General features: G+C 37.4%; 8 protein-coding genes across 11 annotated transcripts in view; 5 read left to right on the plus strand and 3 right to left on the minus strand.

Moving 5' to 3' along the window:
- Nucleotides 1-3,985, plus strand: part of mindy1 (MINDY lysine 48 deubiquitinase 1) — a 14,599-nt gene extending 10,614 nt beyond the window's left edge. The window contains exons 6-10 of the mRNA XM_052136123.1: nt 572-674; nt 1,246-1,388; nt 1,776-1,967; nt 2,980-3,141; nt 3,375-3,985. Of these exons, the coding sequence (XP_051992083.1) occupies nt 572-674; nt 1,246-1,388; nt 1,776-1,967; nt 2,980-3,141; nt 3,375-3,455 (681 nt within the window). The 3' untranslated portion in view covers nt 3,456-3,985. The remainder of the gene's footprint in view (nt 1-571; nt 675-1,245; nt 1,389-1,775; nt 1,968-2,979; nt 3,142-3,374) is intronic.
- Nucleotides 3,986-5,360: 1,375 nt separating this feature from the next.
- Nucleotides 5,361-17,399, minus strand: LOC127650557 (DNA-binding protein RFX5-like). Of its 2 annotated transcripts, none has more exons than XM_052136047.1 (10): nt 17,365-17,399; nt 15,918-16,062; nt 15,612-15,645; nt 14,369-14,451; nt 13,946-14,065; nt 13,635-13,755; nt 12,509-12,583; nt 12,150-12,348; nt 11,963-12,057; nt 5,361-10,598 (listed from the first exon to the last, which is right to left on the minus strand). In XM_052136047.1, exons 2-10 carry the CDS (start codon nt 16,007-16,009, stop codon nt 9,603-9,605), a joined length of 1,815 nt encoding a protein of 604 aa, XP_051992007.1. In that variant the 5' UTR covers nt 16,010-16,062; nt 17,365-17,399; the 3' UTR covers nt 5,361-9,602. The 2 variants fall into 2 exon arrangements, with proteins under 2 accessions (XP_051992007.1, XP_051992006.1); XM_052136046.1 differs by having other exon boundaries at nt 5,361-10,601.
- Nucleotides 17,400-21,616: 4,217 nt separating this feature from the next.
- On the plus strand, nt 21,617-27,109 carry LOC127651002 (proline-rich protein PRCC-like). Its single transcript, XM_052136695.1, has 6 exons — nt 21,617-22,269; nt 22,354-22,401; nt 24,095-24,598; nt 24,683-24,775; nt 25,574-25,720; nt 25,796-27,109. Exons 1-6 carry the CDS (start codon nt 22,033-22,035, stop codon nt 25,946-25,948), a joined length of 1,182 nt encoding a protein of 393 aa, XP_051992655.1. The 5' UTR covers nt 21,617-22,032; the 3' UTR covers nt 25,949-27,109.
- A 146-nt stretch (nt 27,110-27,255) lies between these two features.
- Nucleotides 27,256-30,341, minus strand: LOC127651003 (39S ribosomal protein L9, mitochondrial-like). The gene is made up of 7 exons (XM_052136696.1): nt 30,105-30,341; nt 29,840-29,999; nt 29,608-29,732; nt 29,474-29,527; nt 29,216-29,317; nt 28,373-28,456; nt 27,256-27,765 (listed from the first exon to the last, which is right to left on the minus strand). Exons 1-7 carry the CDS (start codon nt 30,192-30,194, stop codon nt 27,652-27,654), a joined length of 729 nt encoding a protein of 242 aa, XP_051992656.1. The 5' UTR covers nt 30,195-30,341; the 3' UTR covers nt 27,256-27,651.
- Nucleotides 30,342-34,108: 3,767 nt separating this feature from the next.
- lix1l (limb and CNS expressed 1 like) lies at nt 34,109-39,091 on the minus strand. The gene is made up of 6 exons (XM_052136026.1): nt 38,578-39,091; nt 37,411-37,574; nt 37,054-37,194; nt 36,824-36,919; nt 36,651-36,728; nt 34,109-35,096 (listed from the first exon to the last, which is right to left on the minus strand). The coding sequence occupies exons 1-6, from the start codon at nt 38,915-38,917 to the stop codon at nt 34,842-34,844; spliced, it is 1,074 nt and encodes a 357-aa protein (XP_051991986.1). The 5' UTR covers nt 38,918-39,091; the 3' UTR covers nt 34,109-34,841.
- Nucleotides 39,092-43,562: 4,471 nt separating this feature from the next.
- pbxip1a (pre-B-cell leukemia homeobox interacting protein 1a) lies at nt 43,563-55,965 on the plus strand. Of its 3 annotated transcripts, none has more exons than XM_052136263.1 (11): nt 43,563-43,937; nt 45,423-45,513; nt 45,601-45,685; nt 47,291-47,385; nt 47,931-48,561; nt 50,134-50,355; nt 50,567-50,590; nt 51,152-51,183; nt 51,296-51,358; nt 52,648-52,825; nt 53,393-55,965. In XM_052136263.1, exons 2-11 carry the CDS (start codon nt 45,448-45,450, stop codon nt 54,313-54,315), a joined length of 2,319 nt encoding a protein of 772 aa, XP_051992223.1. In that variant the 5' UTR covers nt 43,563-43,937; nt 45,423-45,447; the 3' UTR covers nt 54,316-55,965. The 3 variants fall into 3 exon arrangements, with proteins under 3 accessions (XP_051992223.1, XP_051992224.1, XP_051992226.1); XM_052136264.1 differs by having other exon boundaries at nt 47,291-47,367; XM_052136266.1 differs by lacking the exon at nt 50,567-50,590 and having other exon boundaries at nt 43,564-43,937.
- Nucleotides 55,966-56,579: 614 nt separating this feature from the next.
- On the plus strand, nt 56,580-60,519 carry s100a11 (S100 calcium binding protein A11). The gene is made up of 3 exons (XM_052136528.1): nt 56,580-56,677; nt 57,655-57,811; nt 60,218-60,519. The coding sequence occupies exons 2-3, from the start codon at nt 57,683-57,685 to the stop codon at nt 60,344-60,346; spliced, it is 258 nt and encodes an 85-aa protein (XP_051992488.1). The 5' UTR covers nt 56,580-56,677; nt 57,655-57,682; the 3' UTR covers nt 60,347-60,519.
- Nucleotides 60,520-62,011: 1,492 nt separating this feature from the next.
- s100u (S100 calcium binding protein U) overlaps nt 62,012-70,242 on the plus strand; it is a 9,155-nt gene continuing 924 nt past the window's right edge. Inside the window, exons 1-3 of the mRNA XM_052136050.1 lie at nt 62,012-62,038; nt 67,143-67,275; nt 69,044-70,242. The exon at nt 69,044-70,242 is cut by the window's right edge and continues 924 nt beyond it. Of these exons, the coding sequence (XP_051992010.1) occupies nt 67,156-67,275; nt 69,044-69,520 (597 nt within the window). The 5' untranslated portion in view covers nt 62,012-62,038; nt 67,143-67,155 and the 3' untranslated portion in view covers nt 69,521-70,242. The remainder of the gene's footprint in view (nt 62,039-67,142; nt 67,276-69,043) is intronic.

A 70,242-nucleotide genomic window follows, 5' to 3' on the forward strand; every position in this document is an offset into this window, starting at 1 on the left:
TAATGTTGATTACCACAAAAAATCATTTCGACTGTCCCTCCATTTCTTGGGGGCACTTACAATGTGGGCAATTTTTTGAGAGCTTAAATACAGAAATGTGAAGCTTCTAAAAGTTTATAAAAGCACTTGCATTAATTCTTGTGTTAAAATGTGTGTATTATTTGAGCTGTAAATTATAATTTTTACAGTCATTTTAGGGTTTTAAGGTTTGTCGACATTACATGGTTAGTATGTGGTTTAATCACACTAAAATCATGTTTACACGCATATTCTTTGTCTTGTGGCTGTACTTTTGAAATGTTAAAAATTGGCTCCATTCACTTACATTGTAAGTGTCTCCCTGTAACCCAGATTTTTTACTTTTTTTCAGTGAAAAGGAGGGTCTAAATGATTTTTTTGTGGTAATCAACATTATGCCACAAATGCTGTCGATTGAGCTTAACTTGTATTAAACCGGAATATTCCTTTTTAAGTGAATCATTGAGTCTTTTAAGTGAGCTAGTTCACATCACGTATATTAAGAAGTACCGAATCTTTTAAAAAACTTAATAATTAAATTTTGTCTTGACAGAGTCCTGAAATGGTGTCTGCAGTGGGAAAACTGAGCTACAACCAACTGGTGGAGAAGATAATAGACTTCAAGCTCTCAACAGATAGCAGTCAAGTCAGTGAAGGTATATGAAGAACTAATTCATGATCAGACAGTGCGTTTCCATATAGTAGAATCAGAATCAGCTTTATTGCCAAGTATTCTTACACATACAAGGAATTTGTCTTGGTGACCGGAGCTTCCAGTGTACAACAATACCAACAATACCAAAAACAGCAGCAAGACATAGGTAAATTAAAACAAAAAAGAATAAAAATAAATAATTATACATATACATACACTCACCTTCATACATACCCACATACACACACACGTAGGGCAAATCTATTACAATCTGTTATATAAAGAACAAAAATACAGTATATTATGTACAGAGCAATGTAAGTAATGGCAGAAGTGGATATGTTGGATAATATAAATAGACTTAAACTGTGTATTGCACATCATTATTGCTCAATGGGGCAATTTAATTGTTCATTAGATGGATAGCCTGAGGGAAAAAACTGTTCCTGTGTCTGATGTTCTGGTGCTCAGAGCTCTGAAGGGTAATCCAGTTCACAGAAAGTGTTGGAAATGAGACCGTGTTAATGCCTGATTGTAAATCATTAACTCTCATAATCTCTTTGTGTTGACAGGTTTGATAGCAGAGCAGTTTTTGGAGTCCACAGCAACCCAGCTGTCATATCACGGCCTGTGTGAGCTCAGCACAACAGCCAAGGAGGGCGAGCTGTCTGTGTTTTTCAGAAACAACCACTTCAGTACCACGATAAAGCACAAGGTGTTTACCAGCCTCCCACACCAACAGTATCCATTGTCCTAAGCTGATTTTAACAATCCCTGTGCCGTCAAGCAGCTTTAGAACAGCCGCCACCAAAAACAGTGAACATGTATAGACACGGTTATACCAAAAGCACAGGAGTAGTTAATTATATCTAATGTTTTTTTTTTTTTGCCCCTATGTTAAATATCATGTTGCAATAATTGTGTTTTGGAAGGGTTTGTGTGAATTTCAAATAGAAAGGAGCATTATAACATGTTTGAGTTTATACTTCTGGAAATAATGACAAATGCACTTCAACTTTCAGTGGCTTTCTAGCAATAATTGTCATATTCATACATTTGAGCTGATGATCCTGTTCTTGATGTTCATTGGGTGAAATTGCAGGGTCACCTCTACATACTGGTCACAGATCAGGGTTTCCTGCAGGAGGAGAATGTGGTGTGGGAGAGTCTTCACAATGTGGAAGGGGACGGAAACTTCTGTGACTCAAACTTCAGATTGTGTCCCCCATCCCAGAAACCCTCAGCAGCCAGCCAACCCACCTCACAGCAACAGCAGCAAATGCAGATTGATCAGGTGACTTGAGTGGTTGTCTTTTTTTCTTTTTGCAGCATTTCTCAAATTAGATAAATAAATGAGATCCTTTTTAGGCCCACTTTTCATTTATTAGTAATAATGGTATTTTTGTTTTGTTTTGCTCTGATCAAGAATCATCATGTAAGAACATAATGTATCTCAGGTATCTAAATTTTATTTGACCTCCAATTTATTAAGTATACCATCTGCACCCATTGCAATTAGATTAGGTTAGTCTGACCCAAACTCACCCAAAAAGGAAAATCCTCTCATCATTTACTCACCCTCATGCCATCCCAGATGTGTATGACCATTTCTTCATCTGAGCACAAAGACTTTTAAAAGAATATCTCAGCTCTGTAGGTCCATACAGTGCATGCGAATGGTGACCATTCTTGAAGCTCAAAGATATGAAGGCAGCATAAAACGAATCCATGTCTTCTGAAGTGATACGATAGGTGTTGGGGAGAAACAGATCAATATTTAAGTCCTTTTTGTTTTACTATAAATCTCTTCTTTCACATTGTTCTTTTGCTTTTTGGCAATTTGCTTTCTTCGTGCATATCGCCACCTACTGATCATGTCTCATCAAAGGTGGAGATTTATAGTGACGAAGGACTTCAATATTGATCTGTTTCTCACCTACACCCTTCGTATCACTTCAGAAGACATGGATTTAACCACTGGAGTCGTATGGATTACTTTTATGCTGCCTTTATTTGATTTTTGGATATTCAAAAGCCTGATCACCATTCTCTTGCATTGTAAGGACCTACAGAATTGAAATATTTTTCTAAAAATCTTCATTTGTGTTATGCAGATGAAGGAAAGTCATACACATCTAGGATGACCTGAGGGTGAATACATTATTAAAGGATTTTCATTTTTGGGTGAACAATTCCCTTAAGTGCACCTTTAACATGTAACATAGGTACACCACACAGCTTGTGAAATAATGTGCTCAGTATGTTGCTGGTTCAGTTGACTTTCATTGTGTTATCTGTAATTTCAGGACTATCTGGTGGCGATGTCTCTGCAGCAGGAGCAGGGTGAAGCTCCTGGACCCTTGAGTGATCTGGAGCTGGCCAGACAACTGCAGCAGGAGGAGTACCAGCAACCTCAGCAGCAGCAGCAACAACAAAAGCAGCAGCAGCAACAACCCTCTGCAGGACAGGTACTTCCTTCTCACCTCAGGATCTCCATTATGCTTGAAACTATATGGGCTAGTAACTGTATTTAAGGTTTGTCTTACATAAATGACTGTAACTGTGTCAGTTGTGAATTTACCATTCATAAACATGTCAAGCTAAATATACTTGCACTTGAGAATACACGTATTTATATATCTATAATAATACCAATCTGAGTGATTAAAATGGATTTCTAAAGGTGTTTATTTTCCTGCAGATGAGAGGTCAGGCCACCGCTCAACACGGAGCACAGAGGCGTCGAGACAAGAAGGAAGACTCTGATTGTTGCATTCTTTAAATGCACTCGCGTTTTAAAGTTAAAGTCCACTCGCCACCATAATCAGACTCAGCTTCAGTTAACATCTTTCTTCTGTACTTCTGTTGAAACAAGGGACATTTCTAGACCTGTCGTCCCAATGCCAAGCCTGCCTTTCCTGTACAGTTGTCCTTCTGTTTTTGCCTTTCCATTAGCCTCATGGTTTGAACTGTTGCTCATCATTGTCTTCTGGACCAAATAAAAAGGTAGCAGTTGTTTCTGAACACTAATGAGCGTTTTTCTGAGTGCTAGTAAGGACCTAACTATACCAGGTTAAAGTATTTGAAGAACTGTAACAGTAAATAATCAGGTATTGTTATAAGACTTTAATATTATACTGAAATACTACTGTCTGAAGTTGATCTGTAAAGTTACTTGCCATCAGCTTTTCATCTAAAAGTGATGTACAGTACACAGTACTCTGTGCTTTGATTTGGGGCTCTGGGGTCCTTTTAAGCTGAGACAATAAAATATACCTTTTCTGTGTTAATATGAAATGTGTGGCTTTTGATTTATGAAGGGGATCTTAACCTGTGTTACAATGTTATTATTTTATAAATTAACTTAAGTGCAACATTTTTAAGTGAGAAGTTTAATTGAAAAATTTGCATAAATGTAAACATTTCTTCATATTTGACATTTCGTACAGTTAACATGGTCAGTGTAACAAAATGTCTTAAATTTGAATAGTGAGTTTTTTTTACACTGTAACTTTATCAAAAAATGTCAAAACTCTAAAACTGTTTATTTCTAGAGCTTCTATTTTTCATTGCATAATTTATAATTTTTTTCTCATTAGAAACTTTATTTGCATAACAATTTTAGCAAAAAGTTTAAATTAAAAATTAACAAATGTAAAATTTCTTCGTATTTGATCTTTCTTACGAAGCATGGCCAATTAAAAAAATCTACTTAAATTTGATTAGTGACCTAGAAAATAAACTCAGCAAAAAAAGAAACGTCCCTTTTTCAGGACACTGCTTTTTAAAGATAATTTTGTAAAAATCCAAATAACTTTACAGATCTTTATTGGAAAGGGTTTAAACAATGTTTTCCATGTTTGTTCAATGAACCATAAACAATTAATGAACATGCACCTGTGGAACGGTCATTAAGACACTAGCAGCTTACAGACGGTTGGCAATTAAGGTCACAGTTATAAAAACTTATGACACTAAAAAGACCTTTCTACTGACTCCGAAAAACACCAAAAGAAAGGTGCCCAGGGTCCATGCTCATCTGCATGAACGTGCCTTAGGCATGCTGCATGGAGGCATGAGGCTGCAGATGTGGCCAGGGCAATAAACTGCATTGTCCGTACAGTGAGACGCCTAAGACAGTGCTACAGGGAGACAGGAAGGACAGCTGATCCTCGTTGCAGTGGCAGACCACGTGTAACAACACCTGCACAGGATCGGTACATCTGGATATCACACCTGCGGGACAGGACATGGCAACAGCAACTGCCCGAATTACACCAGTAATGCACAATCCCTCCATCAGTGCTCAGACTGTCTGCAATAGGCTGAGAGAGGCTGGACTGAGGGCTTGTAGGCCTGTTGTATATTATCTTTTATCTTTATATTTTTATATAAAATAATTATAATGTCTGACTTGACTAAATATGCTATGATTTGCTGTTTTAAAGCAAAAGAAAAATGTTTCAATAAGCAATTACATTTGGTACATGATAATAACATGCTATCTGTTCCTAGATCAGCATTTTGTCCACACCTTTTAACAGTAAAATATTCTGAAAATCGAAAGTCTCCAAAGAGAACTGTTGAGAATATTAGATTTGTGTATTTTAAGCATTTATAGTTGTGGAGAAGGGTGACGTGTTCACAAACACTTGATATAAAGAAACACAACATAAATATCGTTTATTAGTGCTTTATGAAATTTATGAAAATGTGCTCACAGTCAGAGGTTGTTTTTCCTTTTATATGGAAGATGTTGAATTTTACAGTTTGAACATGGAAAAACATACATGAAATACAAAAGAAGAAAAGCTTTTCAAAAAGAAGACTTTATGATTTTGAGTACAAAAACAAATAACATACAAGGTGCTGCATTTACTCTCTCCCCCCTCCCCCCATGTGCTTTCTGATAAGAAAATTAAAGTGCAAGACAAACACCAGGGTCACAATTTTTTAAAAGAAACGGCCCAACTCCAAACAATTACAAGATCCAACCAGGCATACGTACAATGTCTGACCTTTTTTTTAAAAAAAAAAAAAAAAATATTCAATACACAAACCATGCATGGACTGGCTAAAAATGGTTGTCAACAGATTACAACATCGGACAAATTATAGTAAAAATGGTCAGGATTAACTCATGGCATATTACTGACACTCACAACAAATGAATGTTTATGCAAATTCCACTTGGTTGATATAAAACTCCTTTATCTGGACTCAAAGGAAAACGTATGCTAATTAACACATGCTAATGACTCAGTGAAAAGGTAAGAGTCTAGACACGACTGCGATTGGTTGCGTTTGATTTAGTCACAATGAAACATAAGAATGACCTGCAATGATGGATACAAACACACAATCACCATCTTGATGCACTTGTGGGATCACTGTGTCATTTTGGTTTTCCTGTATTATTGAGCGCATTCGGCGCAACAGTTTTTTTTAGCCTTTTACCAAAGAGTTAACAAAATCTGTTTGGAGCTTCAGAGCTAAATCACAATAAATAATGCAAAGAAAATGTATATACTTAGAGCACAGTGTATGTATGAGGCACTATGTTGTACTGAACATTTTACATACCTGTGACATTTGACACTGTACTTTTAACAACAACAATAAAAAATAAAAAAAAACATTATTTGTCGATGGACAACAATAAGGTTATGAATATTATATCCATAAGTGGATATATTTGTACTATTATAGTTTGCTCATGTTATCAAAACATATTCCCATGGAACAACCTTATATATTAAACTGATTTCAGTGCTATCCCTCTTATAACTCGTGCATTAGTTTTGCATTTTGTAAAATCTTTGACTAATGAACAATTGTTCAGTCAGTTATTTGAATGCTGCAATTAAGACACTGATACAGCAAGCTAGACTGGTCTAAAACAACACTTCATAAACTCTTTTTAGTTTATTAAAATTACAGTTATCCCAAATATGAACATCATGTCATTGATTTACTGACAGCCTCAGTTACCATTCACCTTCATTGATTTTAAAGCAGATGCAATGAAAGTGAAAGGCGACCGAGGCAGTCAGTCCCTAACATTCTGCCTTGCATTTTTATTTCCACAACAGTTCAATTTATTTTGTGATTTTAAATCACATTAACTCAGTCAAGAAGGGTGAGATGCAACATTCAAATGCAAAGATTGAAAGTTAACTGTGCACTGGAAAAATAAAAAAACATCAGAATAGAAAATATAACACTGTACCAGATGAAACCTCCTTTAATCATGAGAAGGGATTCATATGATTTCAGCTTTGAGCAAATTAAGCAGCCGTGTTTCTTTAAAACTTAACACGAAATCTATGGGATTGTGCATTTTGTCTATATAGCGTATCCATAATCACAAGACTTAACATAACTAATGCTGATGCAACAGTAGCTGGCTGTTGTTCTGCTACTAATGTACAGATACCATAAGTACCTTGATGATTCTACCCAGAATCAGCACCATCAAGCAGCGGATGTTAAGTGCAGTCAAACTGCTGATTGGGTGAAATCGCTGCAACGTGAATCACAATCAATTTCTATGATAGTTAAACCTGTTTAGCTTCTTTAAAGCACCATTCCTCAATAGTAAAATCCTCCCCATGCTCATCTCACATATATTACTACAGCATTTGAATAAATACTAATCTGACCCCAAATCTCTTCATACATAATTGGAGTGGGTTTATTTATTTTTTAATTAAGTGCCTATTAAATCTATTTTGTATGGAAGCCCATTTCCGCAACATAAAAAAAAAAAAAATCCAGCCCACAAGTCATTATTTTTACATCTCAAAATGTTTTTATAATATCTCAAAATAAAGAGATACTACCTCAAAATAACGATGTTATATCGAATATAATGACTAATTTAATTTAATGCAGCAGAAACGGGCTTCCATACTTTTAACTACCAGCAGCCTCAGTTGAGCTGAAGTCTTCCTAAGTAGGTTTTTAGAAAGTTTTCTTTTGTTTTGTTTTTTCATTTCATAGCCTTTCAAAACGTCTGCTTTTAACAAAGCACATCAAACCAAATGCAGATTAGCAAATGTGTTTCCTCTATTTAATACATCAAATAAATGTATCTATTTCAACAAATATATATATATATTTCACATTTTTTAGTTCTTTGGAAATTGTGAATTCTTTTGAGCCAAAATAAAAAAAAAATTATATTTGCAGAGTAAACAAGAATAGTATATGAGTGTGTTTTGGGCATAATCTTTAAAAAGAAAGTACTGGGCTTTTAGCTAAGATCAAGTGTAGCATCGGGAACAAATACTAGTACAAAAGGCTACAAAATGAAAAGGCGGAATTCTCCTTTAAAACATTGTCAACTCTAACTCAACTAGAGGTTGTTGAGGCTCAAGCTCTGTAAAACTTGAATAAATAAATAATTAGCACATTTCAGTTAGAATTTAAAAGAATATAATCAAATTTCAGAAATGTATCTTAACATATCAATTATTTTGTACATGCTTTTAGGGTGACAGTGCACACTTTCCTAGCAACTAATAATAAGAATAATATTTGCAAGTAGCAATATAGTGACGATGGATATACATTTGGAAAATAAAACATTTTAAATTAGTTACAGTACACTTAACCAATGAAGATTGGAAGATGGGCTTATGGATAAATTATTTACATCTGTTAAGTGCTATTTTGTTTGTTGCTGTAAAGGTACGACTGGTCAGACTTGAATACAGGGTATTGTGAGAATCTCGAAATCTAAGCCTCATTTGCATATTTATATATAATGGTTTTATCCACCTACATATTGCACCATCTTAACCATGAGTGTTTTCTTGACCTTCACAACAGCAACTCAATGTAGTAATTATTTGCGACATTAATAATACTTAAAACGTGAACACATAAATATTACCCAATCATTGAGTGAAGGAGTCACTTATTGTGGTCGTAAGCTTTTACAACCTTGAAGTTACAAGCCCGTAATACCACTCTTCGTCAACTGAACAACTAGAAAACTCAAATGTTTCAACTGATGTTTACAAACACAAACATGCAACGACCGTTATAGCTCTTCTGGCACTGAAAATGGGGACAGATGGCACAGAGGAACGGTATGTAACTCCTACGAGTAACTACGATTAATAACTCTTTTTTTTTTTTTAGATGTTCCTCTTTTGACTTTTACATCAGACACCAAAACTGAGGTTGACCAGATTGGACTTTTACGTGCTACATTTCCCCGACAGTTTCCTCTTGACTAAAATTGGATTGAAATGCATTAAATTCACTCCAACATACATCCTTTTTCGAAACAAAGTGATAATATCTTCAAGGTCTATTTGTCTTAGTCCTCTTAGGTGTGCAGTTAATAATCTCTTTAACAAAAATCCTGGAATCTTCAGTAATTAATGGTGCATTCACATCATGTTGGCTCACATCAAAGACTCAGGTCTTTGTTAAACTCCTACTGTGATTACAATTTGAAAACAGTTTTATGAAATCTCCAATTCCTATTAATTGACCATTGTGACGTTGTGTAAAGAACAAAATGGCAGCAGCTGTTTCAAATCTTGGCCGACATCGCCAAGTCGAACCTCTGAGTTGACATCTCGTAATCATGGTAATTCCAACATGAGGTGACTGCACCTAACTTTTAAATGTCAACATTATTATAATATTTAAACATTTAAACAGCATGTAGTCGCTGTTTAAATGTGTTTTGTTGAAGCACAACTGCCAATTGCATTAACGACAGATTGTACTTTGTTTCCGTGCCTTAAGACACCCTGTAAAGCAAACACACCCAATCAAACTCAGCCCGAATGCTACAACTCAGTTTGACCTTCGAACTAGTATACAATTCAAAGAAGCACTGGAAAGGCAATGCACATCTATATCATGGTATTTCAAAGTCTCAGTGGAAAAGATGGCTGGTGTGCTGGGGTTATGGGGCATCTAGTTTAGGGGTTTCTCCAGACAAGGAGCCAAATGAGCTGGAGATCCCTGCTGAGTTTGGTATGGAATCGACCAGTGGCTCCACAGGAGTCAGAGTAATTTCGACTTCTCCTCTGTCTTCTAATAATGTTGGTGGAGGGAGGTAGGAGATGGCGGTTTGTGGCACTTCTTGAAGAGTAGGTCTTCCCTCTCTAGATAGCGGTGCTCGCTGGATGACCATACCCCGACTCAACTCGTAACTGGGTTGGTTGGGCCCTTGTAGTATCAAGACAGACTGCTGCTCGGGTTCTGGTGGAGGTTGGCAATGCACCACAACACCTCTACGCTCAACATCTGACACTTCCTGGATGGCAGGAAGTTGGCCGAAAACCAGATTTTGCTGGTCCTGGATCACAATTTCTACTACTTGCGAAGTGGCGGGTGTACAGGAAGGCAAAGCCTTCTGGATTATTCCTCTCGAGAGCGAAGCTGAATTTGGATTCGTGGTTTGGGCTGAGGGAACTTGTGCTATCAGATCTTCTGGTCTATGTTTTCTGGGTCGTCCTCTTTTGCGTTTAGGAGCAACTCCAGCAGAGCCAGAGGCTGAAACTGAGGTGGAGGAGGGGTCAGGGCCCCTCTTAGGGACGGGTGCTCGTGCTCTCTGGACTACTGGCGTTGGAGCAGTGGATGACGCAACCGTAACTGATGTTTTGTCACGTTCTGGGTATGAAAGACTCATGCCTGATGGCAGGATCATTACGGGCACCGTGCCACCTGGTTGAGACGGTATAGTAGCAACTGTAATGGGTAAAGTAACTTGAACGCTGCCTGAATCAGCAGGTGCGAGACATGGTGGAGAGGTTTTCTCTTGAATGGAACCTCTGGGGAGGAGCTGGGGCAACTTCTTCATGTAAGCCTCCACCCGAGCAGACTCCACCTTGTTGGGTGGCTTTTCACTAACCTGTTGCTTATTAGATGGTGGCTGTTCCACAGCATCTTTCTCATTCTGCTGCCAAAAACAAAAACACAGTATTTTTTCCCCCCAAGAAATACTATATTTACCATCTTTAGTATGAAACTTTGCTACTTTGTGACAAAAGTGCAGAACAACATACGCCTAGCCAGTTTGTAACACATGATACACCCAGACAGAAAGATCAGGACCACAGTGCAAAGTGGAGGGGTTGAAGGGGTTTATTTTGATATAATAGGGACTTTACGCAACAGCTTTGTACAGGATGGCTACGGCGTTCTATGTTTTGTGTGCATGCATGACTTCTGTCTAATACAGGAGAATGGCTACTTTGCCATAGTCGATACTACATGACAGATTAGGTAGGAACGTTTTATGTTTGATAAGAAATGCTATGAAGTGAGCACAGTAAGTAGCCTAAACATCCTCCTCAAACATACACTCACCAAGCACTTTATTAGGAACACCTGAACACCTATTATACATGTGATTATCTAATCATTCAATCATCTGGCAGCAGCACAATGCATAAAATCATGCAGATAAGGGTCAGGAGCTTCAGTTGATGTTCACATCAACCATCAGAATGGGGAAAATTTGATTTCCTCAGTGATTTCGACCTTGGCATGATTGTTGGTGCCAGACAGCCTGGTTTGAGTATTTCTGTAACTGCTGATCTCCTGGGATTTTCACAAACAATGGTTTCTAGAGTCTATAAGAATGGTGCCATAAACAATAAACATCCAGTGAGTGGCATTTCTGTGGACGGAAACGCCTTGTTGATGAGAGAGGTCAACGGAGAATGGCCAGAATGGTTCGAGATGACAGAAATGCAATAGTAACTCAGATAACCCCTCTGTACAACTGTAGTGAGCAGAATAGCATCTTAGAATGCACATGCCAAGCATTGAGGCAGATAGGCTACAACATCAGAAGACCACATTGAGTACTTTATTAGGACCATATTGTTCCTAATAAATTGCTTGGTGAGTGTATGTCAAATGTATTACCTACGGTCGGTTAGAATAGAAGTTGAATAAAAAAAAGGTGTGAGTTGTGTTTCCCAAAAGCATCGTAAGCTTAAGTAGATTGTAAAAACCATTAGTGCCAATGTTCTCTCCAATCAACTTAAGCTTACAATGTTTTGGGAAAATGGAGCCCTGTAGGATAACGTAGCTTAATGATTTTTGCATTTAGCTGTCTGCAGCTGTTGTTTAAAGTACCTAATGACTGGCTGACTGTACATTTTGCCACATATTACATGGCAAATTAACATATTTAAATGGTAATGAAATATTAATTGATGTTGAAATTATTTATTCTGTGAGAAGTGACTGTGAGTGATGTGGGAGTGTAAGATTTGAAAGCATACATTTCAGATTTCAGATCTGCAATACCTTATTTTCCGCACTGCCACCAAATTCCTCAGCTCCACCTGCTCGGGAAGATGCTGGAATCTTTTTGATTACCTTATGAGGTTTGGAAGGTCCACCTATGAGAACCAGAGGATCTGTTAATTTAGCTTCTCCTTCTTATTTGTTGTAACAACATCTTTACTTCATTTTAGAAATGATTTTCAAGGACCTGCCAGAGCAGCTGAGGTGACGAGTTCGGCTTGGCTGCAGCGTGGGTTGACAATGTGCTCCTGCACGAGAAAGCGTGCAATCTCCACCACTGTGTCAAACGAGCGCTTCAGGATCTTCTGGGCCCAGTCACAGATGAGCTCACAAGCTGCTTCAGTGACCTCTTGCTTGTAGGTTTGCACCAGTTCTGTCAATTCAGACTGCAGGTAGGCACATAATCCAAATAAATAAGCAAACATGTATGTTTTTCTTCAGACAGATGACAAAAAAAATCCCTGTTATCTATACTGGATACCAGAAAACTATTTAGTTTAGTGAAGGTAATTGATAGAAAAACAATTAATAGAAAAACAATCATACCGGGTCATTTTTGAGGTCCAAGTTGGGCAGTAAAGGCATGTTTAGCACAGTTTTTCTACGTATCCCACTATAGCAATATGTGCCGGCACATATGTTAAGGGGAAATACATAATGCATTGTGCTTGCTCAAGTTAACACATGATAATCTGCTTTTCACATAAATGAGTATCAATATAAGATGTGATTTTACATAAAAAGCAAAGCACAAGATTGCATTAAATTACCATTACTGTGTATCAATATTTTAAGAGTGTTGACTGCTACAGTGTGTGACACATGGAGTTGAGAAACTCATTTTATAATCTCCTTTTTTAAAACTCCTCTACTGTTGTAAAGTGTTCTCAAATGATTTTAGACTTAAAGGGATAGTTCACTTAAAAACGAAAAATTCTCTCATCATTTACTCAACCTCATGCCATCCCAGACATGTATGACTTTTTTTTCCATCTGCTTAACGCAAGCAAAGATTTTTAGAAGAATACCTCAGATCAAGTGAGTGGATGCCAACATTTTGGAGCTCCAAAATCCACATAAGGTCAACATAGAAATACACAAACGACTTTGGTGGTTAAATCCATAACTTCTGAAGCGATCTGATAGGTGTTGGTGAGAAACAGGTCAGTATACAAGTCATTTTTCCTTCACTTACACTTTCTACTTCTACATTCGTTGTGCATATCACCCCCTATTGGGCAGGGAAGGGAATTTATGATTAAAAAAATACTTAAAATAAAGCTTGAATAATACAAATACTCAACCACACCTATCATACTGAGTGGTGGTGGCGTAGTGGGCTTAAGCACATAACTGGTAATCAGAAGGTCGCTGGTTCGATCCCCACAGTCACCACCATTGTGTCTTTGAGCAAGGCACTTAACTCCAGGTTGCTCTGGGGGGATTGTCCCTGTAATAAGTGCACTGTAAGTCGCTTTGGACAAAAGCATCTGCCAAATGCATAAATGTAAATGTAATATTGTGTCCAAACACATGAATTTATCTACTGGAGTAATATGGATTACTTTATGCTCCCATTTATGAGTAAATCATGAGAGAATTTTCATTTTTGGGTGAACTATCCATTTAAATGTTTGTCTGTGTGAAAATAAAAGTCATCCAAGGCAGAAGGATATTTGGACTGTCCTCTTCCACCCAGTCTTCGTGCTTTAATGTTAGGAAAGATGTCTCGGATGATTTTTCCAAAGTTTGCTGCACTTAGAGGTCGATGTTGTAAATTGTCACAGTGCTTCCTGTTTGGATATAAAAAGGGTGTATAAGTATTGTATTTTGAGGAAGATCACAAGCATATATAGAAAGATGGTAACAGATAGTGGACACCTGAAAGCCATTAAAAAACAGGGCAGCCTGTAAGCACTAGTAGCCATTTGCAAAAGTAAATCAGCCTTGACATGCGTAAATATTTTGCACCCCAATTCTCACCGGTAGGTCTCGTAAACATCTTGTTTAGGCAGGCAGGTGTCAGGATGTTCTTCCAAGTGGCTACGAATCCAATTGCAGGTGTGAAGCTGGTCTGCTGTGTTGACCGAGTTTGAGTCACTACTGGTGCACACAGGGAAGTGGTTTGTTAACATGTTACTGTATACACATAACATTTCTTGTCATAATCTTCTCATTGCTAGCTGGCTTTATATTTGTGAATAATGAGCAATAACTATTGATTGACTTGGATAAAAATAATTAGCATAAGAAGGACCCTGCAGTATTTACATTTAAATTTGCAGCTCAGAAATTATAATTATTAAACTGTCACCATGCTTTGAAATGATATTCAGCATTACAGATTATCCAAATGGATCTATACTGATCCAAGTGCACGTGTGCTGGTGATTTTATGTACTGTACCTCTTCTCCCCTGCACTTGGACCTGAGGGTAGCTGTAGATAAAGGTAGAGTTTGTCATTGTCAGAGAAACGCTGCACATCTTCCTGAAAAGAAATATCACAAAGAATAAGGGATGAAGATGGACATGTAAATGGCCTCTCAAAAGCTTTGTAAATATCCTTTTAAACAAGCTGTGATTCTCATAATGAGCATAAGATGTTGCTCTATAAGTGAGGATGATACCAGTATGATTTAACATAATACTGTGATTCACGTACCACAGTTATAACCCAATGTAAACATTAAAGGTTCTATCCAAGCGGATAAAGGTTTAGTTCACTCTTTAAGGAAGATTAGCACATCTTTTACTCACCGTCATGCCATCCCAGATGTGTATGACTTTCTTTCTTCAACTGAACATAAATGATGATTTTAGAAGAATATCTCAGCTTTGTAGGTGCATACAATGCAAGTGAATGGTGACAAAAACTTTGAAGCGACAAAAAGCACATAAAGGCAGCATAAAAGTAATCCATAAAACTACAGTGTTTTAATCCATGTCTTCTGAAGCGATCCAACTGGATTTGAGTGAGAAAAGACCAAAATGTAACTCCTTTTTTTCTATAAACCTTGATATCAACAGTCTCCTTGGCAATCAAGATTTCAAGCTTGAGTAAACTTTGCATGCATCAAGCACTAGGAAGTGATAACATGCTTGAAATCATGATCGTGCCAGGACACTGGAATGGCAAGCGAAACAGGAGTTACATTTTGGTCTATTCACACTCAAAATCGATTGGATCGCTTCAGAAGACATGGATTAAACCAGTGGAGTTTATGAATTACTTATATGCTGACTTTATGTACTTTTTGGAAGTTCACAGTTTTGGTCACCATTCACTTGCATTGTGAGTACCTACAGTGCTGAGATGTTCTTCTAAAAATCTTTGTGTTCTGCAGAAGAATAAAAGTCAGACACATATGGGATGGCATGAGGGTGAGTAAATGATGAAAGAATTTTCATTTCTGGGTGAACTCTTCCTTTAAGTATCTAGACATTTAATATAAAAGTTGCAATTTAACAACACCTATCACCACTTTGCTTTTGAGCAAGATACTACAGTGTACTATAGCTAACAAAAAAAGTGTTATATATGCCATTTTTCTATAAATATTTTCTATAGTAATAATTACAAATTATTTTTATATGAAACTATCATTTTAGAGACCTAAAATAAAAAAATGTTCCCTCTAAGAAACTTACCAAAATTTTGTCCACTTTGCACTGCACATTTTTACTGTGGAAAAAGAAAAAAGCAGAGTTTCAGATCAATTAAAATCAATGTGGAACAGATGAAACCTTATTGGCAACAATACAAAAGAAAAAGAAAAAGAAAAAGAAAGAGAGTGGCTATAAAGTTTATGCTCTGCATTTGCTTTTATGCAAAGTTCTTATTCCATTTAACACTTAACACTTTTTCTACTCCAGTTGAAATGTATGTGATATTTCACCTCTACTGAGCTTATTCTATCTTCCTCACGATGACAAATAAAAATGACTAGTTCTTACGAAATGTTGTTCTTGAGTTTCTGGAGTAGCATGCTGGGCTCCGTGTCCCCCTCCCCAGCCGAGGAATCTGCCTTTAAGTGATCTTCTTCCATTTCTCAACAAGGCAGGAGTGGCAAACTGCATTCAGAACCCTAATGGACTTGTTCTGGGTTATGAAACAGACATTAGTATGGTTTATGTATCTGCACAAGTTTTTAGCCTAAATTTCAATATTTAAAATCATGATTTGAGTAATGTGATTTACTGCATGGAGCTAGAATACTGATCAAGTCAACTAGATGAAGTTATCATGTATTTGTACAATTCCCTTGCAGATTAGAGCTAATTTAATTTCAGCCATCTGTCTTGAAACCATATATTCCTTAATAAATTTAAAACAGCCCACAGGATTTTTTATTTTTTTTTAAGTTAATTATTTAATGAGAACATCAAAATTACAAAATGCATGGCAAGAAAGCACTTAAAAAAATATCAACACAAATTGGTTACTGGCAATTTTGCATTTTGTCATATGACATTGAATTGTCAATGATCATCAATCTCACTAACATTTAGGCCATATTTACTCATCCAGCTGAAATGTGACCAAAACACAAAATTACACCACGCAAGCGCCTAATTTGGCCACGTCTAAACGCACAAGATATTTTTCCCATTTTGAAAATACAGCCACTCATGAAACTGTTGTCAGGTCAATCGGATAGCGACCATGCCCAAATACTGCAGGGTTGTTTTATCCTTCCCCAGTCTAGACATATCCTCATATTCAGCACGCATGCGTCCAATTGATGGCTTTTTCGACATCATGATATATGCATGATACCAGACAAAAACCCAGGACAATATTTGGTCATTATAACCCATTTAATGCTTGGTTTATCTAATGTCTGACCAACATATCCGAGATCTGGAGACCTACACCCATGTGCACCCTTTTGTGGGTGTGTTGCAAACCAACCAGCCAGAAGCTACATGAACGTATATATTATTAATGACAAAAGGCAAATTTTTCTCAAAGTTAAGTCATTAATCATTAGCAGTGTGCCTTTAGCTCATATCAGCCTAGTTAATAGAGCACGACTTAGCAGCTAATATGCTAATATGAGTTCAAGCAGGCCAAGAGACGTCGACTTATCGGACATACAAACTGAAGGGTTATTTTAAAACCATATATCATCATTTAGCGATGTGATTTGTAAATATAACTAATCATTAGTATATTATGAATACACTAACTAACTAACGTTAATAGCATTAGCCATGACAGCTGCTATAGAACTAGCTAGCTACACTTGTGCGCCTCGAAAACCTTCGATTATTACAATAAGATACCGAAACCGATTCATTAACTATAACCATATTCATTGTTCGACTTTTACCTAGTGTCACATGCCACGTAAATGCAAAATAGTTGTACCGTTACTTTTATAAACGAAAAAGAATCTACCTGAGACAAATATAGAGCAAAAATCCCCTTTCGGCTTATTTTGTGATTGGACGACTGTGTTATGTCTGCCTGACTACAAAGGAAATCTCGACGATGATTGGCTGATCTGAGTAATTCTACTTGGATACCAAATGAAAACTCGATTTGATTGGTTAATGGTTTTATTCATTTTAATATTCTGACAAGCAACTATAATTTGTGTGTGTGTGTGTGTGTGTGTGTGTGTGTACGGGATATCTTCTTGAAATAAAACAACCGGTATTGGCCTCACAATGATAGAAGTGCTTTCATTGTACGAAAGGCACATTAAGCTTTATTGTGGTACTAACACTGAAGGTTTGTCATACAACAAAGGAATAATACTAAATACCATTTTTTTTTTAAATAAGCGAACTTAATGTAAACATCCATATTTCCTGTCTTCATTTTGATTCAAATGATCTCATTTCGTCATCTGAGGATAATACGTTGAAGCCTTTTTTATTTTAAGATTAATGGTAAATAAATTACTTGCAGTAGTATTGCATGTGCTGCAATACTTTGCTAATTTAATACTGACATTGGTAGCGTTGATTACGATTCTACTGTATATAAACGTTTTTAATTTATCTGTTGGTAATTCATAATAATAATTTATCACAACAACATGCTATAAGTACATAAATTACTATCTATACTCAACCATGGAAACAAAAAGAGCCACTTTTCACACCCTGTTTTTCATTGCAGTTGTCCCAAAACTATCTTTTTCTCTACTACCCCTACATTTGTAAATAAAACACAGTTATTTATGTATAAGCATAAGGGATGTTTGGGATCTTTATGGTGACCATTTCCTTTACTTTTTCAATTTGAGCATTTATTTTACAATGTAGTCCTCTAAAGTAGTACAAATTGTTTTGTAAGCAAACACATAATGCTAATTAATTCGCCAAGACTTACATCGGGAATTTCCCGTGGGTTTTAAATCAGGGTTGTGGTAAACATAACTTAAAGATACTTAGACTTTTTGTTCTACAACATAAATGACACACAATCATACTTAAAACGTATATTTTCAAGATTAAAAAAAATGCATTTTGTTAACGAGTTAGATAAGGACTACAAATACCACAAGCATGTGAGTTAGCGTGCCTGGCGAAACGGGAAAGCGTTGTAGTTCTTATCTAACAATTTATTAGCAAAAAAAACACAGAGCTTCACAGTTTGGGATATGATTGTCTGTAATGTATGAACGCCCAAGTATCTTAAAGTAATATTTTCCACAGACCTTATTTGACTTATAAATTCAAAACTGTAATTATAATATCCACTCGAAAATGCGCTTTGCAAACGGCAAATGGAGACTTTTATTTTGACATCATCGGGATTAGTCTAAACCGGAAAAGGAAGCAGCGCATTCTGTGCACAAGTTTGACCCTTGTGAACTTAGAATTATGACTATAATTTTATTATAAATTAAAAACATATATACATAGAATAACTACAATGGGGACATATTGCTAACAAAGGGACAAACAAAATCAATACATAAGATATCACATCTAAAGGATTACATTTTCAATGTGACATCCTTAAGGATGTTATATGTTTTTGAAGCCTTAGCGTTCAGAGGTTTAGACATATTAAAAGAGGCAAAAATGGATTTTACATCTGCAGAAAAAAATTCTAAAATTAGGTTTCGATTGTATTACTCTGTCTTTGTGAAGATTAAATTTACCTTGAAGACAAAGTAACAATAAAGAACAGTGAAATTTAGCGTCATTAGAATTAATATCTGAAAGAAAAATCATAGTCTCTGTAATCTGTACCAATTTGTTAAAACGTAAAAATAACAACAAGGTTATTTCTGTCCTAAAAGATTTAGAGAAAGTACACTGATAAAACAAATGTAAAACTGATTCTGCTTCCATTTTACAAAAGGAATATAAGGGGGATACGTTCTCAAAAACCTGTTTAAAAACTGATTGTAACGGGTAATATTTGTGAGTGATTTTGAAATTAAGTTCTCTGATTTTATTTGGGATAAGAAGTTTGTAAGGACAAATCCATAACTTGCTTAAATTACAATTTAGGTAATAAATACATTTTGAACAGGCTTTAGAGAGACTTGTTCTGAGACAATATAATTTCTAATGAAAATTTTTTAACATTTCTTGTCTAGAATATGAATACCATTAATTGAAAGTGTAGGAATATGATTAGACAAGCTAGCATAATTAATAATAATTGTGCTCTAATTAAAGATTTTAAGCTAAGTGGGATACTTATAACCACCTTAATGAAGTCTCTTTTAGAAAACAAAGCACCCTTCAGAGTAATAAATTCATTAAATGAGATAATTTCCCCTTGATTATTGAAGAGATCAGAAATAAAATGGAAATGGGGGGGGGGGGGGGAATTGTGTTTAAATGCAATCTTTCAGGATTCAAGAGCTTGTTTGTGAAAATTAGAAAAGTTTGATGGGTAATTTGAAACATTTAAAATGACAAGATAATAAGAATTTAAGGTCACCACATTTTTCAAAAATCAGATTAGGGATCCAAAACCAGGGTAAGTTACTATTAGAGATACATTTCTTTATCCAATTAATCTTAAATGTCTGATTGATAGTCTGAAAATCCAATATATTAAGACCACCCTCCTCATAGGTTTTTACAAGAGTTTTTCTTTGAACAAGTTCTGCTTCATTTTTCCAAACAAAACGAAACAGCAGAGAGTTTAGTTTTGATTTTTTTTTTTTTATCAACATATAACGATAGAGCAGGGTATATTAAACGTGCCCTCAGCTTTAGTCAATAAAACTCTCCCGTAAATTGTTAAGTCTCTCTGCAGCAGCAGTTAAATATCTTTCTTGTTTTGTCTAATTTTGGCTGAAAATTTTGGAGAAGGCGTTCGGAACCTGATTTACATATGTCAATCCCAAAATACCTGACACAACGTTTTTTTTTACAAACAGCAATGTTATGATCAGAAACCACTTGCAAAGAACAGCGCTCCTGTCCTAGATGCTGTTTCTTCCATCAGCTGCCTACAGAAGGATTGATTTAGGAACATCTGATTGAAAAATTACTAGTATATTTTGAAAAAAATATATAGATATTTTAACTACTTCAAAAGAATTCTCATAAAAAAATCCTCCATGTGCAGCAATGACAGCTTTGCAGATTCTTGTCATTCTATCTGTCAGTTTGTCCAGATGCTCAGGTGACCTTTCACCCCACACTTCCTGTATCACTTGCCATAGATGTGGCTGTCTTGTCAGGCACTTCTCACACACCTTACAGTCTAACTGAGCCCACAAAAGCTCAATGGGGTTAAGATCCATAACACTCTTTTCCAATTATCTGTTGTTCAATGTCTCTGTTTCTTTGCCCACTCTAACCTTTTATTTTTTATTCTGTTTCAAAAGTGGCTTTTTATTTGCAATTCTTCCCATAAGTCCTGCACCCCAGAGTCTTCTCTTTACAGCTGTACATGAAACTGGTGTTGAGCGGGTAGAATTCAATGAAGCTGTCAGCTGAGGACATGTGAGGCGTCTATTTCTCAAACTAGAGACTCTGATGAACTTATCCTCTTGTTTAGTTGCACATCTGGCCTTCCACATCTCTTTCTGTCCTTGTTAGAGCCAGTTGTCCTTTGTCTTTGAAGACTGTAGTTACACCGTTGTGTGAAATCTTCAGTTTTTTGGCCATTTCAAGCATTGAATATCCTTCATTCCTCAAAACAATGATTGACTGACGAGTTTCTAGAGATCCTATCGCTTTAGAATACGTTAGTTTAACAGCTGGAGTCGTTTGGATGAAGTTTATGCTGACTGTCTGTGATTTTAGGAGCTTTTAAAGACAAATCAACATTCACTTGCATTTTAAGGACCAACTGAGCTGAGACACTTTTCTGTTTTTCTTCAAATGTGTTGTGGTGAAGAAAGAAAGCCATACACACCTGGGATATCATGAGGGCGAGTAAATAATGAGAGAATTTGCATTTTTGGTTGAACTATCCCCTAATATGTGGAACCACTGTCCATGACTGAATTAAGTTCAGACAAACATATTTCAATGTATGGGATAGCACCTCATATCCCAAAGAAGATATTTCTAACATGGAACTTATTTGAAGCTGTTATTTATTATTGTATACCTTTTCAATACCTTACTCGAGTCACCTTCATTGATCACACTCTAGTCCAGTCCAGTTGGTGTCAGTATTGCCTAATCCAGTATTAAACTGCAACGGAAGTTGAGAAAATCCTTCACGACGAGGGAAGAGAAAACATTTGTTTTGGATTCTAAGGGCTGGAGAGAATCGACAGATCATTGTTAAATAGTTGTTACTTTGTTAAGATTGGTATATTCATGCTATTTGCTCGAGTTTCTTGCAGGGAAGTTATTGATCTAAAAGCTGAGTTTCCATGCATGCATTGATTCTATTGCAAGCGTATAACGTTGGTTTATCTATAAGAATTTGGCATTGATGTTGTGATCGGACCTTTATCAGACTATTCCGTCCAGTTGTAGGAAGATCATTTGTGTGTTCAGACAATCAGTACATTTAAACCTGAAGCGCCGGAGGATATGAGATCGATTTGAGCGGCTTTAGTGCAAGTGATTCACTGATTCACTCTCTTATGAACTCGTTTGATCGTATCGGTTCTGATCCGTGGAGATGTCTCTGGTAGCGTACGACAGCAGCGACGACAGCGATCGGGATGACGCGCCGAGTTTACCCACTCGACCCGCGGGGAATATCGGGGGACTCTTCGCGTCTCTGCCGGTGCCGAAAAAATCAAGCACAGCTCAGATAGCAGCCTCTCAGCCTAAAAGGATGAATTTGGATCTTCCCAAACCTAAGAAGCGCACTGATCCTGTTAAAATCACCATTCCTGAAATAAAGCCAGCAGATGTGAGTTGTACTGGTTTACTAATGTCAGCCGGATGACTTGATAGTTTTATAGAAATGTTACTGATGTTGTTTATCTATTTTTAGTCTGATTCTGATGATGACGAGCCCGTGCGAAAGAAATCATCCCATCAGGTATGGATAACATTTAGTTTGTTCTACACTTTTATATTTTGTTATACGTGTCTTGGTCCTCAAACTCAAATGTTGGGGTTTCCTCTCTTTCTATGACCTTTAGAAATAAGCAAACAGTTTATACTACTGTACCTGCAAGAGATCTGTATGTAAATGGACAGTGAGCTTTAGATTTGAAACATGAGTTTATCTACAAAGTTAATGATTTATAATGTGATGTTAATTTATTCAGGTCTTTGGCAACAGAAATCCAACAGTTTCAGAATGAGCCATTTTTGTAGCTTAATTGCGTTGGCTTGACAAAGCTAAAATACTGTTATTCTACTGACATGGTTTTGGTGTTTTTCCAGCATCCCCAAAACCAAGGCCAAAACTGTCAATAGTAGTTACTCCTAGAGCTTCCAAGCTGCATCTACCAAATTTGGCACAGATCTGCAGACTGTTCTAACACGGGTTGCCATGACTTTTCAAAGATCTGAATTGTGGTTTTTGCATAGCAGTAAATCACAGCTCATAGTCTTACATTGACAGAATGTTCAAATGGGACAAGGCTATTCAAATTCCAACTGTCAGAAAATGTAAATGGCCTCGCACCTGGCCAGATGAACAGCCATCCGTCCATCCATGCAGCCAAACATCCATCCATACATTCATCCATACACCTGTCCATAAATACTTCCATCGATCCATATACCGGTATACATACCACTGTCCATCAATCCATGTATTCATACATAATTCTGTCCATCCATACACCTGGACACCCATCTATCCATGCATACATACATAAATGCTTACATCTAGTCATACATGCATACATATATCCGTCCATCTATCCATGCATACATACATCTAGTCATACATGCATACATGTATCCGTCCATCCATACATCTGTACACCCATCTAACCATGCATACGTCCATCCATCCATACATCTGTACACCCATCTATCCATGCATACGTCCATCCATCCATACATCTGTACACCCATCTATCCATGCATACGTCCATCCATCCATACATCTGTACACCCATCTAACCATGCATACGTCCATCCATCCATACATCTGTACACCCATCTATCCATGCATACGTCCATCCATCCATACATCTGTACACCCATCTATCCATGCATACGTCCATCCATCCATACATCTGTACACACATCTATCCATGCATACGTCCATCCATCCTTACATATGTCGGTCCATACATCCAGACATCAGTCCATTCATACATCCATGCATGCCTACATACGTCCATCCATACATTGTCTACCCATACGTCTGTACACCCATATATCCACACATACGTCCATCCATACATCTGTACATAAGTTCGTTAAAAAAATAAAGAATAAGTGACCCCTAAACTTATGAACAGTAGTGTATGTCTAATCAAACATCTGTACAAATGTCCGTCCAAACATCCATCCATCCATACATACATAATATCTGTATAACCATCAAACTTTTTAGTTTTTTGTCAAGCCAAGATGTTTTCATTACTGAAATTTACAGTATGAAATGCATTAATAATTATCTGTCTTTTACATTTAAGAAGATTTGGGGAAAATCCCATAGAAATGAAGGCACATTAACACTAGGATCCTTTTAGATGGTCAAGTTAAGCTCTCACTATCTTACAAGCGCTCACCATTAGGTCTCAACATTTTTCCGTAATTTCTTCCAGGGCGGTGGTGGTCTTTCTTCTCTACTTCCCCAGCCTAAGAATCTGGTTGTGAAGGCGACCCAGCGGCCCCTGGTGCCCCACACCCTAACAAAACGCCCTGGATCAGATCCGCCCAAGAGAACTGCAACAAAGTCCCAGACCCTCTCTGGCACCAGCCCGTCCCCATCAGCCATCAAAGCTGCTGCCAAATCAGCAGCGATGCAGCTAGCCAAACAAATAGCAGCTGACGAAGATGGAAGTGATGAAGAAGTCACTCCAGAGAACTACTTCTCCCTTTCAGAAAGCTCATCACAGTCTGTGACTTTACAAAACCCTGATCATCAACAGTATGTTCCCTCTCTACACACTCCGCCCAGTGTGGAGAATTCCCCACTGGACTTTGGTTCTTCTAATAAAGGAAGTTACACTAAGTCAGTTGGAGCCACGCAAGACCTTCAGAGTGGAGAATATCAAGATCAATACCAAGAGTTTCCAGAGAATCCACTGCCAGAGGCATCTCCACAGGTAATTACAACACGTCACTTATATATTGAAATGATATATTGCTTGTAATTTTAGTAGCTGATGTTTTATGGATATATTTTACAGGATTACTATGGGGAGGGTTCCTACCAAGACCCAAATCCTGCAGATGTTGAGCCAGATGAATCAGGGTCCTCTTTGATGTTCAATGATGAAGCAGTACGTTGTTTTTTGGTCAATATTACTGTTGCTCATACTTGGGGGCCGTGCACACGGAATGCGTTTTTGTATCAATCTGTGCTGTTTTTCAATTGTTTTTTAATGTAGACATGCGACAGACTGACATTTTGACCATTGCGCTTTACATTTTTAAAACATGTCTCAAGACCTCTACGTTTTGTTCGTTGCATCTAGCTTTAGCACAACGGCGTGTTCTGTCTGAACTGCGCATTAGGGTTCAAAATTTTCAAAACCCCTAATCTTATGTATTAAACTTGTCCTTCACCATTTGTGGTACAGACATAAATTATACGTCAAATCAGCTCTGAAGTATTTCATTGGCCAGAAATGAGTGAGTGCAATCTCTATTATATATAATATTAGTGATAATCGGCCAATATTTGTCCATTTTGCGATTATAAGCCGATAACCATGTTTGCTGGGCTGTTAAACAGAAGTGTTAACTTATGTCAGTTGCAAAATCTACTAAACACTTTGTCTTTTTTTGCAAATTTTGCATACATCTGATTTACTGTTGTTAAATTGTATTGTTTTTCAGTATTTATATTCGCCAACAGCCTTCCTGCTCTCTGGATATCGGCATCGGCCATTGAATAGCACATTTCGGTCGACTACTAGCCTCTATTAAATTTATTTTTAAAATCCAGTAATCATGAATGACTACAAAAGTTATGGAAATTCCTCTGAAACCCTGTTTTAATCCTTATCATTCTGTACATTCATGCTAATGTTGACATCGTTTTTACAAACTGAGTGATAGTTGCGATCTGTTTCTAGTTTCGTCGGCTGCAGGGAAAACAGAATCGGGGGCGAGAAGAGATCAAGTTCCTGGAGATCAAAGGAGATGATCAGCTGAGTGGCAACAAGCAGTGGATGGCCAAAAACATGACAACAGAGTTGGAGCCACGCAAGTCTTTCAGCAAGGTAAGCACAGGCAGCACAAACAAAACACTCCAATTTAGACAGATATTAGGTGTGACTATTTAATCTCGTTTCCAGAAAAAAGGAGATCAGCCAACCGGTCAACAGAGACGCAAGCACCAAATCACATACCTGATTCATCAGGCCAAGGAACGAGAGCTGGAACTGAAGAACAACTGGGCAGACAACAAGTTGACCCGGCGACAAACGCAAGCCAAGTATGGGTTCTAGTGGACGCCAGGCTGGATGTAAAGATTCATTTGGGCAGATTTTAACAGAGACTGCGGTCAATACAGAAATGTAAAATATCCTGTCGGCAGCTTTTAAGAGGTGTGATACCTGTTCGTATTATTTCAGAACGGAGCTAAGGAAAGCAAAGCTGTATTGGCTGCTATTAGAGGTTAAGATGGCATCCAAATGTCTACTGAATATGAATGTTGTCTTCCCGTAAATATTATGTACTCCATTTGGTTTGGTTTTAGTTCTGTCATAAATTGTCACCAGTATCATAATAGTAGACATTTAGATCCAATCACATGATATTTTTTAAATGATGTTACTGGGATGCTGCGTGTTACTGTGATGGAAATGTTCTGGGTGGGCCTTGTCCTCCACACTGTGGCAGGTATAAATCATTAATGGGACATAGGACATGACAAAGGAAATTAAAACAAAATGGGTGTGGGACTTTTAAAGGAATAGTTCACCCAAAAATCTTTTACTTACCCTTATGCTGTCTTAGACTCATATGACTTTCTTCTGCAGAACACAGAGATATTTTAATGGAGATATGATGTCTGTTTGTCCATACAATGCAAGTCAATGAGGTCCAACACTTTCCAGAATAAACGTAATCCATACTACTCGAGTGGTTCTCTAACCCAGACCGATCATATAGCTTTAGAAGACAAGGATTAAACCAATCAAGTTGTCTGATTGATCTTTATGCTGCCTTTATGTCCTTTGTGGAGCTTAAAAATGTTAAGACACCATTGACTTGCATTGTATGGACAAAAACAGATCATATCTCCATCAAAATATCTTCGTTTGTGTTCCACAGAAGAAAGTCATACAAGTCTGAGAGTGTGTAAATGATGATAGGATTAGCATTTTTAGTTGAACCGTTTCTTTAACGGCTTGTTTTTATTTGAACAGCTTCTTAGTCGAAACCCTAATGTTGAACCTTGAATAAAGTACGAGTTTCATTGCATCTTAAGAAAATGTAAAAAAAATATTTCATGTTTTTTGTGTGTGAAAAAGTTCTTACATCACTGCCAGAAATTTAAAATGCATCAGGGCAAAAAACTATAAAATGTCTAAGAAGTTTTGTTCAGGAAACAAAGGAAAACCTAAAATTAAAGTTAATATTAAAATTTTACGTTATTTCTGTTTAAGTTAGAAGAGAAAACGACTTGAATGCTGACATTGATTACCTCAATTCGAATATAAGGATGCTTGATATGCTTGTATTTCCCAAAGTTGCTTAAGTTAAATGAATCTGTCATTTAAGACCAATTGCAGGGATAATAATGTTTCACAAAGAGCTAACAAAAGATTTATTGTGAATCCATAAGAGAGGTTTGCATCAGGAGTGACACATTTAAAAAAAAAAAAAAAGTTGTAACCATATTCAGTAGACCGAAAAGTTGATCTGAATTGCATCCATTTTGCAATGAGATGCAAAGATGGAAAACTTTTCAAAATTGACTAACACATTAGTGCCATGTTCATACTGTGCATATGCATAGCTTTATGAAGATTAATTTATTCAAATATGTTTTGAATTTTTAAAAGTCAAGTGAAATAAGCCAAAAGAACTAAAAGCAGATATCATAGGAGGAAATTAAAGAAATACTTTTATTTATATAGACAAATTCCTTGGGAGTTTGTTTTCAAGTTGTTTCCTTCAACACATCCTCTGTTGCAAGGAACCCCTATTCTGAATCTGATTGCTGTTCATCTTCCTTTTTCTTCATAAGCCTCCGTTGGCTAGGCTCCACAAACGGCACCACAGACATGGGAACACTGACTGTGTCCACTCCATTCACCTGAGAGAGGAAATACTCTTCAGACAGCAAATTCAAACAAAGAACAAGCCAATGTTCACCTAAATTCATTTTAGAAACTTTGAGCAACATTATAATAAAACTGTTGCTTATGTACACTTTCTATTCAATAAATTTTTTATCCCCTTTTCTCCCGATTTGAAAAGCCCAATTCCCACTACTTAGTAGGTCCTCGTGGTGGTGCAGTTACTCACCTCAATCTGGGGGGCGGAGGACAAGTCTCAGTTGCCTCTGCATCTGAGCCGTCAATCCGCACATCTTATCACGTGCCTCGTTGTGAATGATACCGTGGAGAATCAGAGCATGTGGATGCTCATGCTACCCTCCACAATCCACACAAAACTTGCCACCCACCCCACTGAGAGCGAGAACCACTAATCGCAACCACGAGGAGGTGACTCTACCCTCCCTAGTATCTGGGCCAATTTTGTTGCTTAGGAGACCACTCAGCACACCCTGGATTCAAACTCGCGACTCCAGGGGTGGTAGTCAGCGTCAACACTCACTGAGCTACCCAGGCCTGTACACTTCTAACTGTATAGAATACAATAAGTATATCAATGCTTGCCTGTAAAGTCAAATAACTTACTGTAACATCACACCAGTACTCTCCTGGTCCTGTGATTGGTTCTTCTGGAAGAGTTAAAGCATATGTAGGCACAACCACACCAAGCTGTAGGCAGATGGACAGTAATGTAACCAGATAGGTAAAGTTTCTCAAGAAAAACTTCGATGTTGGCTAGAGAGAGCCTTGTCTGAACGTTTTAAATAGTTTTAAAAGTTTGAAGTTTCATGGTTATTCAGACATAAAGATGAACTGCAAGCTAACTAGATAGTCAAGACTCATAAAAACCATTTGATGTGTGAATGGCTTTTGGCTGCAGAAGGCACATGAGCGAGCAGCATGTCAAATGGGCACTAAGAGTATTTGAGTAGATTTGATTCCTTTTGTAGAACTATTTAATGAAATAAAAAGCATGACATGTTCTTGATAAAATGCCTATGCAACTATCCTACAGATTTACGTAAAATTGCAACAGATTGCTAATAATTTTGCACTCTGCAGGTGTGTTCATGTTGACTGATCTTCACTGACTCAACAGTGTAACTGTAATTAGCTGCTGGCCTTAAAGTAGGTGGAGCTCCGGGTCACACCCACCGATAAAATGGACCAATGGCTGTATGAAAGCGTTTAGCATCCAGTACGAAGTTTTCGTGAAAGTTCACTATGGCGAGCTGTTACGAACCAACTTGAATGAACTCAAATACACCTTCATTTATGGCCAGATTTTGCACTAAAGGACATCACTCCCATTCATTCTTACATTGCTTATGAAGTGTAGAGGGACCTTTACATTCTGCAGTGACACAACTTTTGTGTCCGAGTTTACCGATAGTAATCACATTGTGCCTTTTTTCTCCAGTGTCATACCCGTCTAAGAAACTGTCTGCAAACAATCTCTTTTGAGAGTGAGTACTGAATGGAAGTGTGCATGGCAACTTCAAGCTGTGTCTTCTTCAGGAATTCAACAGTCTACAAAGAGAAAATAGAAATAAAATAAAGACAAACGGTGTTGACACCAATATCACTTGCACATAATGTGAAGCCAGCAATTTTGCACTTGATCACATGATTGGACTGAACAGATGTTTTACTGTTTGGATAATTAAAATTCATAAGAAAACTTACCAGCTGTCCCGTGCGTGTCTGCACTCTATCCTCTGGTCTTCCTTCACGCAGTAGCTGCAGGAAAAACATAGTCACCGTTTTATACTGTAATGTGGCATTGTAAATGCAGAGATATGCATGTGGATATAACTAACCCTTCTTTCCTCTGCAAACATGTCTTTGTTTTCTTGTGAAGGGTATACAGCCAGGCCTTGGGGAAGTAAAGTGTTGCGGCCTAATGATTTCTTCACAAAAACTGTGTCCCCTCGTCCACCAAGCTCTGCAAAACAAACTCAACTTCAAGCAACCAAGTTTCAGAACTTTAGAACCAAAGTTTACAACACAAACTAAGTTTACCATGGTAACGGTGTAAACAAGACTACTCACTGGGAACTGTCTGAGTGAGGATGAGCTCCATTTTTTCGAGTGTTTTGTGTTTTGTATCTTCAACCAAGCGGTAGACTCTGTGTCGCCGTGGATGGAGTCTGGGTGGCTTTCCCTCCTTTGACAAAGGAACCTTCCACCAGCGCTCCACAATAACTGTATTCTGAGATATAAAGACAAATCCAAAAAACACTTGTAATTGTCCATAAAGTAAGTGAATATAAGCACTGGAACATCCTTTATCATTTCATAATTTTCAGCTGTTTACCTTGCATGCTGTTTGTGACAGATTCTGTGTCCGATTAAAAGACGATTGAAGATTTGAAATGATAAACCTCGATGAAGCAGCGGCCAACATGGTTAATACAGGAGCTTAAGACTGAATATCAACGGATTCATTTATTGGAAATAGCTAAGACCATAGCTACAACCCGTAGCATAACATAAATGCTCTGTAATAATTCATAAATATTCTCCCATAAACTGTCAAGTACTGCGCCGTGATGATAAAGGACCCCAGAATGCCCTACTTAGGATGTCATGTATTTTGCCTGAAGTAAAAGAAAACTAGCATCGCTGGGTTCTGAGTGGCACATTACCCATACCACTAATGCTATTCCTGTTTCTGCTATATTTATGTAAGACTAGTAGTATGCATATACAAATAAATGTATTTATTTACTTATTGAGTGAAGCCAGGCTGTAGCCTTAAACTGACATGTTCTCTCAAATTGTGTGTGCTTCATAAAGTTTTTATTTAAAATATATATGTACTTTGTATTTTATCTTTTGTATTATTAGTAGCGTTAGTTGTAATTCATTACTAAGTAATTAATTACGGTAATTAAATTACTATTTCATAAAAAAAAAGTAAAGTAAGGGATTACTCTTAATTTTTCAGTAATTTAATTACAGTTACTTCTGATGTAATTGTGTTAAATATACTATAGAACAATTCTATATAAAACAATAGTGAATGTAAAATCGAAATTTAAATGTCTAATTTTAAAATGTATGTTTTCTAATTTAACACTGTCCCATTAAATTCTTTGGCCAGTTCATTAATAATTTATTTGATTTTATATGATTTATTTTAAAGAATTAAAAGAACATTTTCATGTATATCCTTGTATTTTTCATCTGGTCGAAGGTGATAAGGGTTTTTTAGAAAGTAATTAGTAATAAGTATTGCAATTACTTCTCAGACAAAGTAATTAGTACAGTAATCTAATTACACTGTAGAAGATGTAATTAATAATTAATTACTTTTTCAGAGTAACGTCCCCTGGCTTTTTCCATTTTTATAAAAAGTAGTTTCTACATACAACTTTTTGTGGTAATATTTAATGTTTCTAATTATATAAACTGTTAAATGTTGATGTGAATAGAATAAAAAGGCTAATTTATGTTAATATGTTAATATCATACTCCTCCTGTAAACTATTTGGGTTAAAAATTAACAATATTCTTGAAGTCCTTTAGCCAATATGCTTAGTAAGAACAGCAGCTTAGTTTGTTAGCAAGGTTGTTTATACAAATTATATAAAATTAGTTTTCCTTAAGTGGCATAAAGTATTTTAGGAATACTTATAAAATTCAGTTATTTTCTAGTATGACCAAAATATGACTATTTAGCCCAAGACAGACCAAATGTTTTAAAACGAATGGGAGAAATTGGTGTGCCCAATATGGTGGATGTAGAAAAGGAAGTCCTGCTTTACAGGTAAAATAATATTTTTTAATATTCCATGAACATGAAGAATTTATTTATTTATCATCCTTGTCTGTCGTCTTCTATTTTCTAGCCTCCACAGACCACCAGTTATTTCATCAATGTTTTCCACACCTGCGCCTCAGGTAACTTTACGAATGCCCCCGCAATAAGTCTCCATTTAAGATGAAAAAAAAATTGCATCACAAAAGGTGTACGAAAAGGGTCTTTATTGACGTGTAAAGAATATAAATCAACAAAAAATTACATTGGTTATGCATAAAAATCTTATAAATCCTGTAAAATGGCAATTAAACTATTCATACAAAACAAACAGAGAACGTATAAAATGTTTCACATGCATTGATTCAGTTTCACTACCTTAAGCGTTAATTGAAAAATAATTTTGGTAAACAAGAGCGGGTGGAAAGGCCCAACAAATTGTAGAAAATTGTACAATCTGCACAACATGTTTTATGCAATTTATTATGTAATTATAGGTAATTTAGATTACGTCAATACACTTATGGGAATATGATGGAAAATTCAAACATAAAGTCTCAAGTTACCAACATAAGTACAGTTTGGGGGGGAGGGGTACTTGTAATACTCGCAAAGTATCAAATCTATTTACAGTACATTAAGAATGCACTCACAAAGCAAATACAACATGAATTATAAGATAATTCCTTTGAAATATCACAGTAAGTCCAAATACTATTATTGATAGTAGATATTAGATATGAATTCATCATTGTAATTTCACAAAATTCAAATGGTCCAAAATGAATAAACAATTTGCAGTGATCCAATACAACCCCCTACTTGTAATGAAGAATCATTATAAAGGTTTAAAGAGGTGAGGAGAATAATTAATATGCCATACTTGACAAAATTAATGCGCCTAAACATTCACAATACAAACCGTGGATGCATAGTTTAGTGAATTAAGCCTTCTTGGTGGTACAAATATGATCTATGGTCTATAAATAGACTATAAGGTGACCATCTGTCTTGTTCAGCTGTTATCAAAGCTATCTCTGAAACTGTTCTAGTGTAGCAGCGAGCAGAAAGCAGTGTCTGTTTAACGATATAATGGATAATATTTCACACCATGCGCATCCTACATTGATCTTCATTACACTTTTAGTTGGAACAGAAAAGACATTTTGATGTGTTAGCGTGAAGATTTAGCAGCTACTCATTTAACAACAACACATTTAAAAAGATGTGGTGAGAATGAAAGTAGGAAAAGCAAACATGATGGACATATCAAAGGAGACAAGTCTGTTTAAGCTGAATTTTCAATGTAAACACTTATCTTAAAGGCGCTTGGCAATTCAAAGATGAAATGAGGGTGGATTAAAATGTTTTATAGTTCAGCAGCTACATGCTGTTGTGACCCCTAATACTGAACAATGTGACTTGAGGTCTGCTTGAAATGATCAACACAACATTCTTTGCTATAGTATTGAATTTACATCATCACTCCACCCAGTAACTCATTCAATAATACTAGTATTCATATGATTATGAATTTTGATGGAAGATTGTTTTCAAGTTATAAATTCACAAGCATAATAGGCTTTGAGGACTTTTGCATTTTGCAACAAAGTGTCTATAAAATGGCATATCTGGTTTTACTACCTGTGTTATTCTGAGTGAAGCGTTTCAATCCAAATCATTTATCTGATAATAAATGTTCACAAATGCATATAAAAGCTTTCAGAAAGGAGGTAGAAAATAAATGTAGCCTTGAAATGAGCATGACTGCTCTACAATCGCCAAAAATAACAGAAGGCATCCTAATCAGGGGACAACTCTGAAAACAGTGCATTTTGTGGAGTCTGAATATTACACAGCTTCTATTATTAGGTTGAAGGTAATGGTCAGTGTAAAAGGTGCTTTGACAATCTGAGAAAATCTAACTATGGCAAGGTTTTCGACCCTCGTGGAATTAACTACTGTAAAAGTTTGGTTAACATAAAATAAATGCATATGTATGTGTTTACATTATGCGCTTAAAGGGATAGTTCACCCAAAAAAATGTCCCACCCTCATGCCATCTCAGACGTGTATGACTTTCTTGCGCAGAACACAAACAAAGATTTTTGGAAGAATATTTCAGCTCTGCAGGTCTATACAATGCAAGAAAATGGTGGCCAGAACTTTGAAGCACCAAAAAGCACATAAAGTCAGCATAAAAGTAATCCATATAACTTTAGTGGTTTAATCCATGTTTTCTAAAGTCATCTAATAGGTTTTGGGTGAAAACAGATCAAACTGTAATTCCCTTTTCACTGTAAATCGGGCCATTGCAGTCTCTAGACACGATCATGATTTCAAGCTCGATTATACTTCCTAGCATTTGACGCATGCCAAGATCACTAGATGGTGATTGGAAGCATTACATTTTGGTTTGTACTCACCCAAAATTGCTTTGATCGCTTCTGAAGACATGGATTAAACCACTGGAGTCTGATGGATTACTTTTATGTTGATTTTATGTGCCATTTTGAGATTCAAAGATTTGGTCACCATTCACTTGCATTGTATGGACCAACAGAGTTGAGATATTCTTCTAAAAATCTTCATTTGTGTTCTGAAGACAGAAAGTCAGACACATCTGTTATGGCATGAGGGTATATATATCCATTTTTGGGTGAACTATCCCTTTAGAAGTATCACTACAAAGCAAAGGTTTGTATATTCACCTAAAGCGCATATGTGTCAAATAAATGAGCAAGCCTATTTTGAGACTATAAATGTAGAATATCTAAATTTACTAGTCTAATGTCACCAACCACCTGCATCTCCTTAGATAAATATGGGCAGCGCTTTGGTGTTTAGCTAAAAAAAAAGCAGTGCCCGGGCATTACAGAATTCAAGAGAACTACAATGCAAAGATATTTTGAAAAAGGCCTCATACAAAACTGTTTGTCCGACTCAAGACACAGTAAGTCCATGTGCCAGAACAATCAATCTATGAAGATAATACTGGGGGATAATACTAATATTGAAATAATGCAGCAATATAGCACTTGATTTGGTTTCAAGTTTAAAATGCACTATTTGTTTAGACCTTAAAAAACACATTCTCCGCTGACAGAAACGGAAACGGCTCATTGACATTGTTTTGTCAGTGGAGTTATCCATGATGCTGAATCATTGACTCCTTGCACACAAACACACACACATTTATAAAGGCTGTTTTGAGATTGGGAGTGCTATATGAGACTTCTCTGGTAACTGGTCTGTCACAATCACATGCCGTGTTTGTTGTTCTTCATGTTCTCAGCATGTGCAGGGCAGAGTTGTAGTGTTCGACCCACCTAGCTGCCCCACCGCCATCAGCAGAATGTCCTTCTTTTCCTTATAAAACCGAAGCTCTCGTCCGGCCAGTCGGGCCTCTTCCAGTTCACGTTCTGTAGCGGCAAGCTCCCGATTGATAGTACCAGATAAAGCGCGATCTCGGTTGACCCAGTCAGCCGCCATTTGTGTACGCATATCGTCATCGAGTGCTCTGTGAGAGTAATGAGCAAGAACTTCCTGTTTCAAATAAATAAATAAATAAATCAAGCTAAATGTTAGTTATAAATAATACATTATTGGCCACATGACACTTTATTGAACTGTAAATAAAGTAAAACTTTGTAATAAGGTTGTATTTGTTAACATTAGTGAACTACAATAGCTAACAGAAACTAATAATGAACAATACTTTTACAGCAATTACTAATCTATATACCTGTATACTAATCAGGGCTGGACTGGTAATCTGGCATACCGGGCATTTTCCCGGTGGGCCGAAGCACTTTGGGGCCGATCAGGGGCGGACTGGCCATCGGGAGAACCGAGCGAGCTGGTAGTTCGGCCGTGAAACGTGCCCAATGAGCTGCGATAAGCTAAAATGCAGAACGGACCACAAAACGGCATCGCGATAAGCTGAAAAGGACAGCGAAAACACATTTTGGAACCCCCTTAACATCCTTTGGGCCAGTTGCCATGTAAAATCTTAGGCCGATTTCTCTTTCCAGTCCAGCCCAAATGAATAATTGTATACAGTAACATTAGTTAATGCAATAAACAAACATGTGCTATAACAATTAAGAATTGTAATTTAATAAATTAACATTAACCAATTAAAAATATTGTTAATTTACTAATGTTAACAAATATAACCTTATTGTAAATACGTATTGTTTCCACGTATAATAATACAATATGTTGGCCTGAACTTACCTAGATCTTATCACACCATTTTTTTAATCATTTTATTTTTTTCTCTGTGGTCCACTTACACTCAAAACATATTTTTAAGATTTACACATTTCAATTTCATAACAAAATTCCATCAAAATTGTTACATTCTTTATTTTTTCAAAATACACATTAAAAAACTAAATATTTTCATTCTTATTATTACATTTTTTAAATTACACACTTTTTAACATGTATGCATTTCAATTTCAAAACAAAATTGAATCAAATGTAATACATTTAATTTGTATTTAATTACAAAATTGTTATTTAGTAAAAATACACAATTGTAAAGATTAAATTAATACAAATACAAATTTATACATTTTTTACATTTTGTTAAAGATTACACTAGAATTTTGATATGAAATTGAAATGCGTAATTCTTAAAATATGTATTTTGTTTTATTTTTTCCTCCAAAACAGTCATAATTTGTTTAGTTTTTTTATTTATATAAAAAAATCCAGTCTTACCCTTGAAACATGCCCTTTAATTATGTCCGGAACAGCAGGTTTGGCAGACTTTCACACATTTTACTATTTTCGTTCGTATTTGCAGTTTGCAGAAATAACATCTATCCTATTTCCTCTTTATTAACTCACCATATTTGGCTTAGCCAAGAGCATCATTGACGTGTAAATGTGGGCTGTCATGTCACACATTTGAAATAAGCTATTTTTCGCCAATTTGTTTAAAGTGCTCTATTTGGAAGTTTTGAGTACTGAAAGTTACAGTATGTTGTTATAGTACATCAAGCTTTTTCTATTTAAAAATATCAAGGATTGAAATTTGAAATGAATGATGACTTGATTCATGAAATGATATTAGAATATTTGTCTGACCTGACGGGAGCACTGTCTTTCTCTCATGGCTTTGAGGCTACCATTCCAGTGGAGCAGCTGGAATACTGTCATGAGCTCCTAAGAAAAAGTTTTACAATGTAGATATTAAATACAGTTTTACATTTGCTCACAACTTTTGTCTCAGGAATGATTCAGATCATGATCTCGCTTACTTGGAACTCTAGCATAGATTTTCCCTTGTTCGACTCTAACATGAACCGAAAGGCACCGATGCCTGTACTGGGATTATCGGCTTCTTCTCGGTTTCCCTGTAAACAGTAAATAAAGAGTACTTAAGGTAAACAGTTTGTAAACTTAATGTAAAACAAATTGAAAAGCTACCAGCTATTCGTTTGTCAGGTCAAATAATGAGGAGTTTCATCGTTTTTAAGTGTGAACTTACATTAAAGGAAGCTAGAGCCTCACACACGCTCTTCTCTATGAATTCATCTGTGATGCGTCGAGATGGATGTTCATTGAAAACAGAATTCATTAGCGCAATTTTGGCTGCGCTCCGTCGTGCTTCAGCTTTGGTTGGGCAGAACTGAGAAGATCAAAGATGTTTTTCAACCACACTGTAATACAGTCCTGAAGATGCTCATAAAATTGGTTTAAATCATTTCACAAGAGAAATCATTTCGACAAAATCTTATTTAGGACCAGATGGCAACTAAAGACAATTCATTACTTCTTTAAGATCTGAGAACTGAAGTATGTCAGTGGTGGGAAACGTAAAGGGAATGTTGCATGAGGTGCTTGCCTGAAAACTCCCAAAACAGCTGCCTCCAGGAAGACTGACGTAGCACACGTAGGGGGGGTTATTGGATGGGACCATCTCGTACACCACCAGAGCTCCATTCCTCAGATCTGCGCCCCGTGACTGCTTCATCTGCCAGAACTCCTGTAAGGCCTCCACCACGTTCACTGTGAGATTGAAAACAAATCAGATCAGAATACATAACAACATGGTCAAAGTAGTCTATATCTACTCAAATATTAAGTTTAAGTCTAATAATAAGTTTGTAAAATCACCTTTAACTGTGACTCAGTAGTACACAATGAAGTGCACAATTAATGGCTGATATAAAGGAAATGTATGGTTGTGTATTTGATATAAGGGTCGTGTATTTCGGCAGGAGTGCTACAAAAATGATCACAGCTATTCATAACACTCATGCATAGTTATTAATGTGTAAAGCGGTGTTATTTGGCTGTGTTATACATCTTAGGATGTAGATTAAAATACTTGCACAGCCTCAAAAGGACTCTGGAAACAGAATGTATCCAATAATAATCCCTTAAGCATAATTAGGTCAGCATGTCAGCGGGGCGCAACCTGCTACATTTAGCTAATAATGCCCAACAACGCTGTTTAGGAAGGCAAATCAATGGGATAATATCACTATCAGAACATGTTTAGGCCATCTTTTACACCAAACGTCAAAACAAGAAGACATTTTATGACCACTATGATTTTTTGAAGTGCAATTATACTTTCATAACAATTAAACATATATTCACCACCAGGGACGGATTATGACTTGCAATGAAGGGAGATCACCAAACTAGATTGTGCAGCCTTAAAGCCCAGGGCATACCAGGGCAGTCAAGGGCCCCCTGGTAGTCAAGGGCCCCTGGGTACTGGCCCCATTGGCCCGGTCGGTAATCCGTCCCTGTTCACCCCTACTACTCTGGAGTTTGCTGGTTCCTAATTAATTATTCTATAAATATAATTTACAATAAAATAGGCCTATATGCATATGTGCTTAATACTCCTTTCTGGATGTTTAAACAAAATAAATAGCATAATGCAGAATGTAAAGGCATATATTTATATATATGAAATACTTTTCTGTGTGTGTTTACATTAAATAACTCAACCAAAAGCCTTGATAATGCAAAATATCTTTATGATCACCCCACATACCCCTGCCGTATCCTTGCGTGTGTTTCGCAAAGCTCCGGACCACCGCGTCCACCGCCTCTCTCAGCACCGCCGGATTGGTGGGATTGGATAGACCCAGACCCGCCGTCGCCATGTCCACCGAACCGAACCCCGTGCTGCCCATGAAACCGGACCCGAGGCTGTGGAGCTGCAGGGGCGGCGGTGGTGGTGGCGGCCCCGGGGAGGCAGACACCGACATATGGGAAGCCTGCGCCGAAGAAAGAGTACCAGTTACACCGGGCCGCAGGGATCGAAGAGTCCCGGTCGCGCTCGCTCCGTATCCGATACCGGGCTGTAAGCGCTGATGGCGGAGTGACTCCATTGTCTCGAAAAGTGATGCAAAAGAAATCAACGCAAATTAAACTACGAGTAAAAGCAAACTCGAAAGGCGACTAAGCATGCATAGGACACTTGTAATAGTGTTTCTCGACGGTATAAGCTTTGTTAAGCTGATTGGTCAAAATATTATTTACTGTTTTGGGTGTAAAACTAAACGATAGGGAGGGGGACAGGAGCAGCATATCCTTGTGTTTAACCAATGGATGGATTCATACCGTGTGACGTGGCCCTCCTGCCAACCCTTCACAGATGCACAAATCAAAAAAAAAGAAAAGAAAAGAAAAGAAAAGAAAAGAAACCATGCCAGCAGACCTATCACCCTGTAGCTCAAGACCAGTTGCCCTCTGAAGATAAGCAGTGTGGAGCCTTGTCAGTGCCTGGATGAGAGACCTCCTGGAGTAAAGGAAGATTGCTGCTGGAAGAGGTGTATGGAGGCCAGCAGGGGGAGTTCTCCCTCTGGCCTAATGCCCCAGTATAGTGATGGGGATCTGTTAAAAAATACAAAATAAACACCTCCACCGTCCTTCAGATGAACTGACACCCTGAACTCTGTGGTCATTAAAAATCCCAGGATTACTCCTGAAAAGAGGAGGGGTTTAACCCTGCTGTCCTGGCCAACCCCCTCCATCTTGAGATGGTCTGCTCAACCAAAAGATGTGTGAAAGTACAAACAAATGGAGCAACTGGCATCAGATACCACACATGTTTGATAATTAAAGATAACACTACATGATTTTATTTCAAATATTTACTTGAGAAAAATTGTACAGTTATTATAAGCAGCTATTGGGTCTAACAATACAGAAAAGTATGTTTTCAGGTTATCATGGAAATATCAACGTTTGTGGATTTACAGTACTGTGCAAAAGTTTTAGGCACTTAAGATGCTTTACAAGAACGTTTGTCTTAAAATGGTTATTTACATCTTCAGCTTTAGCATGGCAATAGGAAAAACACATTTTAGACTCCAAAACATTACTTTTACAAATAGAAAAGATTCGAATAGAAGAACAGGGAGCCCTGCAACAGAGCCCCAAAAGGTGGGAGGCAAAGGTGGTCACATCAAATACTGATTTAGCTTTTTTTATGTTTACTGGACTTTGTGTGACATTAAGTGATAAATGAAAAGTATTTATGTCATTATTTTTTAAGACATCCTCACCAGGAACATTTTACACAAGTGCCTAAAACGTTTGCACAGTACTGTATATTATTGTGTTGTATACACATACCAAAGTATTACCATGGTATTCCTTGACTTCAAATGTACACAAAACCATGTGAATACCATTGTATATGAATCAATGTACCGTCTGAAACCATCATTCTACCATGGTACAGCCGCAGTAGTTTTTTGCAAAGGGAACTTTAAACTTCATATTTTTTCCCAGGCACTTCCTGATACTAGGAGGCCAATTCCAGCACCGACCACATCCTATAACTAATAATAATAAGAAATGTTGCAGTTGGTTCATTCTTCTGTTTCCGTTTAAGCGTATGTTGCCATTTTACTTTCATTCCCCATGGAGCGCTGTTGATGATAATTAGATGAGTTAAAGTCATCCTATTCTGCGTGGTTTATAAGAACCCAGTCTTTGCTGTCAGATGAGTAAGATGGAAATATAAAACTGGCAAGAGCTCAGGAAAGTTCACTGAAAGTATGTAAAAACAAAAAAGGCACAAAGCGTTTGAAATGTCTGAGCTGAAGCGATCATTCATTGCTCTGTGGTTCCTCAATGATTGCTGGCATTGAAGAAAACGTTCCTCTGTAATAGAAGAAGAACATCTTGCAGGTCTTATGGTCACCATATGCTGACGGGGGTGTTAAGGCCTTCTGAAGAGCCCTGACTAAGTGATGCTGTTACATAGTATGCCCCGGTTGGAAATGGAAAATCTATACACAATATAGTAACCTCTTGCTGGTGGGTCTGAATGTTTCTTTAATGTACGTCAGTAATTTAGTGTACTTGCATTTAATTGTTTACTTTTGTGACAGTGTGTGCTGCAGCAGTGCATGTAATTGTGTTTATTACACCTCTAATAAACGACTGTAACAGTTGGCTCTGAATGATTCTGCTGCAGCTTGTGCACTAGAAATTAATCACACCTTCATTTGCTTCCCAATCAAAGTTGTTCTGTTGCATTTGTCGTGTGTGCCTCAGACTATCAGGAAAACCTCTGAGCTTATGATTAGTCCCCCAACTGTCACTCATAATTACTCAGATTGCCAGTTATTTCATCTGACCATGTCTACCGTACTGTATTGACTCTCAAAGTCCTTGACATGTTTTGTTGAAATGGCTCCAATGTCAACAAAAATACAATCTAAAATGCAATTTATGCATTAGATGTCATGAACTAAAAATGAACAATTGGTTTAATATAATTTAATTAATATTGGTTAATGTTAATGGATAAAAACACAACTATTCATTGTTAGTTCATATTACTTTAATGTTAATGTATGTATTCATTGTTTAGTTAAATGTATTAGTAAATGTTGAAATTAAGATTAACCAAGATTGATCCATTTTAAAAGTAAAAGTATTGTTCATTGTTAGTTCATGTTGTAATGTACTTAATTAATGTTAACGAAAATGTATGATCTATTCAACACAAAACAGCATAAATTACACTAATGTAAATACACTTCAATACACTTTTATGTACACTAATGTAATATTGATTACATTAGACTTGTCCGACCTAGTTAATTTTAGTGATAAAATAATATACTAACTTCTTCTGAGTAAAGTTATATCCAATTTTATAACATCGTTGCAGTGACGACGTAACGCCATAAACCTTGTAATCCAGGTTATTTAGTAGTCTGCCATAAAAATGACAATTTAAACAATTTTACAGTGCCTAATACACAAGTTTTAATGGAAAATGCCATTATAAAATTATAAGCTTCACATTTCTGCCTTTAAACCCTTCAAAATTGGTCCCATGTTTTCTTACTGAGCACTTTATTAGGAACACCTTCGACATACAAGCGATTATCTAATCAGCCAATCCTGTGGCAGCAGTGAAATGCATAAAATAAGGCAGGTATGAGTTGGGAGCTTCAGTTAATGTTTACGTCAAACATCAGAATAGGGAAAAAAATTTGATCTCTGTGATTTCGACCTTGGCATGATTGTTGGTGCCAGACAGGCTGGTATGAGTATTTCTGTAAGTCCTGATCTCCTGGTATTTTCATGCACAAAAGTCTCTAGAGTTTACTCAGAACAGTGCCAAAAACTTCCAGTGAGCGCCAGTTCTGTGGACGAAAATGCCTTGATGAGAGAGGACAATGGAGAAAGGTTTGAGCTGACAGAAAGGCTACGCTAACTCAGATAACAACTCCGTACAATTGTAGTGAGCTGAATAGCATTTCAGAAAAGCAACAAATTGAAGCGAATGGGCTACGAGAGCAAAAGACCACATTGGGTTCCACTTCTGTCAGCCAAGAATAGAAAGCTGAGGCTGCAGTGGGCACAGGCTCACCAAAACTGGACAGTTGTGGACTGGGAAAAACGTAGCCTGGTCTGATGAATCTCAATTTCTACTGAGGCACACAGATGGTAGGGTCAGAACAGCCAACAACATGAATTCATGGACCCCAACTGCCTTGTGTCAGCAGTCAAGGGTTGCGTTGCAGAAACGCATCACAAGCTTAAGTTGATTGTAGGAACTACTGGTGCCAGTGGCTTCTACAATCTACTTAGGCTTATGATGCTTTTGGGAAATACAGCCCAGGCTGGTGGCAGTGCTGTAATGGTGTGGGGAATGTTTTCTTGGCACATTTTGGACCCATTAATACCAATCAATCATCGTTTGAATGCCACAGTATTTTTGCTGACCATGTGCATCCCTTCATGACCACAATTTACCCATCTTCCAATGGTTACGTTCAGCATGATAATGCACCATGTCACAAAGCAAAAGCCAACTCAAACGGGTTTCATGAACATGCCAATGAGTTCACCGTTCTTCAGTGGCCTTCCTAGTCACCAGATCTGAATCCAAAAGAACACATTTGGGATGTAGAGCGAGAGATTCGTAGCATGAATGTGCAGCTGACAAATCTGTAGAAATTGCTTGATGCAGTCATGTCAACACGGACCAGAATCTCAAAGGAATGTTTCCAACATCTTGTGGAAGCCATGCCATGAAGAAATTAGGCTGTTTTGAGAGCAAAGGAAGGCCCTAACCAGTATTAGCATAGTGTTCCTAATAAAGTGCCCAGTGAGTGCATTTCCATTGTAAGTGCCTCACTGAAACCTTGATGTTTTTAAGAAAAAGAGGGACAAGTTGGAATATATATATATTTTTTAATACAGGTAATCAACATGCCACAAATACTGTCGACTGAGCTTACTTTTACTGAACCCAGAATATTCCTTTAAGGTCCATTATGTTGTTGCTTGCCTTCCTCATTCATTTCAGATACAGCCACACTTGTATTAAGATGCCACTAAAAGTTTCCAGCTAGGGCCTATTCTCTCCAGTCCCATGTAGACTATAACGTGAATTAATGACAAAATAACATGTTGCAATACAAGGGCAATGTTTATTTAGGAAACTCCAGCTGTAGCAGGCAGACTTTTGGGAAGTCCCAACATATTTAGCTCTTAATGTTGGGCAGACGTGTCAGTAAACTGCTGGAGGACAACATGTCTTGTCCCTATATATAGGGACTTCATGCATGTAGTTGGACTAACACAAGTCTTCGCTTTCCCTCAAGTCAACGATAAGACTGTTCAGAGGGCACACTTCACGTTTAGATTGTCACTCTCACCTGTGATTGTCAGTCACAGTTTAAATGAGCTGTCTGGCTGAAACGACACGACTCTGTTCCCATTGGATGCCGACTGTTTGAGCGGATCGGAGTGCTGCGCAACCAAACCAGAAACGTGAAACTCGGAATACCTGAAGTTGCGAAGTTCGCGCGTGGAACGTAAAAAGCACGTACGCAATAAAGCGTGCGCATTTCAACTGAGGCCGATTGAAGCACGGTAAGCCTTTATATAACACTGACACGACTGTGTAATCTCTGTGTTTTGGAATGATCCCTCTTTTTATGCGGAAGAGGGATGTGTTCATTTTGTATGGCGTGTGTGTTCGTGAGCACTGAAAAATCCAGGATGCATAATGTAAATACGCAGCCCGTGACGTGCATCAACATTATGGCAACGTGTTTTCAATAAGCGAACAAATCCAAAATGCGTTTAACAATAGGCCACATTAGCTGCTAGAATGCAATGTGGCCGTCTGACCATTTTTGGTCACATTTCGTGGTCGCTTTATAGACTGTAGCAGTCTCTTGTGCATTGTTTGTGGCTTATGTTTGCCTGCTGTTATGTAATCTTGTTGTCTTGTTGCTTGCATTGGGCAACTCTGATAGCATGAATGTGGTATACTGCCCTCACTAATTTAAGAATTCCAGAGTGGATTATACAATACTTGATTTAAGTTTACTATTGTTTTCCTATGGGTTTCAAACCGGCTATTTAATGCTATATTGTGTATATACACCAATCAGCCACAACATTAAAACCACCTGCCTAATATTGTGTAGGACGTCCTCTTGCGGCCAAAACAGCTCTTGTTCTCTTCACCACAATTGTATTGAGTGGTTATGTGAGTTACCGTAGACTTTGTCCGTTTGAACCAGTCTGGCTATTCTCTATTGACCTCTCTCATCAACAAGGCATTTCCATCCACATAACTGCCGCTCACTGCATGTTTTTTGTTTTTTTTGCACCATTCAGAGTAAATTCTAGAGACTGTTGTGCATGAGAATCCCAGGAGATCATCAGTTACAGAGATACTCAAAACCAGCCCGTCTGGTACCAACAATCATCCTTGAGATTATCTAATCAGCCAATTAATCATGTGGCTGCAGTGCATAAAATCATCCAGATATGGGTCAGGAGCTTCAGTTAATGTTCATCTAAACCATCAGAATGGGGAAAACAATTGATCTCTGTGATTTGGACTGTGGCATAATTGTTGGTGCCGGACGGGCTGATTTGAGTATTTGTGTAACTGCTGATCTCCTGGGATTTTCACGCACCACAGTCTCTAGAATGTACTCTAAATGGTGCCAAAAACATCCTGCGAGTTGCTGTTTTGTGGATGGAAATGCCTTGTTGATGAGAGAGGTCAACAGAGAATGGCCAGACTGGTTCGAACTGACAAAGTCTACAATAACTCAGATAACTCAGATAACCGCTCTGTACAATTGTGGTGAGAAGAATGGCATATCCAAATGGTCAGGGTTGGCGCTGTTTTGGCGCACGAGGGGGAGCTACACAGTATTAGGCAGGTGGTTGTGGCTGATCGGAGTATATAGAATACAATACTGTCTGTTATCTAATCAGTGCCTAACACTTTGAAGAGTGAAAGTACTTCTGAATAGGATGGCCTGTTCAGTATCGTATAGTAGACACTATGGTAGTGAACTAATCTTTCTCCTTGTGGTTATGTTCAATATGTAGGTGCTGTGCCGAGCCACAAGGGGCAATGTCTGATAACAGCACCGGCAGCACTGGGTCATCCAGTAACAGTTGGACACTGCTCTCCCCGGAGGTTTGCAAAGCACATTATCTTAATGCATGTATTAGTATATTTTCGTTAATGAATCACATTCAGTCATTTGTGCTTTGCTGATTTCAGGAGGTTGCTGCAGATCCTGCTGCACCAGTGGACGATGGAACGGAAAGTCTTGGGGATGCACCCAGTATTTCGGAGGAAATAGCAGGTTACTAATCAAATTATTTTTCATTGTCACGTTTTGGTTTATATTAACATGCTAATTAAAGGGAGAGTTCAATAGAAGACTGCCACAAAGGACGGCTGGGTGTAAGGGGGGGGCTAGGAGGGGCATATCCCCCCTAGATTCTCCTCATGCCCCTTCTGATGCCACCCTCAGGTGGTGAGTCAATCAAGGGGGACCATCCACAAGGTCTGACAGTCAATCAGTAGTGCCCATTGTACATTGGGTCTACGGTTCGTCGGTAGGGAGCAGATACCCTAACCCTGCCCCACTCTTATCCTAACCATATGAAGCTTGAAAGGCAAAGTAGCCTGCCAGCAACAATGGATGGCACCTCTCTCTGATCGCGTAAAGATCGCATTCTAGTACTGGCCCTGCTACAAAGGCACCAGAATGGTATATTTAAAGGTGCACTGAATAGTCATTTTGAAACATGTATAATCATGACTGCTTGCATGAGATGGAGACTCCAATTTTATCAATAAATTAATAATCTTAATCTCAGTAACCGCCCTGTTTTTGGACACTTTCACTCATGGATTAAATTATCCATGCATCCAAGCCCCTCTAGGTCAGTGTGAGCCCAATTCGACATATTCAAAAAATTTAGTTCACCTTTAATGCAAGTCATCTCAGATTTGTAGTAGTAACACCAACTTGTTAGTGATGCTTGCTAAAAAAAAACATCATGATCACTTTAGCTCATACATGGGGTTAAATTATAATTGATTATTAATCATGATTATAATTGATTATTAATCATGATTATTCTTCAAGAAGATTATTTTGTTTTTGCAGAAATTCAGATAGCACACCTGTTGTTATTTTGGCAAGCTCCACGTGACAGGGTATCGGAGAGAGAGAGTTGCGGTCATCTCTTCACCATTTTTTATTGTAAAGTGCGTCAAACCTCCCCGACTGAAGAAAGCATGATCTTAGCAAAACAGTCCACATGTGTGACACCCTCGGCCAAAATCAAGTGGTTTTGTGTCTGCTAATGTGGGGCAATTTTTACGAGCCTCGTGTGTTCCGTATGAGCCATAGGACAAACGGTTACGTATTTCAGAGCGTGCTTGAAAGTGAAGCAGATTGGTCAGTAGTGAATTTCTGAAGAGAGTGTGATAGGTCAGTCGAGGTGAATATTATCTTGGCATGGCTGCTAATTTTTGCTTATTATCTCATTAATACCACAGGCAATTGCTTAATTATCCGTGAGGAAAAATCCATGATTGCGGTTAAAATACATTAATTGCGCAGCCCTACTATTACTTTTCTAAGGACTTACAATTTTTTGCCTGTCCCAATTGAACTCTTGGGGCCCCAGCCATACTGTATCTATTCTTGGCACAAATAAGAGGGTAGGCTCTCTGATTTGGGTCAGTCTAGGGTCCCAGAAACCCCTGTGGGCCCCAGCCATATCTATGCACCAGAATATTATAGAAATATGAGAAATCATGGGAAAATTGTCAGTCCAACTCCAACATTGTGGTGGCGAGTTTTGCACGGGCAAGCATCACTTCTTCCTTAATTTTCTTTAGAAAATATGAAAAATGTGTTGATTATTGTAATGTGAAACTGTGTTTATTTCAGGGAGCTCTATGGAGGTGAGGTCACATGACCCTGAAACTCAACTGGCAGAGACTATTTTGTCAGAGGAGGGTCACCAGGTCAGTGCCTCACTGCCGGTATGTACAGAGTGCGACATTCAGTTACCATTCTCTTTCAGTGGTCTTCAGCCTTGCACAATATCTGCCTGTCTGCTAATGTAATGCAAATTCTGCCATACAAATGCAGAATGCAGTAACTACACCAACACTGAAATTGAGAAAAAATTACTTAAGTTACTTCGTTTTAGTGTGGATTTGGAGTTACTGCAATTTTCACACTCCATTATCTCTTAGTCTGAGCACAGACCTCTTAAGTACAGAGGTTGTTACCACCACAGAAACGCAAGAACACGTTCAACCGGTCAGCAAATTGGCAGTGTGTTGGCCAAGTGCTCACATTTGTATGTACTATTTGTATGCATTTGCTTGTACTTGCGTAAAGTATGTTTCTGGTCTTGCATAACAGAATTGTCTATAAACTATCACCCTCTCATGAGGTAAAAACTTAATATGCTTTGGTTTGATGTATAATGGGTTATTTTATATTGAACTTATAATTTCTCTAGAGATGCCAAATTGCCTTTTCCCAAAGCACTAAAAATTGTATGTTGTCCAAAATCAAGATTTGCCAGGAACAAGCCCCCGAATTCTTCAAAGAGATGTCAGCATCTGGCCACGCTGGCATCGAACTTGATCCTGAGATCCATGCTCCGGTCATCCATGACACAATCACCAGTTCTCCCCCTGACAGTGACCTTCTGGGTGCCGTTCCCTTCAGCATCGCTACAGAAACAACCTTCCAGTTTTCAGAGGAGTCAGTCCTTGATGAACGCACTGAAGAGGACATTACTGATGTCTTTCCCAGCCAGCACGTTCCCATTCAAGAAAGACCCTCACCTGAACCAGAGCCCAAAATCACATCCAGTCCAGAACCAATCAGAGAAATAAGCCCCTCCCTGGATGTCCATGTCTCTGAACCTACCGCAGACATAAGGTCCGCCCTTGAAATCAGTGATTCAACTGCAATCCCAGTACTTGATATTCAAGCTGATATACACCCCACCCCTGAAACCTCGCCTCTGGCCCTGCCCTCTGAGGCTGATACAGGCTTGGGCTCCACAGCAAAGAGCCCCGCCCCTGACAGTTCTTATCCAGAAACCATTGGCACGATTGAAACTGAAGAGGAGGAGCCTTCCATAGAGAAAGAGGAAACGGCACTGCCAGACAAAATTCCTGATGTGGTGGGAGAACCAGGTATGGTGTTCCCAAAAAGTTAAGAAAAATGAAACATGTATTACAGCAAAGAAGTATTTTCATCATAATGTATTTGAATAATGAATCGCACATATATGTCAAAGTTGTTCCAAATTTTCACATCTCACTCTTTTTCCATTACCAACCACTTTAACCTATGGTTCCATAGTATTACATACACTTCTGTCTTTTAGTATAAATTCTGGTCAAGTTAGCAGATTATTCTGGCTAATTCTGCCTTCAAATGCAATTGGAATGATCAAGTATCCTACTCGGAAGTTGCACAGAAACGGCCCCTTAAATCGTAATTACGATTGGGATATTTTGGACACCCGAGTTTCCTTTTTTGGAGAAGATGTAAACATTCAACATGGTGGAAGAGAGTACAGTTTCAGTTGTAAAAGATGGATTTATTCATTTTTCTAAATGCAGCTACCTCATTAGCACATGACATTTCAGTCCTATACATTTAGGTTACACATCAGTTACTATTTAATGCTTTTTGTACATTTTATCACCGTGAAAATAGCTTGTATTTGACCAAAATGACATTGTCGTCAGCAAGTTGGCAAGCATGTGTTACCATGTCAAAATAGAGTCTCCCAAGAAATATACATGAATGAACCTGGCGTCCTTCATAAGCAACAAAGCATTTGAGTGTGATGCGCCCGTAATTACGATTTCAGAAATGGGAAGTAGGATAATTCCGAAAGCATGTGAAAGCATCATTATAACTGCCCACTTAGACATGAAACGGTCTGTCTAACAGACATAAAAAGTGACCAATTACAGTTTATTTTTGCTTTAGGGATGCACTTCTATGAAATATTAGGAAAAAATCAAACAATTGCACAACAGTACAAGGAGCCATGCACTCCAACACTACATAAATAGACTCAGTGCTGTAACAGAACGCAGGTGTCTTGGATTGTTTTAAAAGGGTCATGGCATACACTTCCCTGAGGTCCACTTATGTTAGTAAAAAAATGTTTAGCACCAAAATGGTCATAATTTAGTAATATATCATTTTCCACCATCTCTGGCCCTCTGTCTGAAATGCTCTGTTTTAAGCTCTCTAGCCCTTTAAGACTTCAATGTAAACACCTTCCAATTCAACCATATTACAAAATGTGGTTATAAAATTATAATATATCAGCATTTTAAAATTTAATTCCAGGGTTTACACATAACGTACACCCAATACATTGCATCCGAATACATTTATATGAATACACTTCACATAGTGTCAAAAAACATGGCACCTCTACACGAGATGCTGGAAGAAAACAGTGAGTTGCAGAGCAACGGTCAAAGATGGATGCAAAAATGTGTTTGGAGTAAACGGCCCCATAATCTGCAAATGGCTGTAAAGAGAACATGGAAGGAATTGCCAGAAACGTGTGTCCATTAAAAAGTAAATGGCACTGATTATTTACCAGACATATTTCGAAATATAAAAATTTGCTCATGGAAATCTTGTTAACTTGCAATTAAGTGCCGCAATCAAAACTCCGATGTCTGAGGCTCAGATTAAAATTTGTTTCTTGCTGTAATTTTCTGTTTCATGTTTAGAACCTCTTGGCACTGAACTTTCAGCAGAAGGTGATGGTCTAAGGCACAGACATGTACAGCCCACCATAGTGCTTAAGCGAAGCTCTGATGAGGAGGAGGAAGAGGAGGAGGAGGAGGAGTTTAACCTGCCCGAGAGGAAAGAGGAGAAACGAGGTTTCTCTTTGAATCAACTGATAGTTGGAGCGTTAGTGCTGCTCTGTCTTGGATCCTTCTTTTTCTCCGGTGAGTTTTGTGGAAAGTCATGAATCACGGTAAACCACATTCTATAACTAGTAATTGAAAATAGTTGTCATGTGATGTCATGCACATCCTTGAGTAATTAATATTTAGCCCTTGGTTACAGTATGAGTGCATGTTGTAGTAGCCTGCATGATAAATTACAATCATTAATTTCCCATTTTCAGTGGTTGCATTAAATGTATCTTGCCTCCAGGTTCTGTGGTTGACCAGGCTGGTGGTAGGTACATAGTTTGAGCTAGGTGGCAGTATGTGCTTGAGCTATGGATAGGGGTTTCCCTTCAGTGATTATTGTAGAGTCAGTTTCCATCCTAAATTCAGACCTGTACCACCAATTTGGGGAAAAATGCTCAATTTAGCTACACAGCTGCTGAGGGCAGCCTCTATCATCAGCTTTGTGTTAATTGTGTGTTTCCCAGGGTGCACTGGTTTTCCAAGGGGCTTGTCGGCAGATCACTTCTCTTTAAAGGTGAAGGTTGTAGTTTCTGTGCTACAAGCAGCACCAAACAGAATGGCCAAAATAATGACTGTTTTCAAACATGTTTCAAACTTTATGTTGGGCTGCTAAAAAAAAAGGCATTGCAATTCAGTTTGGTGCAAATGGTGGTACAGAAATTACACTAAAATGGCTGAAAACACTGAGATTGTGCTCAAGTGACGTTTAACACTGTCTATGCAGAAAGGGATTTTGTAACAGTCACAGTATTTGAGTTTTACTCCACAGTTTTTATAGTTCTCCTTGTTCATGAAATAAAAATACTAATATTTTTCTTTCTCGCAGATGATTATGATGGTACAGAATTAAGTGACCAGGTTGGTTTATTGCTTTATTTTCTATCTTTGCACCATTCGTCCATTGTTGACAAGCATGTACATGCTGATTTCATATGTGGCATTCTCTGATTAATTTGATCTCTGTTTCCAGGAACTCCTTGATAAACTTGCCCAAGAGAATAAACAAATTAATATATTGGAGGCCCAGATAGAGGTTAGCCAAAAAACATTTTTTTTGTTACTTTATATTTTAAGTTATCACTCTTAATTTAATATATACACACCGATCAGCCACAACATTAAAACCACCTGCCTAATATTTTGTAGGTCCCCCTTGTGCCGCCCATTCTTCTCACCAAAGTTGTACAGAGCGGTTATCTGAGTTATTGTAGGCTTTGTCAGTTTGAACCAGTCTGGACATTCTCTGTTGACCTCTCTCATCAACAAGACATTTCCATCCACAGAACTGCCCCTCACTGGATGTTTTTTTGTTTTTGACACCATTCTGAGTAAATTATAGAGACTGTTGCATGTGAAAATCCCAGGAGATCAACAGTTACAGAAATACTCAAACCAGCCCGTCCGGCACCAACAATCATGCCACGGTCCAAATCACAGAGATCAATTGTTTTCCCCATCCTGTTGGTTGATGTGAACATTAACTGAAGCTCCTGACCCGTATCTGCATGATTTTATGCACTGCACTGCTGCCTCACGATTGGCTGATTAGATAATTGCATGGATGATTGTTGGTACCAGATGAGGTGGTTTGAGTATTTGTCTAACTGATGATCTCCTGGGATTCTCATGCACAACAGTCTCTAAAATTTACTCTGAAAAAACATGCAGTGAGCAACAGTTCTGTGGATGAAAATGTCTTGTTGATGAGAGAGGTCAACAGAGAATAGCCAGACTGGTTCGAACTGACAAAAGTCTGCGGTAACTCAATAACCGCTCTATACAATTGTGGTCAGAAGAATGGGTTGGCGCTGTTTTGGCGGCACAAGGGGGACCTACACAATATTAGGCAGGTGTTTTAATGTTGTGGCTGATGGGTGTATATTTGTTAGTCTGTGTGTGTGTGTGTGTGTGTGTGTATATGTGTGTATATATATATATATATATATATATATATATATATATATATTTCTCATTTTATATAATTTCTCATTTTATATAATTATTTCCTGTTTAACCCCCCATTATATAGTGTATGTATACTGTACAACGTATGTACTTGTTTGTAATTCGTTCTCAATTTGATACTTAAATGGATTTAAACATGAAAGGAGATGTTTGAGAAGACCGACAATCTCAGTCACCATTCACTTTTATTGTATAGTAGAAAGATGCAATGAAAGTGAATGGTGACCGAGGCTAACATTCTGCCTAACGTCTCCTTTTGGGCATACAGATAAAAAGACCTTTTGAATGTAAATCTGATTATTATCAGATGTTGAACTCTTAGGATATTCTTTTGTATTTTTTTATTTTCATGTTTAGTCCCAGGGAGAGGAGCTGGACAAGGCTTTGAAAATAGCTGCAGATCAGCATAGCACTGAGAAAGGAGTACTTGAAAATGAGAACAATAAACTGAAAGATCAACTGTCTGAACTGCCAGGCCTGAAAGAAGAACTACAGACACTGAGAGCACGAGTTGCTGAACTCGCCAAGCTTACAGGTAAAGCGAGAGAGAGAATAGGGCTCTGTACTTGCTTGACAATCACAGCCATGAGATATTGCATAGGTTTCTTAATGGTATTAATATGTGTCCTTATCTCATGTATATACTGTTTATATTTTTTAATGGAAAAAAAAAAAATGCACATTGCACCATCATTGAAAATCTAATAATGGTAATATTTTAACTAGAAAATGTATAATTCCAATCGGTTTGAAAACAGTCCGTCTGGCACCAACAATCATACATGCGATTATCTAATCAGCCAAATGTGTGCCAGCAGTGCATAAAGTCATGCATATATGGGTCAGGAGCTTAGTTTATGTTCACATCAAATGTGATCTCAGGGATTTGGACCATGGCATGATTGTTGGTGCCAGACGGGCTGGATTGAGTATTTCTGTAACTGCTGATCTCCTGGGATTTTCATGCAAAACAGCCTCTAGAATTTACTCCAAGAGGTCAACAAATAATGGCCAGACTGGTTCAAACTGAAGTAAGTGAAGGAAGATCCTTTTGCGAAGTCTCTGGTGTATTCTATAAAAAAAATATTTTCCCCTCATTCAGTTGCAGAGGAACTCCCACAACATGCCCTGGACTCTGGCCCACCTTCCACTGGTGAGTCTATTCCAGCAGGAACTGAGAAACACTGGGATAAAAATAAAGAACTCAAGAGGCAAAAGGTTCTGTTGGATGAAAGTAGGAAGCGGCTGGAGGGAATGAAGAAACCGGGCTGGAACAAGCAGGGTTTGAGGGAGAGTTTAGTGGAGATGCAGGAGAGGCTCTCGAAACAGGTGGACCAGCTGGGCAAGAGGGAAGAATGGAAGAAGAAACACCAAGAGCACAAAGGAGAGAAGAAGGAATTTGGAAAAAGGAAGGAGCAGGAGATTGAACGAGGGAAAGAGTGGAAGCAAGGTAAGGATAAAAAGAATGGTAACTACAAACACAAAGAGCATCTCAAGAAGTACAAAGAAGAGTGGGACCACAAGAAAGACGAGAGAAGGTTAGAGCGAGAAAGGAGACAGAGGGATGGACCTTGGCATGGAAAAGATCCCAAACAGCAGCACCAAGATCATCAACGCAAGCAGGTGGACATCTGGAAACACCAGGAGGAAAAGCTCAGGAGGAACCGACATCCCGCCGAGGGTTGTCGTGGTGTGGTTAACTGTGCCGACGCAGAGGGACTTGTTCCTGTCAAGCTTGTAGAGTTTCAGGACCTTCTCGAGGTCTACCTAAGCAAACTTGAGGGCGTTCCTCAAGAAAACAAGGAAAGTCTTCGTCGACTCACAGCCCAGTTCTTCAATGGTGGTGTTTTCGCCCACGACCGAATGCTCTTCAGCGAGTTTGCAGAGGATGTGGCGGATATCTTGGAAGATCTGGCAGATGATTTGGAAGATGAGCAGCATGGGAAGGACAACGATTCCCTTGAAGAAGAGATGGAGGAATTTGAGAAGGAGGCACTGTTGAGGTTTTCCGCTCCTGTAGCTTAATGCTGATGCTGCCCTAAGCAGAAACTGGGTGGAAAGAATGGAAAAATCACCATGTGAAGGAAATCATGGAAATCCAAAACACGATGGTTGAGAGAACATCTCTCCGAACAGCTGTTTCTTTCCCAACTGTAGATGTAGTTCAATGCCTTGTGTAAGGAGTTTCCTCGTCATTAGTGAAGTCCCATCTGTGCATTGGGTGTTTTGTTGTAAGCTACCTCTGTTAGTCCTTTTCTTGCTTGCTGTGTAAAGTGTCAATCATCTTAAGCATTATGTGTTGCCACATGAGTGAAATTGCTTTACATACAGAAGAATCAATCAGTGCATATGGGGTTTTGAACAAGGTTAACCTGGATGAGTGCAATGAGAATAGTAGAATGTTTTCCATCATAAATATATCATATAGAATGTCAGAACTGAGAATTATATGTAGAAAAGTGCTTTTTATTTTAGCTATTTAAATATTTTGACCATTTGAATTTTTATTTATTTTACTTTTATTTCCGCACCTACCCAATGTTTTTGCTTTGTAGTCAAAGCTGTAGTCAAACTGGTTTCTTTTAAAGTTTCGTTTTCACCGTAGAAGTTTTAGAGGTCATTTTCAGTTTCTACCCAAACTTCTACTTCGTTCCAAACTGTATGAATTTCTTATGCAGAACACGGTATGAAAACATTCACTTTAATGAATATTTCAGCCCATCTTGTCAATATAATGACTTATTATTTCAAAGCTTAAAAAGGGCCCAAAAGTATCATAATGCGGCTTGTGCATCAGATTCCAAGTCTTTTGTAGGCATACAATTGGTTTTGACATTTTCGGTGAAACTCTTGATGTCTGTTGACGGAAGATTTCACAGTGGCAATTTGCATCCTTTCATGCTAAAAACACTTTGAATTTGATGCACAATTTGCACGGACTATTTTTAAGATACAATTTGGTCCCTTTTTAAGCTTAAAAGTGAATTAACTAACATTGAATAGACAGACCAACATATTAATTCAAATGTTCTCTATTTTGTTCTGCATAAGAAAGTCATACGGGTTTGGAATGACAAATTTTAATGAAAATATTCCTCCTATTTAGATTACCAAACAAAGTCTATAAATGTTTTGTTATATTTTTTCTGAATAGAAATCTGATATGTTTGCTTATGTGCCTTTATTAGTGAGCAAAGAATGCTGGTACTGAAATGAGAAATCAGCTCATGTCTCGACACCACAACCTTGTGTAATGAAAGAATTTCAATAATGAGTTTGTTTGCACTGTGGTGATGTGGACATTTGTTTTACCCCAGATTTGATCTTAGGAAAACAGCCATTGTAATGAATCACTAAGGTCAGTTGATTACAGCTGTGTATTATTATTTTGATGGACTCTATGGATGAATACCATTGACTTTAGGCTTTTTCTTGTGCAATTTGTAAACATGGAAAAAAAGTGATTTAATGGAATTCACGATTTAAGGTACAATGATCATATGGCACAATGTCATTTGATATTTAATTTGAAATAACATTTAAAATGAGTTGAACACCGTTTCAAAATGGCGACAGTACAAAAAGACCAAATGTCACAATGTATCAATGTGTAAAATTCTTTGATGATTATTAAAATGATGAACCATTGCCATGAGAATTATTCTTTCAGCATTCGTGTATTTTCATTTTCCAACTGGCAGAACTAACAGAAAAATTTGATTTTCTTGAGGTTCCCTAGTCTCATTTTTATTTTTATGGTCACAAAAAAGCTACAACTTTGTTATTAATATTGCAATGATTTCACCATTAAAATATAAATGATTTAATCATATAATTATATTCTGTTTAAGTGCAAATTCCAGTATTGACCTCTAAAACCGATCTTTAGAAGTTAATAAAGTCATAGTATTTATTCCAGTATGTCGGTTGATGCTGAGTCAGTTTTGATGGGAGTGATCAGATTAAATTTCCCTGATGCCAGATGTTTAAAGTGACAACATTTAGGAAACCTGATATGGAGGTGTAGAGTAATTAACCTACAGGTATTATGTTATGCTTTAAAATTACCACAAACAAAAAGCTTATTTACTCAGGTATAATTAAATACACATAAACACAATTAGGGCAGAATGCTTCTACAATCTCAGATGCTATTTCCACCTCTTGAATACAATAAATGCATTGTGTGTGTGTGTGTGTGAGAGAGAGAGACAAAGTCTACGCTTTGATATGGAAACATAAGCAGGAGATGACATCCTGACTGGTTGTGAAAGAGCAGTGGGCATGATTTTTATTTTCCGCTGAGATTGCAAGATTAAGGCAATAAAAGGTGAGAACAAGAGGTCATAGGCATCACTCTGAGCAAGCAGATCACCCCTAAGGTCAGGTAAGTACGCAACACTTTGTCTTCCTTTCAGTAGATCTTATTATTGTATTTCATTCTTATCTCTGCATTCTAATAAATAATTATAGTTGCATGGGTATTTCGATAAACATTATTACATACCTCGGGGTCTTTAGCGACCCGGGATGTATATATATCACAAATTGATCTGCAAAATGCTACACAAATGTATTTTTCACTTTTTGAGTCTAAATAGACTTTCATAATTTCAGTAGTACATCCAAATGAAAATAGCCAGACTATAATGTTCATGTGTTACACTTGCTATAGTTTACTTCCACATTGCTTCAATCGCTGAAAAAACAGCACCACCTTGAGTAACAAATAGCATGTATATGTGTGTACATGCACATGGGATACTGATAATTCACCAGTCAGACAGAGAATCAACGTGATATTGTATATGTACTATTAGGGTACTCATTAGTCTTTTTAATGAATATATCTCCTGTTATAGTAAACGTATATAGATATGACATTAACATTAAAATATGATTTATGGAAGTGCCAAAAAAAAAGGGACACTATTATATGTATCAGGTCTTTTATGACCCAATACACATTTGGTAATTTAGCAGTTACAAGATATAGATGCATCCTTTTCTTTTTCTTTTTTTTTGCAATTTTGCAATTTTGCCTTCTTTTTTGTAACACTGTTCAGGAGAGAAAGGTTGAGGAATACTAAAGAAGTGTGGGTATAACTTAAAAAAATGGATGAGGTAAAGGGGTGGATGGAATGAGGTTCCGGGTTACTAAAGACCCGAGGAATGCATTCAAGTGTTACTCATAATCATAATCTGGTAGACCATGTCACGCCAAATGTGTGATAAATGTAAATGCGCACACTAATTTATCTCAGTATGTTTTATACATTTCCAACTGGTTTTGACTTATTAGTTATAATATAGTTTGAACCTAAGTTGTAGTTTGACTAACCTGTAATCAGTTTTATTTTTTAGCCATCTAACCATCCAACGTTCCAGAATCATGGAATCTGCCATTAATGTTCTGATCTCCCAGTTCAAGACTTATGCAGGGAAGGATGGATCTGCAAACACTCTGAGCAAAGAAGAGTTTCAAAGCTTGCTCACATCCCAGCTACCAAACCTTGTAAAGGTAAGCCAATCTGAGCTTCGTGTTCTTAATTGAGTAATTCTAATTAGCTTAAATAAATGTTCTGGGTTCAATACATGTTAAGCTCAATCGACAGCATTTGTGACATAATATTGATTACCACAATAGTTAAATTTGACTTGCCCCTCCTTTTCTTTAAAATTAAAAAATTAAAAAAAGCACAGATCTTACAGGGAGGCACTTACAATGGAAGTGAATGGGGGCCAATTTGTTTTATATTAAAATACTCACTATTTCAAAAGTATTGCCAGAAGATATAAACAAGATGTGTGATTAAATCACTTACTAACCATATCTGTGTAAAGTTATAGCCAATTTTACAACTTCATTGCCATGATGATGTAATGTCAACAAACCCTAAAATGACAATAAAAATGACAATTTAAACAACTTTACAGCTCTTTATGTGTTTTAACAGTGTTTTAACTGCCTCTAAACCCTCCAAAAATTGGCCCCATTCACTTCCATTGTGAGTGCCTCACAGTAACCTTAATATTTTCTTTTTTTTTTTTTTTTTTTTTTTTTTATATTTAGAGAAGATTTGACTTTTTTTTCTTTATTTATTTTAGTTGGGACGATTTGACTTTTTTATTTATTTAGAAAAGTTGGGACGATTTGACTTTTTTATTTATTTAGAAAAGTTGGGACGATTTGACTTTTTTATTTATTTAGAAAAGGACGATTTGCCCTTTTTTTGTTTTTTTAGAAAAGTTGGGATGATTTGCCTTTTTTTTTTTTTTTTTTTTGTGGTAATCAACATTATGTTATAAATGTTGCTGATTGAGCTTAACTTGTATTGAACCTGGAATATTCCTTTAATTGATGCACACAATTACAATTCATTGAGGCAGGCAATTATTATTATTATTTGTAATCAGTTATAGACTTTATTCACAGTAGCACAATATTTGACTTTAATGGGATGACAACGAGGCTATAAGGGATAGACTTACCATCTCTTCAATGGCACGAACGGTGTAATCCTATAAAAAGCTCCTTGATCACATCTGATTTCCCACCACTCATGTTGTCTGGAGTTTTTTGTCTACTGAATGTTCTTAGAAAGGCATTTTTTTCAATGTTTTGAAAGACACTTTAAACAGCAGACCAGCCCATTCAAGAGACTGTAAGTCTATCCCTCATAGCCTCGTTGTCATTCCAATTAAACCTCAAAGATGGCGGAAGCGTGAATAAGGTCTATAGGCCCATTGTTAGAGTAAGCTTAACATCCATATTCCTCCTTTCAGATCTAACTCTTAAAAATAAAGGCTCCATTTTTAACAAAAAGGACCTTCCAGTCTGATGCCATAACAGATCCTTTTTAAGTTCCACAAAGAACCTTTAATTGTCTAGTTCTTAAGAAAACCATCTATGTATTGGTGCTTTAAAGAACCCATCAGTGACGTGCACAGATCTGCAGGGACAGGGGCTGAAAGAAAATGGAGAGAGCGGGGAGAGAAATCGGAACTTGAAATAGAAACCAATCCAAAGTTGTTAGGGGGTGTTGTTGTGATGCCCGCTTCAGCCTGTCAGCCATGGGCAGCCAGTCCTGTTTTTAAAGACACTTCTGCTTAAATCTCCCCTCGAACAAAAGGACAAGTTTAGATTTGTGAAAGGGAAAGGGGCTTGTGCCCCTGTAGCCCCCGTTCTGTGCATGTCAGTGGAACCCATAGACCAATACGCTGATTTGAAAGCCTACAACATAACATCAAGAACTTTTTTAATCTCCACAGAACCATGTAACCAACTCAAAATGGTTCTTGATAAGAAGAAGGGTCTCTGCTGAACCTAAGGTGCTTCATAGAACCATTTAAGAACCTTTATGTTAACGTGTCCAACATTGAATTTAATGTAGTTTTGTGATTAAAAATGATTTGTCCATATTCTACATACATAATTTTTTTAAACATCTGTGACCTAAACAAATGTTTAAATAAATAAAGTTTAAGTACCCGTATTCAGTGTTACATTAGTATTTTTGTACTACTTTGTATTTTGCAAGAGAGTACACAGGACTACAAGCGTAAGAATAATTTAGAGAAATTCCTGCTGTGATTTGTGTCCTCTAAAGATGCCATAGTGATTCTGTCGGGGTATTAACAAAAGCCCTTTCCTAAAAGAACTCTCTTAAGTTAGATGTAGATATTGTTCTGCTAGGGTGTATGAAAAACTTTCTGGCTTTCCATGTCGGCATCCAAACTAGATCAGTAAGTCTTCAAACAAAGGAAAAATGCCACATCAGAGCATTTTCATAGCTAATGCTGAGCAGAAACTCCACCACATTAATAGGTCAACTGGAAAGAATGAGCAGTATCAGTAAAAACCACTAGATGGAGATAGTGTCATTGCACAAATAAGTAAATGCCAGTCCATCCTGTGTCCTCACAGAATGCTTCTGACCCTGCTGTGATCAACCAGCTCATGAGCTCACTGGATGCGAATAATGATGGGGAGCTGACATTCATGGAATTCTGGCAGCTGATTGGAAATCTGGCGAACAAGCACGGCGGTTTCTAGCCAATGAAGAGCCGGGATGACATTTTAAATGTCACTAGTCCACTTTGAGACAATCGTGTCAAATTTTACCATGTTACTCTCTGATGTAGTTATTACACAGGCGGTGCCTGTGTTTTTAGTTAATGATTGTCCAAAGCAGGTGACACCAAATTAAATAAACTATTGTGATATTCCCAACGTAAGCCTTGCCTCTTTATTGACCAAGTCTTATAAGTTTCTATCCACACCCTTCCCCAACTGTCGCTTGTGTAGAGACTATGGTGCATCCCTGATTAAATAGCATCATTTTATGGTAACCCAACACCACACAAAAGCCCTCACCTGTCCTATTTCCCAGTGGCTTAATTTTAGAGCTTCACAGTGTTAGTGCAAGCCAGCAGTCTGTTAGAAGTTCAGAGAGAAATATCCATACAATATGCTTCATTTGTAAAAGCAGGTGATGCCTGGCAGTGCTATGCTCACAGGTTAGCCTTGGGTGAGGGTGTTCATTTCATATATGCATATTAAGGGAGATTTGAGTCTTATTTGCAAGCGGTAGGCCAAGTGGTGTGCCTGAAATACTTCAAAAGTTTGTTTGAAAACTTGAATGCCTTCTGGCAAACTGCACTTAGAAGTGCATTAAGAACATTTTAATTTACAATCATATACATCCATCTTGTTGGTTCAATGAGGTGTCAGGCACCCACCCTAAAGCAATTACCAGTACTGTAGTTGTGTGACCGCAGTTGTCAAAGTGGGCGCAGAGAGTTTAGATTTTGCTGATCTATCGCAATATGTGAACATCACAGTTTACGCTGATTCAAATTTGAATAATTTAACTATTGCATCACAATTCCTAGTCTAGTGTGCATGCAAATCCAATTCTGCAAACCTAGAGCTTTTAATGCAAAACTCTAAATGTAATATTTGATAGTTGGCTGAGAGTGAACTTTGTAGTATTATCAAAGAGGTCTGAGGTGTGACTAAGGCATGACCATAGTCAACACAACTGACATAAACATCAGTCTGTTTGAACCACTTAACATGGCTAGTGCCTCTTATAAACACACATAATTAAAAGGAAATAAATGTAGAAAGTGTGGGCACTGGGTTATGATGCATTAGTCTGTCTACTCTTGGGCTTATTTCAAGGCTGGTAAACTGTCTAAAACTTTATTAATATACAATGCAATTTGGTGACCAGGAATTCACACAATAATGAGTCATGTAGTGCTTAAACATATTGCACACAACTGTCTCAATACTGCTTCTGTGCTGTGTGTGCATGGTGTATATACATTGTGTGAGCAAGGGTTAAGATTTTGTACTTCCCACAAAAGCTTCATACAAAAAACACTTTGCCATTTGCCATGATTTTCAGTTTGATTTCTGGCATGAAACTACATTCACACTGTGACGCGGATGTTTCAGAACACGCATGCGTGGAATCATATTTAGGAATTCTTAAATATTCAAATGTTCTGTATATAAGTGGCACAGAAACGGTCGCCCACTAGCTCCAAGAACACGCCCTTTGAGTCTGGGTGAAGAAAAAAAAAAAAAAAGAAAAGAAAAGAAAAACCTTAGCGAAAAAAAACAAACAGTTCGAGTCTGACAAGTTTTTTTTGTTGATGGAGGGAAGAAAAAGGAAAGGGAAAAAAGCTTTTACTGCAACTGCTGCGAACTGTCAATCCGTGCTGTCCTCATATTAGGGTAAGTAGCCTACTTAAAAAACATTAAAAGCATGTCAACACTTTAAATATGGATAAGTTTTCTAACACTGTTCACGCCACGTTTTAGGAAATCAGTTTGACCATCCGCAGTCAACTGATCGCAGATCTGCAGTGTTTCTCGCACAGATGTTGCGTCTTTTTTTTTTACCAGTTGACACGTTATTAATCGCGATCATTTTTAAGCACTCACGCGCAAACTGTCAGTAGTGTTTAATAAAATGTTATGACCGCTGCAGTAATTTTAGCATATGCATTGTTTTACTTTTATCTTAAGTTTGAATAATAAACTTGAAGAATGTTCTAATTACATATAAAGTAGTTTTGCAGCTATATGTAGGCTAACTATTAATAGTAGATTATTTGCTGCCTGTGGATTAAGAGATTATTTCATATGTGTTTGGTGTTTATATTCCACGCTTGATTTCAGAATGAAGCAAATAATATGTAGCTCCAGATTGTTGTCCGTGGGATTTTATATACACTGGCAAAAGTTGTTCCCTGTGTGAATTTTTCATGGCGCACGCGAGCACCGGGTATTGTCGTTACTGCTGTAGAGGCGCGCGTATCGCTTTCGCCCGTTTGGAAACGCAAACCTCTCAATCGCTTTTGCGCATTGAAGAGAAACGGTAAACCGAAAGAGTGCATGTGTGTCACTTGTTAAACCGTATGTCTTATTTCCCCCTTTTTTTTTAGTTCGTTTGTTGGCACGGATTTATTTATGGGTATTTCCTGCTGTGCAGGCGTATTTCCACGTCCTCATCACACATAACACTGAATTGAGTCATTTTTAAACAATTTAAATGAATTAAAGGCACATATATGCCTGGTTATATAACATTATCCATTTAAATTTGTTAAAGATTGCTAAATTAATTTTATTAATTAATTTATTTATTTATTAATGCATTTATTTATGCATTACATTTTAAAATAAAAAAATAAATTTTTACTTTTAAAGATGGAAATTGTAACATGACATTTAATATTAATATATGACAATATTGCAAGTGGGTGAACATAGGGGTGCATTTGAATTAATTTCACTACTTTGAGCAAATGTGTTTGGCATGCTATGCATTAGACTAGCAAATAATTAAGAAATTGTTCAGGAATTAAATTTTTTCCTTTCTCTAATCAAAATGGTTCATTCAAAACATGTTATAATGGGAATAGTTTTTTAATTGGTAATTAATTTATATGTATTTCCTCAATATCACTTTCCATCCAGTCACTTTTCCAGTCTTCCAAGCCAGTTTCTTAATGACATCCTCCAGGAAGTGACATCATTTCAAGTTAACAACAGAAAGAAAACAACAGCTTATTCTGTTTGAACAGATTTGATGAATTATTTGATGTTTTGTGGCATTAATTAATGTGTCACACTCTAAAATATAACATTTGGTTAAAATAACAGAAATCACTATGACAAAATCAAAACTTAAAAATATAAAAATGAACTTTGATGACACCCTCATGTAAGCCATCTCTCAATCATGCAATCATGAGCAAGGGCAACTTCAGGTCTTTATTTCCAACTTAGGTTGCATTCTCTTAGGTTAGTTACTGTATTATTAATAAAGTATACCTACTTTTATTATTAATAAAAATACCTTGTGCCTGAGCTTAATCAGACAACATAGTATTTTTGAAAGTATGGTATACTGGTGTGCTCTCCTTTATAGAAATACTTTATTATACAGAGTTCAAAAGGTACTGCTTAAAAGAAGTGACCCCTCTTGTTTGGAGAGTCACTTGAGTAATGGAAGATCCATTGTCATTACTTATTATTGGCAAACTTGAGTAGCCCATCCACATCCTGTCAGTCTGAGGGAGTTTTGGGTTAAAGCTTGAGACTGTCTAGGGTAGCACATGTGTATTTGCCATGTCAAGGGCCAAAAGTGTCAATAATGCATATGACTTTAACGACTGGCACTGGATAGGGTTGAGACCATGGGTTGAAAAAGTCAATAGGATCGGTGAATGGTGCCTATAGTCGCTAGAAATATGATTGTGAAGTCAAGGTGTGATTGTAAGAGTTGTGACAACAACACAGCATTGACTTCAACAGAGCAATGGCCCTTTAATCTGGGGCACATGTTGACATAGTTTATACAGTGGATAAGGGCTTACAGTATCCAGATTGTACAGTAGGGGTTGTGTCTAAAAACCTACAGTGCTGCCTACCAGGAAGCTCTATTTAGTTCAAATGCATATACTTGAATGTAATGTTCAAATATCACTTTTATCATGTTGAGTCAGAACGTGCCGATATGCAGCCCAAAACTACTGTTTAGGAAGGTAGCTTACCTTTTTTTTGAGACTCATCTTAGATCAGACAGACCAGACATATCTTGCATGCTATACAGACAGTAGGCTATTATGTTTTTATGACTTATGCTTGACTGAACTATTTGGTTACAGTCTAAAGAATGCACAAACACAGTTTGTGTGAAGTTTACAAATCATAGACTGTATATAAGTTACTTTATGTCATATATGTTATCACAAATTAAATATTTGGGAAAAGTCCTGCACACTGACATAGCTGCAGTTTGTTTTATTAAAGGGATAGTTCATTCAAAAATGAAAATTCTGTCATCATGTATTCACCCTTATGCTGTTCCAAACCCGTATGGCTTTCTTTCTTCTGTGGAACACAAACAATGTTAGCTTCAGTCACTATTCACTTTCATTGCATCTTTTTGCCATACAATTCATTAAAATGTAGTCTAGGAAGGCAGTGCGCTGGGTGAATGAAGACATGGAACAATAAAACACCTGATTGCATTGTGACATCATTAGCAGAGTGTCTGTTGTTCAAACATTTTCCTGTACCGTTCCATCCGTGGCTCATGAGACTGTGGTGTAAAGGGCTCCAGCTCACTTTTAAACAGCCTGTGCAACCAGAAACTTTAATACGTGTCTACTGCGTCATCTCTTGCTCATTAAATTAGGCTAATGGGCCTGATTCGTAATTGCTTACTACCTGCTGATGCGTTTATCGCAGCTGATAAGGGGAGACTCTGTGCGTATGTGTGACCGCTAATTTAGTGACATTGGAAACTGTATCATGTGACAAAAACACCTACACAGATTTTGACCTGCAACAACCCAAAAGCTTCTTTAGTGACCGATTGATGTCACTGTTTTTTTTGTATATCTTTGTTTTAACAGCTGTGCAAATTATAAGTTTCCTTTCTGGTCAATTCTGAAGGACTTTAAGGAAATTATTGGAATTCAAAAGACAACAAGCCCCAAGAGTTGCGTTTTTAGCTTGTCTTTTGTGCAAGATTACATCAATGAAGTACAGTATGTCTTTTGTCAAAGGCACAAAAGATATACCCCCCCGCCCCGTTCATTGTTTGGGAATAAGATGCAATGAAAGTGAATGGTGACTGAGAGGCTAACGTTTCACGAACATCTCTAATTGTTTTCTGCGGTAGAAAGAAAGAACACATTTTAGGAAATGACCTATTAACTTGATTAAGTTTGACACATGAAACATCTTCATACCTAACTAGCTGAGTGATCACCATCTGCACCTCATCAAAGAATCTGAATAGTGCTGTGCATTCTTCGTCACTGATCTGGTGATTGGCTATTGGCATTTCCTTCGAAACTTTGACCAATTGGTAAAAACATATGTAGTGGTACACAAGAGTAAATGCATGTCTGCATAGATTAAATATTATGCATGACTGATACGTAAAAGGTGTTCTGCTACCATAAAAGTAAATCCATTAATTTAATCTGGCATAGCAGTTTATTAGTATTTTTTTCACCACACCATTATTATAATATATATATATATATATATATATAAATATATACACAGCAAGAGAGAGAGAATATTCTATTTTATGTATTTATTTTGCTAATATTATAAATATGTATTAAATAATGGTGGAATAAGTCTGTGATGACCCATCATCTCCAATAATAAACGTACACTAAATATTTGAAGATTTACGCCTTTCAATTTCATAACAAAATTCCATCAAATTTAATTGTGTAATCTATAGCAAAAAAATATATATTTTAAGTTATATTAATTTTTTTATTACGTAATGCAATTTGATGGAATTTCTTTATGAAATAAAAAGGCGTAAATCTTAAGAACAGGCAAAGATATTTTTGAGTGTATTTGACAAAAAGTAACCATGCATGACAAAAGAGATGAAAGAGGGGTAAGGGGAAAGCAGATTGATTTTTTGTTACACTGAGAGAGGTGTTAAGAGCAAGAGGAAAAAACTGTAGTAATAAAAAGACTAAGGAAAGAAAGAGGGAGATAATGAATGGGACGTTTGATTTGTTGGTAATCCCTTGAGAAACTTGAAGCCACTTTGCAGTTTGGTCATCAGGAGATCAGATGACCTATCAAAGATCAGGACAGCATTTGGCGAATTGCCTTGTCTTCCCTTATCTACAATCAACTTGTCAGTTCTAACTCCCAAGATTTCCATTCTCCACACTCTAGTACACTTTGAGGTACTGTAAGCTTAGTAAATGTAGGAGAGTTTTGGCACTAACTTGTTGAGGAGCATTGAATGTCAGAGACCATCTAATGACCCCACTTCTTCCACTATTACTATTGCTCATACTAAGGGAGCCTTAGTACCAAACTTGCTATAAACGTTTTTGCTGTGGATCATGAATGATATCTCATAATGTTATACCTGTTGAGGAGAGGTGTGCTTTTACTTTTCTAAGGGATCAGAATTACGATTTTCACCATGTGGATGATAAAACAGGTGAAATAATCCTTACACTGAAGCAGGGACCCAAAAAATATCTAAGGAGAAGAATGTTTTGATGGTGGGTTCTTTTGACTTTAGCTAGTCAGCAACCACCTAGCAACCATCCAAAACACCCTAGCAACTGCATAAAAACCATTTAGAATACCTTAGCCACCGCATGGCAATCCTGTAGCAACACCCCACAACTCCCTAGTATTGTAAATATCTAATTTTGCTGCAAGCTTTTTTAATGCAGTCCTCACACTGAACGTACATTTTAGGGATTTAATTGTTGTGAAAAGCATGCATATTTTAGCTGAATAAATTTTTTTGTCGTTTTCTTTGAAGAGCGAAAGCAAAGATGGAGGCAGCAGTCAAAACAGTAGTGGGAGTGTTCCTGAAGTCATCAAAGGGCAAGGAGAACCTTGGATCAAAGGATTTCCAGAAGCTTGTGAAGAACAACCTGAACAACATTATGACGGTTAGAAGCTGTGTCCTTTTTTTTTTTTTCAGAAATCTTGCAAAACTTTATTTTATAGATCCTTAAAGGGATAGTCCACCCTAAAATGAAAATTCTGGCATCATTAACTCACCCTAAGAGTTGTCAGGCCCCCTCAGATTTTTGAGCAAAGTGGATTTTGAATGGATTATTTGAACTTCCAAATATGTTTTATTCAGTTGAATTATTATTCTATGTAAAATAAATGTTTTAGTTTAAAACACTGTGGCAGGGATCAGTATTCAAATGTCTAATTTGTTAAGTCCAATTGAGTGATACGTTTTGCTATAGGCGACGTCCAAGGGCTGAATCCAAAGAAGAGCACAGTGTTTTAAATTAAATTGCATCAACCTGTGTGTAGTTAACATTTACCAACTACATCTCTGGGACCAAGGGCGTAGATTTGGCAGCATAAAGTATTTACCCGTGGTATAAATATTTACCCATGGTACAAATATGTGTATTGATTGTCCTTTTCAAGTAATCCTAAAGACCTTGATAAGCTGGTTCAGGTGTGTTTGATTAGGGTTGGATCTAAACTCTGCAGGAAGGTAGCTCTCCAGGAGCAGGGCTGGTCACCCCTGGTCTAAGATATAATTTATATCTATGCTTTTGTTTGATCGATTGTCATTTGTTACTGAAATACATGCGTTTGATAGGTTTTTCCTTTTATTAGACAATGTTTAGCTTTTATGTAATCACTTCCCTTCAGAACAGTCTGAAATCGCATGCAATTCCCCATAAACAGTTGTGCAGTATGTGGCATTCACTATATAGGGAAAAATGACCAAGTGAGCGATTTCAGACTGAGCTCTATTTGGGGTTAAACCACTTTATTTAGTTAATCTTGTTAGTTTAATAGCTATTACTTAATGCAACACTGAATCCAATATTTATAGCTACCGTATTATACAATGTTTAATATTTATCGTAATCACCTGTTGGCATCCATGCAGTTAAAACATACATTTATTTTTCTTGTTCCTTAACTTACTAAGCTAGATTTTGATGAAGAAAATAGAAAGCACAAGCCTGTGTGCAAATAGCGATTTTGCATGAAAAATTCAGCTCCCTCTGTGGTCCAGTGTTATTTGCTCCAGCACCACATTAAATTATAAATTAATTGCTGAGGCAAACATCACTATTACTTTTGCTCATTGGGATTTTGAGATTTAAATAAAACCCTAAGTATTAAACTTAAGAGCATGACTACCTCAAATCATGCCGCCAATGTGTCCCTTAGAGTAGGGACCAGAATATCAATGCACTAAAAACTACTCAGTGCTCTGAGAGAGCAACTGCAACTGCATGGGAACACAGTGACAAACATCCTTATACATTGCACCAATACGCTGACTACTCCCAAAAATCAGCTCATTTAAAAAATCCAACAAAGAAATATGCATTTACATGACACCTGAAACAATCGTTTTTTTTGTCTGCTTTTGACGAAAAGAGGTGAAGAGGCATGCGCACAACATGTACGCCCATTGGATTAGCATGTAAGAACGCTGGTAAAGGTGTTTACATGCACTGCGAAATTAGCACAATTGTCAAAAAACGTCCTTTATAATGCATTTGCATGACCACATGCTGTCGGCTTATTAAGCATAATCAGTGTAAGATTGTGCATGCAACATGCAGTTCGTTCCATTCAAATTTGTAATGACTAGCCCGTCAATAGATCCTCAATCAGTGAAAAACTGTTACTGACTGAGATCTAAACATCTGAACAACTTATTTGTTTTAGGGCACAGAGAACAATGACGAAATAAAAGGCATGTGTAAAGACCTTGACAACAACCAGGATGGGAAGGTCAACTTCCAGGAGTATATGAAACTGATTGGCTATCTGGCTCAGTCTCTCAGCGACAAGCGTTGTTCGGATCAGGAAGCGCAAGCAGAGAGTTCATCTCAGAAGGCACAAGCTGAAGCAGCTGCAGTGCCCATTAAGGCAGAACCACAACAGGCAGAGCCAAAGGCAGCAAAGGAGGAGGAAACAAAACAGGAGCTAGTGGCCAAGGAGGAGGAGACAAAACAGGAGCTAGTGGCCAAGGAGGAGGAGACAAAACAGGAGCCAGTGGCCAAGGAGGAGGAGACAAAACAGGAGCCAGTGGCCAAGGTGGCAGCGATTGAAGAGCAGAAGCCAAAGGAGGAGAACAAAACAAACGTGGAGCAGGAAGCAGCGACAGTTGAAGAGAAGAATAAAACCGGGGAAGCTTCATAGGAGCTTGAGAAAGTTGAGATTTTCAATGCTTTTTGTTGTTTGTTTTACTCTTGTTTAATGTTTTCATTATACATACAGTGGCCCTAAAAAGTATTTGGACACTTTTGGACTCTTAAGTCGCACTTAAATGTGATTTTAAGTTCAGTCATGAAACTCAACATGGTGCAAGCTGATAGGTCCTTTGAAAGACAAAGAACATTTTGAAATTTCCTTAGATGTTTGCAAGTAAGCTATTTTCTCTGCAGCACGGTATGAGAGTTTTCTCTCTGAATCCCTCCTCCTCCCCAGCACCACCTGTCTAGGTCTGCTTCACAGTAGCAGCGACAGCAGCAGTGTAAGCAGATCTAGTCTGCCACGACTAAACCTACCAACTTGTCATATCTATTATAACACCTTCAGCTTATTCCTAGAGTTATCATGACTGAAATGCATAGACAACAATATACTAAACCAAGTGGTATTTGCAAACAAATGATGCTAGACCTTTTCGCAGAACTATCTTTAGTTTTCGGAGCCAATTTCGCAACGTCTTTTAAAAGGATAGTAAATGCAAAATGGAAACTTCTGGTATAATTTACTTCAGAATCATTTACTTCCTGGAGCACAAAAGAAAGCCTCAGTCACCATTCACTTTTCACATGTTTAATCCTTTGCAATTTCATTACAATAAATCCCGATTGGTTTAATATTTTATTACATAATGAAAAGACATTCATAACTTT

This window comes from Xyrauchen texanus, chromosome 10, assembly GCF_025860055.1.
Source record: "Xyrauchen texanus isolate HMW12.3.18 chromosome 10, RBS_HiC_50CHRs, whole genome shotgun sequence".
Lineage (NCBI taxonomy): Eukaryota > Metazoa > Chordata > Actinopteri > Cypriniformes > Catostomidae > Xyrauchen > Xyrauchen texanus.

Excerpts from the sequence above, each read along its gene's own strand:
- pbxip1a (XM_052136263.1), top strand. The coding sequence starts at position 45,448 with ATGTCTGATAACAGCACCGGCAGCACTGGGTCATCCAGTAACAGTTGG. Across the intron at positions 50,356-50,566 it reads TGGATCCTTCTTTTTCTCCG|GTTCTGTGGTTGACCAGGCT; the intron begins GTGAGTTTTGTG and ends TCTTGCCTCCAG. Across the intron at positions 51,359-52,647 it reads TATTGGAGGCCCAGATAGAG|TCCCAGGGAGAGGAGCTGGA; the intron begins GTTAGCCAAAAA and ends TTTCATGTTTAG.
- LOC127650557 (XM_052136046.1), bottom strand. The coding sequence starts at position 16,009 with ATGGAAGAAGATCACTTAAAGGCAGATTCCTCGGCTGGGGAGGGGGAC. Across the intron at positions 12,584-13,634 it reads GAAGAGGACAGTCCAAATAT|TGCTATAGTGGGATACGTAG; the intron begins CCTTCTGCCTTG and ends GCCGGCACATAT. Across the intron at positions 10,602-11,962 it reads GTGGCAGTGCGGAAAATAAG|CAGAATGAGAAAGATGCTGT; the intron begins GTATTGCAGATC and ends TGTTTTTGGCAG.
- s100a11 (XM_052136528.1), top strand. The coding sequence starts at position 57,683 with ATGGAATCTGCCATTAATGTTCTGATCTCCCAGTTCAAGACTTATGCA. Across the intron at positions 57,812-60,217 it reads AGCTACCAAACCTTGTAAAG|AATGCTTCTGACCCTGCTGT; the intron begins GTAAGCCAATCT and ends GTGTCCTCACAG.
- LOC127651003 (XM_052136696.1), bottom strand. The coding sequence starts at position 30,194 with ATGTTGGCCGCTGCTTCATCGAGGTTTATCATTTCAAATCTTCAATCG. Across the intron at positions 29,318-29,473 it reads AGACACGCACGGGACAGCTG|ACTGTTGAATTCCTGAAGAA; the intron begins GTAAGTTTTCTT and ends TTCTCTTTGTAG. Across the intron at positions 28,457-29,215 it reads GCAGACAGTTTCTTAGACGG|CTTGGTGTGGTTGTGCCTAC; the intron begins GTATGACACTGG and ends ATCTGCCTACAG.
- LOC127651002 (XM_052136695.1), top strand. The coding sequence starts at position 22,033 with ATGTCTCTGGTAGCGTACGACAGCAGCGACGACAGCGATCGGGATGAC. Across the intron at positions 22,270-22,353 it reads CTGAAATAAAGCCAGCAGAT|TCTGATTCTGATGATGACGA; the intron begins GTGAGTTGTACT and ends ATCTATTTTTAG. Across the intron at positions 24,776-25,573 it reads TGATGTTCAATGATGAAGCA|TTTCGTCGGCTGCAGGGAAA; the intron begins GTACGTTGTTTT and ends ATCTGTTTCTAG.
- lix1l (XM_052136026.1), bottom strand. The coding sequence starts at position 38,917 with ATGGAGTCACTCCGCCATCAGCGCTTACAGCCCGGTATCGGATACGGA. Across the intron at positions 37,195-37,410 it reads GCTGTTTTGGGAGTTTTCAG|TTCTGCCCAACCAAAGCTGA; the intron begins GCAAGCACCTCA and ends TGATCTTCTCAG. Across the intron at positions 35,097-36,650 it reads AAAGACAGTGCTCCCGTCAG|GAAGTTCTTGCTCATTACTC; the intron begins GTCAGACAAATA and ends TATTTGAAACAG.